The sequence below is a fragment of the Meriones unguiculatus genome, chromosome 6 (genome assembly GCF_030254825.1).
Source record: "Meriones unguiculatus strain TT.TT164.6M chromosome 6, Bangor_MerUng_6.1, whole genome shotgun sequence".
In the NCBI taxonomy this organism is placed as follows: Eukaryota; Metazoa; Chordata; class Mammalia; order Rodentia; family Muridae; genus Meriones; species Meriones unguiculatus.
In genome coordinates, this window is record NC_083354.1 from 51,014,069 (window position 1) to 51,081,071 (window position 67,003).

Consider the following 67,003-nt stretch of genomic DNA (forward strand, 5'->3'; position numbering starts at 1 on the left):
AGCGAAGATTTGGGTTGGAAATCTCACATGGAAATAGCTGCTCTCCAATACTCTTCAAACCCAACGGAAACAGCCATTTTTGTGTAAAGACATGCCAAGCTGGTAATATTTGTGTAATGCTTAGCTTAAAAGTCAAATACCTCGAGATAAATCCATAGGTGGCCAAGAATCCAGATACACACAGTTCTAGTAGTCATCGGTAGACACAAAAGCGGGCTTCGGGCTCCTCAACAAACATCCAAAACTGTAGGTGCTCAAGTCCTTATGGAATGACACAGTATTTACATCTGAGCTAAGCACCGTCTTTGATATGATTTAGAGCAAATCTAGGTTGTATAGGTTGTATGCCTAATGCAGATTTCAAAATAACTTGAAGCTGTGGGTCCAAAAGCCGTGGATATGCAGGACCAGGGTACGTCCCTCCCATCTTTCAGTCTTAGATCAAGCTCTGCATTCTCCAGGCCCTGTACACCATGCTTCCGGGAACAGCCTAGAGCTCACTTGGAGATCACGTGTTTATTGCTTTGAATTTCACCACGGACCAGGGCAGCGACCATAACTTCATTTCTTGGTCAAAGCACAACTTCTTGACAGGAAGAGAAGAAGAAAGAAGAAGAAAACAGGAGGTTATAGACTACAGAGAAGACAAGGATGAAAACACATACGCAAAGGAAAAGTAGACCCACCTTCAGATTGTTGTAGCTAAGCAAAGCACAGCCTAGAGGAGTATTTCCCAGCCTCCCTTGCAAGATTCATTGCTGGCGCAGTCAAGTTCTGATCCTTGTAATATTAGCAGAAGTTCCGTGAGCATTTCTGTGAGTGTTATCTCCTTTAAGAGACAGCTGGGACTTCTTTTCCTCCTTCCCTTCTGCAGGCCAGAATGCAGATGTAATATTAGGATTTGCGGCAACCTCCTTGGGACATGAGCTATTTGTGGGAGCCAAGGCACTGTACGAGACTACAGACAGAAGCGCCAAGTCTTTTGTTGGTATTTTGTGAAGCATAACTGCATACCATGGCTGAACTATCACTCTCTGAACAGTCAAGAAAAACAATTTATATCTTGTTTGTATTGTTACTGTGAGCTCTGTCTTTTTTGTTTTGTTTTGTTTTGTTTTGTTTTGTTTTGTTTTGTTTACAGGGTCTCCTGTAGTCCAGGCTGGCTTACAACTTACATTGTGGAAGCTGACTTTGAACTTCTGACCATCCTGTCTCTACTCAAGTGCTGAGATTGCAAGTGTGCACCACGATGCCTGGGTTATACAACTCTGAGGATTGGGCCCAGGACTCCATGCATGCTAGGCTAGCCCTTTACCAGCTGAGACACCAGCCCTGGGTGCCTCTGTTTTCTTGATAGCCAAGGTTAGTCCTGACTGATCCTGATGGACGCTGGTTAAGCATTCTCCTGATGTAGGGTGTTCACGGGTAACTGCTGTCCGTGTTGGAGAAGGCTCAGCCATGGTAGAAATACTGTCTCAGATCCTGTCTTAGTTAGTTTCTTGATGCTGTGGTAAATACCATGACCAAAAGGAATGGGGGGGGTGGTTTATTTTCGCTTACAGATTACAGTTCACCATCAAGGGAAACCAAGGCAGGAACTCAAGGAAGGAACCTGGAGAGAGGAACTGAAGCAGAGACCTTGGGAGAAAACCACTTCCGGGCTTTGCGTCTAGGTTCAGGTATGGCGGCCTTTCTTATACAGGCAACACCTAGGAAGGATACTACAACAAAATCAACAACTAGTAAATTATCCCCTAGACAAACCCTCAGGCCATCTGCCAGAGGCAATTCTTCAACTGAGGTCCCCTCTTCCCACTGTCAAGCTAACAGCTAAAGCTAAGTATTACAGATCTCCTGCAAGATGCTAGAGTGTCGTAGTCTCCTTACAGTCCTTCGATGGTCAGGCCCTAATTCTGTCCATGCTTGACTACCCAGTGGTGACTGCCTGGCATGTAGGTGCATGTCATTATCCCTGAGTTTTCTAGGCTATCATGACCTTTAATACCAGGACGCTTGGCTCTGGACTTGGTCTTCTGTCCAAATTCTTCTCCCGGCTCCTAATGCCCTGGCTTTCTGATGCTATTCTGGCAGCAGCCTCTTCTAAGTCATTACACTTTCCTACACCTGCGATGGGTGTCCCAGGATGCCTCTGAGCACACACTGATTAAGAAACACACCGAACCTTATCGCCTTTCCTTTTTTATCAATGACCTGATGCTCTTTGTTTTTTTGTTTTGTTTTGTTTTTTGTTTTGTTTTGTTTTGTTTTGTTTTGTTTAACTCCTGTATTCTTTATTGTTTTGCATGGCTAAAAGCGACGTATTTTCAACTATTGATCATAAACCTAAACTTGAACTCAATGTCAAACCTACCACACTCATCCCTGTGTGGACTTCAGAGAACAATTTGTCCTCCATGGGACTCAGTTTCCTCATCGGGTGGATGAGTCCTGCCTTTAGCAGATGGTCCCTAGTGCTGGCTTTCCCGGGAGGACGGTGCTCGCTGCACATCATCACTGAGTCGCTACTGCCCTCTAGTGGCAACAAGACACTTAGGGACAGGGGACAAGGACCACATTCTCTGAACTGTGAAACAGGTAAGCTTTATTTCCACGTATTGCTAGGATGCCACAATGTAGTTTAGCAACTGCAGCTAAGATCTGGCTAACTTAAAGCAAAGAATAAAACCCCACAGCTTCTGTCATAAATTAGACGAGTGGCTCCCAACCTTCCTAATGCCGCGATCCTTTAATGCAGTTCCCCGAGTTGTGGTGATCCCCCCCACCATAAAATTATTTCCTTTGCTACATCATAACTGTAGTTTTGCTTGTTGTCAACCATGATGTAATGTCTGTGTTTTCCAATGGTCTTAGGCGACCCCTGTGAAAGGGTTGTTCAACCTCCAAAGGGGTCGCCACCCACAGCTCGAGAACAATACATTTAGTTGACAGAAGATAAATCCTAGTGTTGGGTTTATCAAATATCTGTAAGAATTTGGAATAGCCTCTAGGGTATATTAACATGAGTCACGCTCTGGGACATGAACTGAAAAGACTTTCAGTTTCTTACTCTGCGGTTGGTACCTGTGTCCTCCACTTCCGTAGTCATCAGCGCCCAGCACGGGCGTGGATCCTCCAGAGGCTGTTTGTCCAGCTCCTCGAGTGGCTCAGTGGATGGTCGCAGCTGTGTGCTGAAGAGGGGCTCGTCCTGTAGACAGAAAAAAAACTGACGTGTGATATTTAACAAGCATTTGGGGTAGTGTGTCCAGTACAATTCTAAGCCTTCACACATTCAGTTGACAGTCTTATGAGCTGGGTACAGCCATTACCGTTCCGTCTTTACAGGTGAGAGAACTTAGCCAGGTTCCTGGGAGGAACGCACCCCACTTGAATTCATGCATGGCCATGTGGCTTGAGTGAGCTGATGAAGGGTGAGTGGAGGGGCTGTGGCTTTCACCTGGAACCAGATTCCCCCTCCAGTCTCACGGGGAGGAGAATTCAGTCCCCAGGGGTTGCAGAGCCAAAACGGCCATTGCGTTGGTCCGGGGTTCCTTGCATTGCCAAACCACCCAGGGTGCATCAGACTCTTCCTGCTTCGTCTCTCTGACTTCTGCCACATCCCTCAGTCCCCCACACCTGCCTCCTCTGTGTCACCAACCAGAGAAAATTCTCTGCGTTTAAGGACCATGTGATTATAACAGTACTGCACCCTGACAAACCAGGGGTTCCCCTCTTTTACAGACCATTGTTAAATTTAACTATGTCTTTGGACAGTCGAGTGATAACCAAAATTCTGCCTATTGTATCCTCCTTCCTATGTAGCGATGATTATGACTTTAAAGAGCCCAGGGATCCCACTAGGAGCCTTATTCACTGACAGCCATCCTCTCTATTAGTCTACGTAAGGACAGGCAGTGCCTTCCTTGTGTGGACATCACTGTGTCCCTTCTCTAGAACACTGTGCATGGTCTACAACAAACAGCCACTGTTTGAATGACTAACCCTGCTAACTATCACGCTATTTGGTGACTGAAGGGTAAATAGTAATAAGTGACCTTCATCCGTTGGCATTAAATTAAATTTTAACTAATTGTTTAAAATTATTCTCACAACAATTCACCCTGAGCTTATCTTAAGCTGCAAATGAGATCTCGAATAGCTTAAAGAGTTCACCAAGCATGTGTGAGCGTCGCTCCTTGACATAACACAAGAAGTGACTTCGGTAGTAAATTGTATAAATTGTGTGTCCACAAATGTAATATTAAATGATTCATAGGTTAAAGACAAAATTAAAAAGGAAACTGAAAATGCTTAGAAGTGACCAATGAAAATGCTACATGAAAGACTTGAGATAGAGCAGAATCAGGACTTGGAGACTAATGAATGCATTTGCTAGTCTTTTCAGAGGGAGGGGCTAGGGACCAAAACTCCTCACCTGCTAGGCAAGTGCTACACCTCTGAGCTACACCCCTAGCTCCACTGGATGTACTCATTTTAGCTACAGGAAAATTCAAACTTATACAAACTCAAGGAGGACCTTGAAGTAAACCTCAACCCATCATCCAACTTTAACTCTTATCAAGATTTGGCCAATCCTTTCAAGGCAAAATACATATTTTACCCATAATTCCCTCAGTGTTTACCTCTAGAAAATATACTTTAAATGAGTGTCAATGTCCCCATGTCAAGTAAATGGTTAATAATTCCCTAGTAATTGCATAGTTTGTTTGAATCAGGATTCCAAGCAAGATTCGGTTCTTACATTGGTTTGTATGTCTGTAGGTGTCTCTTAATCTATAAACTCCACACTTTCTTCTTTTTTCCCCTTGATAATTACTATTTGAAAAAAACCTACAAGGGGCCAGTGAGATGTCAGTAGAAAAGGGACTTTCTGCCAAACCTGACAACCTTAGTTTGCTTCCCCAGGACCACATTGTAAAAGGAAAGAACTGATTCCCAAAAGTTGTCATCTGATCTCCACATGCACCATAGCACACATGCAAACAGACAAAACACACGCACACACACACACACATGATAGGTAATAGATAAACAATACATACACACATACATCAGACATACATACATTCATATAATTTTTGATTAAAGAAGGAGCATACAAAGAAGTCTCTCTACCAAAATTTTCTACATTGATTCTACTCCCATGGAACCACTGAAAGCATTTGGAGTTTCATATTCTTCCTTTAAACAATTTCTCATGGTTTAACTGTGTTTTTTTTTTTAACACTTCACAGGCAGTGAAGATCCCCCCTGGCATCACCGCAGAGGGCTTTGGCATCACTGAGGAGTCTGACCTACCTCTGAGCATTCACTCAGGGCTGCAAAGGAAGGAAACCGTGTGTATACATTCTTCATTAATTGACTAAAACTCTTTCAAACACAGATTGCCATCAGCTACTACTTTCCCTGACGTATAGTTTATATAAGAAAAGCAAGACAAAGGGTAGATTCTCCCTGTTTAAACGGTTTTCAGTAGAATGAACTAACACCCTCACATTAAACATCACCTTAAGGAATATTTTAACTATCATTATTAGCACATGGGTTCTAATAAACATGACGTACTTCAATCCTCTGCAGATTTTATCCTTTTTTGATGGTCATATGACTCACTGTTGGCCAGAGAAACGAAGAGTCTTTAATTAGGCATCAGAATCCTATTGTTGTGACCCTTTGGAAAGTCTTTGTTGTCTAGTGTGACAGATGTTCCCCGGTTGTTTTGTATATTTTCTGCCCCAGAGGTGGCCTCAGCCCCTCTTCAATAAGCACTAGTTTGTTCCACGGTGTGACGGTTGGAGAAATGCATTTTCTAACAGACAGTTTGGAAATAAGTTGGTTAGTTGTCCAGTAATTTAAAGATACTAGAAACAGAAACTGTTTCATCAGTGAAGCATAGCAGGCAGGGAGAAGGAGGAGGGAAGGGATGAAGACCTATAACACACTTCCTTGCAAAACCCAGTGAGACTGATTTAATGATAACAAGCTTTTTGCCACACTGAGTGAGACGGAGCAGGCAGAAATGAGTAGTGCCACAGAGGGAAATGTGGAGGGCTAAGCTGTATCTCGAGTAGACATAAAAAAATCACACCTTAAGCTCATGTTCTGCTTCCTAAACTTCCAGAAAACCAGAGTTCGGTTCCCAGCACCCATGTGGGGGTGGGGCTCACAAACACCTGTAATTCAAGTGCCATGAGATCTAAGACCCTTTTCTGGCGCCTATACATACATATTACACACACACACAACACACACATTTTAAAGTAAAACAAACAAACAAACAAACAAACCAGAAAATTTGGACCAAACTATGAAAGAATGAATAGAAATCAAACGGTTTTGCCCATTCCCCAGCACCTAGAGCCAGGAGAGTGGGTCTTGTCAAATGGAGGGCCCAGGCTGGCTGGCCACTCTGACTCCAGTAACTTGAAGAGGGCCTGGCACACACTGAGCATCCAATAAACAGCTGCTAAATACAAAATTTAAGTGAACAAAAGATGGAAATCAGTTCATGGAGGCAGGTGAGTATGTTTTCTATATTAAAATTTAAAAAGGAAGAAAATGACAAGAGAAAAGGAAAGAGAAAGCAAGATCGATCCCTTCATAAAAGGAGATTAAAAACCTTAGGTAAAATATCATTAAATTTAATTCTACAATCTATTGTAGTAATGTAAGGTATATTCCAAGAGGGTGGGGAGAGTTTTTAATAGAAATATCCAATATAACAGCAGGTGAAAACAGGGTGTGGTCATCTCAGTAGATACAGGAGAAGATCTGATGAAAATGAACCTTTTCAGGAGCAGAAATTATTTATTTCCTGGAGACAGGGGATTTATCAATGCCTAAAATAAAGAGTGTACTGAAGGGTAAGGCACTGGAGGAGGCCTCTTTAAGATAAAAACAAGGCAAAATGCCTATGCATTACTTCTATCCACTGTTGTCTTGAACACCAGCAATTCTGTATTCAGAGAAGAACTGAAAAGAGAAAACAACACTGCCTCTCTCTAACAAGAGAATTCAGTGGAACTCAAGGTACTCGGGCATTTACCTAGCACACATAAGGTCCTGGGTTTGAATACCAACACTGCAAATGAAAAGAGGATTCAGGACAAAGTGTGTATAGAAAAATCAATAGTCTATGCAGTGATAATTTATTAGAAAACATAATAGGACAATAGCTCATCCGTAATGTCAAAATACGGAAGTCTATACAAAGAGCCTTGGAACAAATAGATATATTTGTGGGGAAGAAACTGAAATATTATTGAAGTTCATGAGAGCAAATCCAAAGGAATAGAGACTCTCTACAATCACAGAATGGAAGCATCAATCTCATGAAGATGTCAAGTCTTCCCCCAAAGCGATCCATACATTTAATGTAATTCTAATCAATGCCTAATCAATATCCCAACAGAAGTTTTACTTAGGAGAAGACAAGAGGTCTTACTTAGCAGATGGTGACAAGAACCTCCATAAATTAACAGAGAAGCATAAAGACCAACAACATTTGGAGAAGAGGAACAGGGCAAATAGAGAATGGACCGCTGGGGCCAGGGCAGGGGAGGGACGTCCTTGTCCCACAAGATTTCACACTTTCTATGAAGCCACTGTAACTAAGAACCATGGGTCCTGGTATCACTATGGATGAGGCGCTCCATCTCTGCTACCAGTTAGCATCGTATCTGGGAGCAAATTCCTCAGAACAGCTGGAAATTCATCCCATTCAGCTTTTATACATCTACATGGTAGCTGTGTTATAGAAACTACATTTCAAAAAAAAAAATGAATCAAACAATCTCATAGAGTCAGAAGTAAATAGTAAGATCGTTGTTTTAAAAGGAGTACAATGTATTTGCTCGTAGTTACAAAAACCAGCAATGAAGGTATAATGTGCTTTCTTAAAGGTATTAATTAGCTGGGCGTGATGACTCACTCAGTCCTTTAATCCCAGCACTCAGTAGGCAGAGGCAGGCAGATCTCTGAGAGTTCGAGGTCCGCACAGTCTATGAAGCAAGTTCTAGGACATCCAGAGCTACACAGAGAAACCCTGTCTCAAGAACACCAAAAATAACTTTAAAAGAAATTAATTAAATTCAGTGGCCCTTGAGCCTATTCCTTCCTTCCTCCTGTTCTGATGCTGGCTTGTCTCAAATGTAACCCTTTAATCTGCCTTTGAATTCAGAGGTTGCTATTGCATTCTTTGCCTGGTCACTCGCTACCTACTTTCCGACTCATAGAGCTAAGTCATCATTTCTTTCCTGTGAGCCTGGCTACAGCCCACTCAGGAGGGAGAACACACAGGCTTGTTGACCTGTGGCTGTGGGAAAGTCAGACACTAAAGTTGTCTAACTTGAATCAGAAACAACCCGTGAACACTTGAAGATATTAACGTTCTTCAAGCCCCACTTACAGATGGTTTAATTTGATCACCCTGCCTAAGTGTCCCCAAGTGTTCTGTACCTTGACAGCTAAGATTTTCGGGTACAAAGTCTTTCATGTAACCCAGGCTAGCCTTGAACTCTCTGTCCTTCAGCCTCGCCTCCGTTTTTCTACTGCTCCGCCACACCAGGATCAGATTTTCTACAGCCACAAAAAAAAAAAAAAAAGGAAAAGCACTTTGCAATATGGACAATAACAAATGCATTAAATGATATATTTAAATAAATATTAAAATTGTTATCTTGAGACAGACTCACTCTGTACCAAGGCTGGCCTCAAAGTCATGGCAGTCCTTCAGCTTCAGGCCCCAAATGCTAGGTTATATGCACGAACTACCTCATCCAGATTATTTATTTTTGAAAAGAAATATATATATATATATATATATTGCAGGACTACATCTCTTCCTTTCAGGAAATGGCTGTAAGTTTTTACCGAGTTTCTAGGTCAGGGTCTAGTCCATGGAGCCAGCTCCAGATTTTAATATTGCCTCCTCTATCTTGAGGCATAATTTTCTTTGTGAGTGCCACAATTACGCTCGACAAATGACGACTTTGATACTAAAGGAAGAAAATTAGAAATAATTTCTTTTAATTGTCCGATTTTTAAAACTCATTACATGTGACACAGATGCTTTCAACAGCGCAGAACCAAACTGAGATTACTAACTCAAAAAAAAAAAAAAAAACAGCTAAAATGGGAGGCTGAGGTCAGCCAGGAGTGGGATAAAAGACTAACTCTCGTACTGCTTCTCCGAGCCCAGGGATTTCTTTCCACAACTCTTGAAGCTGGTGAGTGATACGGCTTTTTAAGCAGTCCTCACTGTAATGTTTTAAACCTCAGAGAACTCCCAACCCCACAAGGGTCGTAGGCCAAGAACACGCACTAATTATGGGCAGTAAGATGACATGGACCATGACGTATCCATAACTCCTCGTCTCCCTCCCGAAGGAAGCACAGGATGGAGGCGGTTTCAGAAGGTGCTTTAGCCCTCTCCATCCAGCCTAGCTGACAGTCAAGGTGAAGCGTGGTGTGGGGGCGGGGCGGTTATCCCGAAACTTCTCCAGATCCCAAATGCACTGGGTTGCTCAAAAGTTCACATCTTGGCTCGGTGAATGCGGTCAGGGCACTTGCCTCTGAGCCTTGACGTCCTGAATTTGGTCGATGGGACTCCCTTGGGTGGAAACGGGACACCGACTCCTCCGAGCTGCCCTCTGACTTCCACCGGCATGCCATGGAATAAAAAGTAACCTTTAAAACGCTTTACGCCGCGCGTGCGCCTCTGTCATCGGGAGGCAGACGCTCTAAGGACAGAGCCTTGGGTAGCAGCTCGTCCAGTGACATCGCTGTCCAGGGGCAAAAGCAGGGCTCTCAGGTCCCACATACACCTCAGTCCTCCTGAGACAGAGTGCTCGGTTCACGCAGGCACCATAACTTTTCTTATTGCCAGCTTTCATCTCGACGTCCAAATTTAATGGATTCCTGAAGTCTGGAAATCAGAACTCTCTGTGGGTTAAGTTGGAGGCTTCCCCGGCAAGAAGACGAAGCAGGAATCTTTGGGCTCGGTTGGCAATTTTGAAAAGAAGTTTAATTGAAGTCTGAGATGTTGCATAAATGGAAGATATAAGTTTTAATTGAAAAATAATTATAACCACTTAATCATTTTTAAATGAGGGCTGTAATTGCAGTCAGTGCACAAAAGCCACATACAGACACTGAGATCCCCGCAATAAAGCAGGGATGGTACAGCTTGATTTGCTAATAGCACTTCCACTTCTCCTCCCTTTTGTCTCAAAGATTAATTCAGGCAAGGGCTATTAGTGCTGTTAATTGGTTCTGCAATTTAGACCTTGTGTCTGTGAATGAATGACTGATGCGGTCGCTCAGCCAATAAATGGGAGCACTTCGTCAATGCTCCCCATTGTTCAGCAGGGCATCCTCCTGGCTGACCTGCCTCCCGCCCACCAGCCATTGGGGACAAAAGGCCTCGTGCCTCTTCTAGGTCACAGCTTCAGGAGGACCTGAGGTAGGTCAACGTGATGCCTTTGGAATGACTCTGACTCATTAGATCTAATGGATATTCAACTAGCGTTCCTTCCTGCTCATCGGAGGAGGAGTCTTCTTCTTTGAACCCTCCTCCCACTTTATTCCGAAGCTATAACTGAAGAGGGGGTCCAGCTATTATGAAGCTTGGCAAAAGAAAGCACCAACTGTGACATTAGCTAGAAGATAAACACACCCCAGAGGTCTGGGATACCCCCCCACTGCCCTTTAGTTGCTGTAGCGCGGTCTTGGCATGGGCATCATACCCAGGGAGGCTTTGGAGACTTATCAGGCCCAATGGGAAACCACATGGATTGCATTTCCCCTCAAGGACATGGAAGATAAGTGTGTGCTGAAACATCACCAAAGGCACGCCTTGATTGAAGACCACAGTCATCAGCAGTCATTTGCAAAGCCAGGCTGGATTTCACTACTCAGGGAAGGGGTTGTTACTTTACAAAAAAAGCCCCTACTCGACAGCTGAAGACCCCTTACACTGTGCCACAGACATTCGGGTTGAAGCTTTCCTGGGTTTAGATACTAAGAGGCAACTGCTTGCCCACCATTTTAGTTCCTGGGAGCAGTTTTTTGTTGTTGTTGTTGTTGTTTTAGTTTTTTTTAAGATTTGTTTATTTATTTATTATTTGCACAGTATTCCGTCTGCATGTGTGCCTACACACCAGAAGAGGGCACCAGATCTTATTCTAGATGGCTGTGAGCCACCATGGGGTTGTTGGGAATTGAACTCAGGTCCATTTGGAAGAACAGCCAGTGCTCTTAATCTCTGAGTCATCTCTCCCGCCCCTCCAGGAGCAGTCTTAAGCCAGGAAAAGCTAAATAGGATAGGGTATGATGAGCTCCAAATGGAGGGAAGGAGGTGAGGCTGCTGAAGGCCTCTGAGCCCATTTTCACTGGACATGGAAACATGGACAGACCTTACACATTTAGGTCTTTGCACGTGAGCGTGAGGTGGGAGGTCTGTATTCAGTTTGGTTCCCATTCACAAAACCATCCTTCCCTACTTCTTCTTGCCTGAATATATATACATATGTGTATGTGTGTGTATATATATATTCAGGATAGAAGATATATAGAAAGAAGAATATATATATATATATATATATATATATATATATATACTAAAAGATCCACCACTCAGATGAGAGTAAGAGGGGAAGCCACAGCACAAAGAAGCAGTTTCCAGAAGAGCAAATTGCGAGGCTCGGTTTTCCTGCAACAAAGTCCAATGCAAGAGACAATAACTCTATGTTTAATAAAAAAAGATGACATTTACTTTGAGACTTATAAAAATGATGTCTACTTTCAGGCAGCTCATCAGCAACAGAACCTGAAGATTCCTGGGTTTTCTTGAAGACTGAAGAAAATAGACAAGCATCAGAGATGCGCTGTCCATGGAGAATTTAAAGGCAATAATAATGTTCACTTTAGCTCTGGTTTCTATTGTCATTATGTGGACTTTCCATAGCTGGCAATGATAAATATTCCTCCCTAAAGCATCCCTTGTGGTTTGAACATCTAAATATTCTTTTTGATTGCTCTAAAGTATCAATAAGACATATGTAAGTTTCAGATTGGCATGTTTTTACTATTTCTCTTTGGATAAACATTTCTTTTCTTTTTCAAAGATTTATTCATTTAAGTGTTCTATGTTCATGTAGGCCTGCATACCAGAAGAGAGCATCAGGTGCCAGTATAGATGATAGTGAGCCACCACGTGGTTGCTAAGAATTGAACACAGGACCTCTGGAAGAGCAGACAGTGCTCTTAACCATCTCTCCAGCCCCAGGATAAACATTTTCTATAGAGAATTAAAGAGTATTCCCAGTTGGCCCCAAGGCACACAGATGTAACTGGACACATTTGTTTCAGGTGTGCATCATTCTGAAGGGTCGGGGACCACATGTGTTTGCTTTGGGCACAGTTAAAATGTTCACCTCCCCAGAGTGCTGTGTGTTCCCACCTGCCAGACTGGGAAAAGCAGCGACAGCATTTTTACTGTTAAGTGATGATGTCACTACAACCCCGCCATCTATGAAACCACATGAGGATTTAAAATGAAGAGTGCAAGCTTCATTGTAATAGTTTGCATTAAGATATATATATATATCGGAGCCAGAGAGGTAAGAGCACTGGCTGCTCTGAATTCAATTTCTAGTGCCCATGTGGCTGCTCACAATCATCTGAAACTCCAGTCCCAGGAAATCCAGTTCCCTCTTCTGTCTTTGTACAAGGAATGCATGTGTTACACAGACACACAAGCAAACAAAACACTCACATACATAAATTAAATTTAAATTAAATATATAGGTAAATATATATATATATTGCAGCCAGTGATAATATTACATGTTTGTAATTCCAGCACTCAAAGGGTAGAAGCAAGAAGATCACAAATTTGAGGGCAGCATAGTCTATGTAACAAGGCTCTGTCTTAAAAACTAGCTACAGGGAGTTGCTAAAGTATCATAGCCCAGTGAGGAGCATGTAAGGCAGCTCCTTGTCCTGATCACCTGCAACCTCTCACCTTCCCCAAGAGCCATCTCCAAAAGAACCACCACACGAAGCCCATTGCAGCACAGACTCCACCCATAACCATCTGTGCCCCAACAAGACCCACGAGCCTTTCCAGCACAAGGACCACATGTGGCCTAGCCCAGCCTAGCCTGGATGGACAGCTCTCCAACCCCAATCATCTCTAACCCCCACCCCACTCCAAGAGCTCTCTCCAGAAGACTTCCCACAAGTAGCTCAGGCTACCACGAACCCTATTAAGGCAGTCCCCTAACCCTGACCCACCACTGCCCCCTCTAGTCTTCTTCAAAGTACCCAACCCACAGCCAGCTTCCAGTCTCTGGCCCAGAGGGTTAAGAACCACAGCGAAAGATATAACCAATAACCCAGCCCCAGATGTCCAGGCCTCATCAGAAAAACAAAGAAAGACAATATGCCTTTACAGTAATGGTCCTCAAAGAAAATAACTTAGATAAAATTTGAAACTAGAAATTCAAAACAAACAAACAAAAAAACCTAACCATAAACATGTTTAAAGAGTTCAAAGACTTTGAAGAAGTAATAAAAACAAAACAAAAACAAAAACAAAAAAATACCTGAATGCATTGAGATGGTATAGGGATGAATTGATTGAAGGCCATAAAAACACAGTTGAAGGAAGTAAGGAAAACAAGTCAAGATATGAAAATAGAATTCAATAAAGAGAAATTCAAACTGAAATAAATCTGGAAGTGAACAAATTTAAAGCAATCACCTGTAAAATGGATCACGTGGAGGACAAAATATCAAGGCTTGAAGACAAGGTAGATGAATTGGATTAATCACACAAGGGAAATGATTATTTTTTAAAATGCATTAGTGGAACATGCAGGATATTTGGGACACCATGAGAATACTAAATATATAGTTTTGGGGCACAAAAGGAGAAGAGCCCCAAGTCAAAGGTATAGGACCAGAAGATAACCCTGCCATGACATACTAAAGTTAAAATACTAAAAACACAGAAAATACTAAAAACACAAGGTAAAAAATACTGAAAGTTGAAAAAAAAAAAGTAAAGTCAGGTAAAGACAGACCAATTAGAATAGCAGCTGGTTACTCAAAGGAAGCTTTTAGGCCAGACGGCCATAGAGGAATGTATTCCAAGCACTAAATGACCACAAGTGCCAGCCCAAAAATATTATACCCAGCAGTTCAATCTTTTATGAATGAAGGAGACATTAAAATTTCCCATAATAAAAACAAACCAAAAAAAATTTCATGAACACTTATTAACTCTACAGAAGATACTGGATGGAATACTCCAGACTGAAGAAAAGTATAAACATGACCAAAGGCCAAAAGGAAAAATAATGTCTGAATAGTTAACCAAATAATGTCTATTAAAATCCCACAGAATTCTCAAAATGATGGGAATTAATACATACCTTTCAATAATAACTCTGAATATTAATGGTCTCAATTCACCAATAAAAAAGACCCAGACTAGCATGTTGAATTAAAAAACATGATATTTCTCTCTCTCTCTCTCTCTCTTTCTCTCTCTCTCTTTCTTCTGCCTACAAGAAATATATCTCACTATCAAAGATAGATACCACTGAGGCTGGAGAGATGTCTCGGTAATTTAGAGTGTCTACTGCTCTTCCAGTGGGTCACTTAAGCCCCAGCACTTGTGTCAGGGGCTCACAGCTGTCTGCAACTCTAGCTCCAGAAAATCTGAAGCCTCTGGCTCCAGTAGGCCCCTGCACACATATGCATAGACACGCACACATAAATATATTTTTAATAAATAGAAAATGTTTTTCTAAAAGATAGACCACATTAGAGTAAAAGACTAGGAAAAGGTATGACAAGCAAACAGAACTAGAAAGCAAGCAGGTGTAGCTATTCTAATATCTGACAAAATAGACTTCAAGTAAAAAATAATCAGTAGAGATAACAAAAGCCACATCATACTCTTCAAGGGAATAATCCTTAAGAGGCTATCAGAGTTTTAAGCATATATGCATGAAATGTAAGTGCACCAAACTTCACAAAACAAATGTTATTTCTCCAATAGAGAGATTATTCAAACAACTCTAATACCATAAATCAAACAGACCTAACAGATATTTAAAGAAATTTGACCCAGAGGCAGAACGGACGGCCTACCAATTGCAGAGGACCCAGGTTTGGCTCCCAACACCCACACGGTAGCTCGCAACCATCTGTAATTCCAACCCAAGGCATCTGGCACCCCCTTCTGAGCTCTGCAGGCACCAGGGATGCACACTTACATTTGTGCAGCAAAACATTCATACACACACACAAAATAAAAATAAACCATCTCTCAAAAGAAGAAATTCCACTCCAGCACTAAAGAATACACGTTCTTCTCAGTAGCACATGGAATGTTATCCAAAGTAGATCACATTTTAGGACACAAAGCAAGCCTTTCCAAATATAGTGAAATTGAAATAAAATCCTTCCTTCTCACTGATCACAATGAACCGAAGCTAGGTATCAACAGCAGCAGGAACTGCACAAAGGATATAAACTCTTGGTGACTAAAGGGCACAGAAACAATGATAAATGAATCAAGAAAGAAATGAAAGAAATTTTGTAATTGAATAAAGATGAAAACACAATATGCCAAAAATCAGTGGGACAAACTAAAGGCAGTCTTACAAGGAAAGTCTATAATGCTAAATGCCTGTATAAAAAAATTATTAGATCTTAAATTAATGACTTAATGATGCCCCATAAAAGCTTCAAAAAAACTAGTGATGGAGGTAACATATCTTAATATAATAATGATTATGCATTAAAAGTTTGCAGCCAACCCTGCTCTTTGATCACCTCCCCCTGAGGGGGGAGCAGCCCTACCAGGCCACAGAAGAGGATGCAGCCACTTTTGATGAGAACTGATAGACTAAGATCAGAAAGGAGAGGAAAACCTCCCCTATCAGTGGACTTGAGGAGGGGCATGCATGCAGAAATCGGAGGGAGGGTGGGATCGGGAGGGGAGGAGGGAGAGGCTTATGGGGGAATACAAAATTAATAAAGTGTAATTAATAAAAAAATTAAAAAAATATGTAATATAAAAAAAAGTTTACAGCCAACAACACAATAAGTGGAGAAAAGACCCAAACCATTCTCACTAAGATCAAGACCAAGGCAAGTATATCCATTGTCTCCACTCACTCGATGCAGTGTTTGAAGTCTTAACTACAGCCATAATACAAGAGAAAGAAACAGGAAGGATACAAGTAAGAAGAGAAGAGATTACGGTGCCCTTTTCTTCATGTTATATGAGTCTATACATAAGAAACCCCAGGGGCTCCACCAAAAACTACTCTTTCAGCTGATAAACATTTTCAACAGAGTGGCAAGATACAAAATCAACATACACACACACAAAAAAAGTAGTCTTTTTACATACCAATGACAAAAGACACTAAAAGCAAATTCAGGGAAACAATTAAAAAAAATCTGTGAATAAACATAACCAAGGAAGTAAAAACCTCCACAGTGAAACCTTTAAGCCCCTGAGAACAAAAACCAAGGACACTAGAAGATGGGAAAGATCACCCATTTCCATGGATTGGAAGAACCAATATTGTAAAAATGGCCACCCTACCAAAATTAATCTCCAGCCTCAGTCTGATCCCAATCAAGATTCCAAGAACATTCTTCAGAGACATAACAAAAGCGATCTCAAAACTTATAAGGCAACCCAAAAGACCAAGGAGAGCCAAGTCAGTCGAACAAAATAAACACTGTGAGAGATATTGCCATTCCTGATTTCAAGCTACATTACAGAGTAGTAATTAAAACAGCATGGCAATGAAACAAAAACAGATGCATTGATCAATGGCATACAATAAAAGACCCAGATATTAATTCATGCAATTTTAAGTACCTGATTTGAGAAAAACCCAAAGATACACACCTGAGAAAAGACACCACCTTCAACAAATGGTGCTGGGGTGCATGGATAGCAACATGTAGAAAAATGAAACTAGATCTCTGTACCTCACCTTGCACACACATGCACACACAAAAGCGATTTCAAGTGCGTCAAAGATCTCAGTGTAAGACCTGATATCCAGAAACTGCCAGAGGAAATAGTAGGAACTGCACTTTCTTCTGAATAGGACACAGCAAATAAGACCAACAATCAACAAAGGGATCTTAGTAGAACTGAAACATTTCTGTACAGCAACAGAACCTAATATTTGAGTGAAGAGACAGTTCACAGAATGGGAAAAAAAAAAAAAAAAAACAATTGCCAGATATGTATCCGATACAGTGTTTCTAGCCAGAACATACAAGACAGAGAACTAAATCCGAGAAAACAAATGACCCAATTACAAAATGGCTTAAGTAACTAAACAGAGTTCTCAGAAGAAAAAGAAAAAGACACAAATGCTCAGGAAACACTTTTTGAAAAACGCTTAACATCCTTAAATCCGGGCAATGCAGATTTAAGCCACTTAAGATATCTTGTATTTGCTCAACAGCTCTGACTCCTACACTCTTTGTGCCTCCTCTTTGGTGATGAGCCCTGAGTCTTGGGAAGTGGGATTGCAGTGTAATGGTCCATTCAGGGCTGGGCGTTCCACAGGCTCCTGTTCTCTTGGTCAGTTGTAGATATAACCATAGGTCATTAGGAATCAATGTAAAGCTATGCTTTAGCAGTTACGACCACAAGCACAAAGCCCATGCAAGATCAAGCCAGACCAAATCACAGCAAGAGACAGGATGAGCATAAAGCCCACCCCTACAAAAAGAGCTGTTGGCAATCGAGAGCTGCTGGGAAGGGCATAGGCGGTTCTCTTTAAAAGTGTTGCCATTGGCAGGTCAACCACATTCTAATGAAAGGCCGCACAGCCATGATGTATGAGCGGCACAAAGTGTACTGCAGAGGTGAAAGAAAAGAGAGGGGATACAAAGTGAAGGAGGGGAAAGGGGAGAGAGATGGATACAGGAGGAGTTGGGGGAAGAGGATCGATATGATCAATCAAAAGTCGTCGTATTAAAGCACTAATTAAAATAGAACATAATATTTAAAAATCTGAAGAGTAACCCAAAATGGTAAAGGTAAATATTCATTTTATGTATAGTTTGGGAGTCACTACTTCTGTCTACCCATTTGACATTAATTTTACTTTTAACAGACACTAAATCCAATCTTGTAGTGGATTTATTGTGCTGATTAAAACTTTACTCAGTAACATGAATAAGAAAACCACAAGAGAATAAGTAAAATGTCTATCCAGGCAGGAAGCCATGTTCATTCACAGGCAAATCAAGAGCTTCACTTTAGGGAAGGCCAGCATCACTCCACTTCCTTGTTCCTGAAATGATAAAAATATTAAAATGCTTTGGTTTTTAAGTGGATGAAAAAAATGATCCTTTTAAATTTGAACTTACTCCATGTTCATACCAAATATTCCTAAGAAAATAATGAGACAATTGGGATATATTTGATGTTCTGTGATGCCTGTATCATTATCATTCACAATAGAAAATATTGGAGGCAAACATATATTAACACGATGCTAATTAAATTAAATTAAAATACAGTAAAATATTGAGATATTAAGGTTTTTGAAAGTCTGAGGTAATCTTTATGTAATGAAAATTGTAAATGATATCATGACTTACTAAGTAAAAAAAAAAAAGTGTAAGATATGTGACCAACACATTTAACAGATGCTGCTGACATCATAAAAATACAGTCAGGATCTGGGAAGATGGCTCAGTCTGTAAAGAGCTGGACCCTCAGCATCCACGTGTAAGGCTGAGCCTAGCTGTGTGCCTGCAATGGAAGGTCAGAGACAGGAGAATCCCTATGGTTTGCTGAACCAGCCAAGTCTATAAGCTCCAGGTTCAGTGAAAGGAAATATCTCCAAAACAAAGATGGAGAGTTGATTGAGGAAGTGTTGACCTCTGGCTTCCATGGGCTGGGCACTCACACAGGTACGTGCACACACACACACATACACACACACACACACACACACAAATGCAATTTTAATTTTTGTCTTTTGTTGGCATTTTAACATTTGGACAGTGTTAATATTTTCACCAGCTAATAGTGAACACAGCAGCCTCGTGATTTCCTCACTCTCTAGGGTTTAATAGACATCCCTGCCATCAAAAAAAAAAAACAAAAAACAAAAACAAAAACAAAAACAAAACCAGAATGGGGCTTGCAAGATGGCTCAGCTGGTTCAGGCGCTTGTCAGAAGGCCTGGATTCAATCCCTGGGACCCGTGGTGGAAGGAAGGACTGGCCCCCAGCAAGCTGTCCTGTGACTCTGCAACAAGTGCGACATGACACACACAAAAGTAACAACTTAATAAAACAGAATGTTTCGTGTTGGTAATTCAAATTCCAGATATCATTGAGCCAATCCGTGGGCTGATGTGACAAATTTGTCTTTTGTCTTTGTTTCTGGTGTTCTGCTGTACAGCGAACCAGTTTCATCCGGAAACCTGCAATTGAAAATGAGCAGGTGGTTGTCCTTTCTGCCCTGCCTGGCAGGAACCTTGCCCCCCACGCATACACCTTGCCCGCTGAGGCCTCCTTCCCTTCCATGAATACCGCCAGCTGTCTGACTCCTTGTGGGCCGGATGGAGGTCATGTTTACCAGTCTTCTGACAACTGCAGTTTTTGCTTAGGCAAAGAAGGCAGGATTTGATTATGACGCCAAAGATAAATTTTGATCTGAAGCCTAAAGGCTGGAGTCCAAAGGCACCCCTATTAGCAGATGACAATGAACGGTTGAGACAGGGAAAGAACTGTGCCGGAAGCAAGGGAGTCAGTCATAAAGTCGTTTCCGCCTCCGGGGCAGAGGGCAGAGCTATGCCGCCCTTGGTCAGCCAGCTGCTTTATCCTCCAGAACCCTGTATCCGGGAGTCTCCTTTAACGAATAGCATGAATGAGGCTCAGAGATGTTAATGAAAGAGCAAAACAAAACACTGAACCCAGAACCCGGGATCCAAATCCCTTGTGCCGTCTTCCTTCGATTGCGGTGCAGCATCCTGAGGAACCAGCTCATGGCCCGCCGCTCAGCATCATCCGCAGAAGTTTGAAGCCCTCATGGGTAATCGCAGGACGCTCCCGCAGCCGGGACCGAGTTCAGAACTGGAGGAGCAGCAGCGTTTGCGAACTCACACCTAAGGCAGCCGGTTACCCCCACCGCCTTTGTAGGGAAGGGAAACGTGGTCACCCTCTGCCTGCTTGGGCATGGCTGCAAGGTCTCTCTACAATGGTGAGGAACCTTAAGGCAGCCTCACTGTGAGCAGAGCTGGGTTTCACTTCCGACCTTCCCATTGGGCTGAAGGGTGCGGCCATAGAAGGGGGGAGGGGATGAGCAAGATACTAACAACAGAAGGAGCCAACTCGACGGAGGCCTCCAGAGTGGCCCAGACTGCAGACCCTGGCTGGCAAAGCGAATGTGACAGACAGAGCTGTGAGTTTCCCTGAGCCCGGGCTTGGCCGGGGACTCTTGTCTGAAGCAGGCTTTCCTCCGAGCTGCTGGCTCCCTCTCGTGGCGGCTGCCACCACCGGAATGCGCGCCTCCGGGCAGCGTTGGCAGGTTGAAGACAGTGAATAAGAATCCCCTAAGGGCTTTTAAAACAAGCTCAGAGCCACAGGCCACTGCACTCCAAATGACCTGGAGAGAACTGGATCTGTGTGGACCAAGGCTGCCACCAGAAGCCAGGATCAGATATCGATGACTACTCAAGCTCTATTAATAATAATAATAAAGTTTGAAATTTTGCGGCAAAATAGATGGACTTAAAATATATCATTTTAAATGTGGCTTCACACAATTGCAGAAAGAAAATAAGTGTTCTCTGGCATATGCGGAATCGACCCTGTGTGTGTGTGTGTGTGTGTGTGTGTGTGTGTGTGTGTGTGTGTGTAATTTATACATAATACAGATGTGTAAACAGACGTAAATGTGAGTACAGTATAACATGAGGAAAAGTGACCAAGAAAAGCTAAATATAAAGAAATAAGGAAGGACTGAGCACACGTAATACAGACACAAGCTTCTATCTATAAAGCTAAATATTTTTCTAGTTCTGCCATGAATTTTATTTATTTGTTTGTTTTTTTTTTTTGTGGTGATTACATCCATAAATTTAGGATGACGCTTCACAGCTTCCGTTGTCAGTACAGTCTTAACTGTATATAATTAATTAAATTGTATAGTCTTTAAGTCTGGTTAATTTTGGTATGTGATGTTTTTATTTTATTTATGTTTTATTTTAAGATTTTTTTTTAAATAATAAAGTAGGGAAATGAACATTCTATTGAGATGGAAATGCAGAATATCCACTGGATCTCAAAACCTCAGGACTGGAAAAGAATTTCTGTGTGGATTACATGTTAAAAGACTTTTGGCTTTTTTAATGGTAAGTTTAATAAATGGCAATACTTAATTTGCCCCTTCCTTTTTACTTTTAAAAATACAGCTATTAGAAAACTTATATTTAACCTCCCCCTGGGAGTTCCAGCTTTGCCAGGCCACAGAGAAAGATGATGCAGCCAGCCCTGATGAGACCTGATAGGCTAGGGTCAGATAGAAGGGGAGGAGGACCTCCCCTATCAGTTGCCTAGAGGAGGGGCATAGGGGGAGAAGTGGGAGAGAGGGTGGAACTGGGAGGAGATGAGGAAGGGAGCCACAGCTGGAATACAAGGTGAATAAATTGTAATAAATAATAAATAAAAAAAACCTTAGATTTACATACATAGTTCATATCTGCAGCTTAAACCATATGTAAGGCTGTCATGCTTAACAGATAAAAATACTGGGTACCCTGTTAAATATGAATTTCCAGTAAACACAAAGTCTTCATATATCTAATAAATGTTTAAGTATAAACATGTTCCATTCTAAGTTTTGGAGTATAGTTATAATAAAACTCATTAATTAAAGCATCCTGCATTTTTATCTGGCCAGCCCTCTTATGTCTCAGATGGCACCAATTACACTCTTGCTACTCAGAATGTAGCAAAATTAACTATGTGTGGTCTGGTTTCAGGTATATAAAAATGTGTACACTATTAGGGAAAAAGATTAGAGATAAATAAAGACAAATTGTTGGGGGTTGTAGCTCTTAATGGGAGAATTGTCTGTTCTCTGTGCTTTTGTGATTTAGAACTTTGAAATATATTTTTTCTTCTCAGATTTTCGCTTTACAGTAGTTTTTAAGTTTACGGTAAAATTGAGTGAAAGAGACAGAAGCTTTCCCATGCATACCTCATGCCCACCCCCCTCCAGTGCAGGGCCTTCCCCGTTGTCCATGTCCTTCACCAAGTGCTTTCCTCACAGCTGATGAACCTACACTGACGAGCTGTCACCCAGAGCCTACAGGACTTACAGTTGTGCCTCCTGGAGTTCAGACGAATCATTAGCAGCAGGTATAGACCACCACAGCACATCATCTAAGTCAGTTCCAAGCCCTCAGGGCTCCTCCTGGCCATCCTTGTTTAAATACTGGAAAACCTTCTCTCTCTCTCTCTCTAATGTGTTTTATAGGACTTTTCTGATAAGGAAAAAGATGTCATTTGAAGTAAATCTTTGTGAAGGAAAATCATATTGGAGGGTTAGTTTCTCCCCTAACTCAGAACCACCACCCCCTGTGTAAATTTATAACTCCTCCGGATAGAAGCACCCCAATGTGAGCATGCCGGTCACATATTCAGTATTGGGAGATGGCAGGAGGCCAAGCAGGCCTACTGCTACTCAAACAGAAACCAGCCTTCCTACCTTGTTTGCTCTCGCCTGACTCTGCTCCCGATTCCTGAGAGCAGGAAACAGTCCTGCACTTCCTGATACTGACTGATCAGATAAGGCGGGTGGTGGGTGCTGGTAGGTAAGCCCAGACGAAGACGGTCACCATCCCAAATACTTCTCACACAGGCATTCTCCTCTCGTCTTATTGTCATTACATAATTACAAAAATATGTAATTTTGCTACATATGTTAGCTAGGGGTCATTTAATTTTATACTTGAAAGTTTGCTTCCTTTCAATTAATCAAAAGTCAAAAGGAAACTCAGTTCATGCCCACAACCATCATAGTTTGGGAGATATGATCACTGCAAAAGACGTTCCCCAGGAGTGTTTAACATGCAGAAATCTTCCTGAGAAGACCAGCTGTATGCTTTCTCAGCTTATCTTCATGCTTCAGAGAGAAATGCTGTTCTAAATTCTTAAGGTTTCTCACAGCACCCTATTCAGGCAATTGTCCTAACTTTCTTGATGGTGTCTTTTGAGACGCACACACACCAAGTTTGATTTTGTTAAAGTATAATTTCTTAGTTTTTATGTGTTGGTTATACTAAGCAACTATTCCCTGCTCTAGAATGTCCATGTTTTCCTCTAAGATGTTTGTAGTTTAAGCACTTGTGTTTAGTTTCTTGGCCCATTTTGGATTGACTTTCATGTGTGATGTGAGGGAGGGATATGACTTTATTCTTTTGAATGCATATGTTCCGAAGCTGAAGAAATTCATTCTGTTGAAGAAATTATTCTCCTTCTCCCCTGAATTGTCTTAAAAACTCTTTCCAAAAATCAGTTGGCCAGAATATGATGGTATTTTTTTTTTTAGATTCTGAGTTCCATTTATTGAGTCATGAATCTGTTCTTGTATTTGTGATACACTGTCTTAATCATTGTAGATCTGGAATATGTTTTAAAATCAGAAAGGGCAAGTCCTATAATTTTGTTATCTTTCTCACTGACTATCTTAGATTCCTTGGAATTGAGACTAAGTTTGTCAGTTCTGACAAAGAAGTCACTCAGAAAGAGAGAGAGGCAGGTGGATCTCTGCAAATTTGAGGCCAGCCTACTCTACATACAGAGTTCCAGGCAAGCCAGGTCTACAGTGAGAAAAAGAGAGGGGCTGTGGGGAGGAAGGGAAGAAGGAGGATAAAGCAGAGGAGGAGGAAGGCTGAGACTGAACTTTTTATGGATTGTACTGAATTTATTTGAGAGTTTCTAGTGAGCGTCTACTCCTACGGCACCTGCTGCATTCCGTCTTCTAATATTTGAATTGCAATGAAACATATGCTTATTCTTTATCACTTTGTCTTCCAGGCTACTCCTCTGTCCCCTTTCCATTGTCTTCCTTCTTCCTCCAAGACGTCCCTCACATCTTATATTTTCTAAATATATATATTATGTTTGTGCATATTTGCCTGCATGTATGTGTTTTGCATGTGTATCTAAGACAAGCTAGAAGAGGCCATTGGATCATCTAGAACTTGAGTGTAGCCTCTGGGAACCAAACCCAGGTCCTCTGCAAGAGCAGTTAAGGGCTCTTAACTTCTGAGCTATCTCTCTAATCTCTCTCTCTCTCTCTCTCTCTCTCTCTCTCTCTCTCTCTCTCAATGCCCACACTGCACTCTCTGAATAATTCCTTTAATGAGCCTATCAACTCATTAATTTGCTTTTTTAGCTGTCTTATGTGATGTTGGGTTGAGTCTTGTTTGCTGTCTCTTCCTCCTAGAACTTTACTTATACATATCTGGTTATCTTTGGCTACAGATGAAAATGATTTGAATGAGTAGTTTGCAGACCACAGAGAAAGAGGAAATGAAGAAGTTTAGACCTATAACCCGGGGGAATTCTGAGCTACAGTTCTAAACTGTGTTCCCTTTTCCCACAGATTTAGTCTTTGCGTCTAAATGAGTCTCCTGTCTCGTTTAGCTCCCATGCCTTAGCTCCCATGAAACCTTAAAACTTTGTGCCCTGTACAGAATGTCAAGTGAAAAGCCTTAACTTGGAAGAGTCAGTGATGTCCTCAGATAAAAGTAGCTTCCTTGCTCGTTGACACCTGAGGGGTCTGCCTTTCCCCCACTTTTAGACTAACAACTTCATATTAACTTGTATAGTTTTATTGTGGTCTATGCTTTTACCAGAATATTCCTTCAGATTTTTAGGTTTTGCTCAGAAATCCACCATATCTTCCGCTCTGCCATTCCTAGACACAGAGGCCTCCCTGGGTGATATTTCAGTCACTGTTCTCTGAGGGCAGCTCTCCCTGCCCTCTTTGTGATACACTTTTGCTGCAGAGTAAAGTATTCATCCAACTTCTCCGCCCCCAGTCTTTCTGTCACCCCTCCCTTCCAGAGCGGGATTTGGGCCAAACTAACCAGGCAGGTGAAGTCCTAACAGTCCAACAGTCTGAGGGGTTTCAAACTATCACTGATGTCCATCAAAGAGGCTTCTTCACAAAATGCCTTGTCTTGATGAAAAGTTAAATAGTCTCACTTTCCCCAAAGTAGAATGAGTTTTTCTGTAGAAATGTACTAACCAAGAGTCTCCATCTATGATCTACCTTTGCTCTTAAATGTCACCAGCCCAAAGCTAGTCATCAACAACCGCCTAAGCTTTCTAATACAGAGATCTGCCATTACAAAACTGTGTCAAAGATGGCAGGATGCTGTTTACCCACACCTGCTGTTAAATCCTTGGCTCTCTAGCAAGCATCAGTGGGATGTCTGAGTCAGAAAATCACGCAACCACAGGAGAGAATAAGAACTTCAGAAAGTGAGAAACATGTTATGGAATTTTCTACATCAGCTCTGACCAACAGAATGAATTCATCATTAAAATGAGTTTTTTTTTTCTTTATTTTCATGTAAATAAAGGTGGAGGGAATATCTAAAAACTTTGTCGGACAAAGGGCTAGATATTATTCATCTGCTTGTGCTTTGATTTCATCTTTGCCCAATTTATCTGCTGTCCAAAAGCCACTCTCTAGTACAGTGCAATTTTAGTACAGTTTGTCAAAAACATTTACTGTTAATTGCCTTAAGCAGTGGAGACAAATTAAAATCATAAATACAATAAATACACCAGCAAAAATCTATAATTTTTTTATCTTTGGTCTGGCATTTATCCTGATTACTTCCTTATTAGACAACAGTTGTCTCTTTTTATTCCTGGTGATTTGACCCCATGAAACTACTAACAATCTCTGTCTCACCTAAAGGAAGATTGGCAGCCACCTCTACCCTTTTCTCCAAGTGTCAAAATGCAGAATGACTGACGCCTCTGGGCAGGTCCCTACCTATTCATTTTCTTGTCCCTATTGGGTTACTACAAGCTGTGTTTGTCAGGATTCTATCCACACTGAAAGAGAACACTTATCGAAGTGCCTTGAGCAGAGGGTGGGTGATAAAGGTAGAGGGAGACATGCTGATTCACAGAACGGAAGCCCTCACTGAAGCTCTCTTCAGGCACAGTCTGATAGAGAGGCTCAAGCATCAGGAATAGGGAGTTCCCTCCATCCCTCTGCTGCTCTCTGCCATGCTTGATTCAAGTTTCCACTGGAAAGTCTGCCTTCAAATGTTTGCTAGGCTCACTATCTGAAATTCCACCGAAAGCACCCCCCTCTTTTCTTTTCCAATAGGCCCAAGAAAACTCCAGAATTGCTAGGGACGTACCTTAGTTAATAAAATGTTTTCCTGGAATGCACAAGGCCCTAGGTTTTAGGCCAGTATTACATAAACCGGATAGGGAGACACGTGCCTGCAACCCTGGAACTCAGGAGGGAGAAACCAGAGGACCAGTAGTTTAAAGTCACCCTTGACTGCGCAGAGAGTTTGAGGCCAGCCTGGGCTGTGTGAAACTCTAGCTTAACAAACAAACACCCGAAAGTCTAATGTTGAGTCTCACTGGCATTGGTGTCACGTTCCCATCCACAACCCAATCACTGTGACTGGGAAGTGAAAGACACCAAGCAACAAGGCCCCTGCTATCCCACCTCTGCAGGAGCCACTTCTCTGGAGCTAGTGAATTAACCAGGGACGAGACACTGTTCCTCACAGGAGCCATCAAAGTGCCAGGATGGAAGTGAGTCAACTGTCCAGTTCGTCTGAAACTGGGGGGTTTCCAGAACTGATGGTTTTCTGTGATAAGGAAGAGAGTCTGTCCTGGGCAAACCGAGCTGCCTGGTCCCCTACTGTTATCAGATGACTCAAAAGGCTAACGCTGAGCCACTCTGTGCCCTGGGCCCTGGGCTCTGTGCCCTCTGATCCCGAAACCAGAATCACTAAGGCTCAGGATTTTTCCCTCTCCCAGGTTTTATGTAAGCACTTCCCACTTGCAGAAGTTACCATCATGAGACAGCATGACTTGTATCTCATATGCAAATAAGGCAAACCACAGGCCCAGCCTCAAACTGTAATGGAGCTAAATGAGCCTGTTCATTTCCAACAGAGTTTCAAGCTGCCTTTCTGTGGGTTACACTCTACCTCACTGCCTCAAAGCCTCATCAAGCACCTGCTGTTTTTTTTTTTTTTAATATTCTCCTTCCTCTGACCCCAAACTATACTTTTCTCTCTTCTTTTCACTTTGTTTCTCCTTTTGACCCTCTTTTCTCTTTGATCCCAAAGACCTTCTTACCTTTGAGCTCTTCCTATTTTCAGTCCCCTCAAAGCCGTTGGCACTCCTACCTGCTCTTTTCTTTCTCAGTGTGCTCATACTTGATTTGACCATGGCCTCCAAGCCCAGACTGTATACAAGCCAAGAACAGACAAAACAATCCACGAGGTGCAGAGAGATAACTTAAGAAATCCTGTTTATAATCAGTATTGAACCATCCTCTTTCAGTTTTTATGTGAGAATATCATGTATGTGTATGTATATGTGTGTATGTATGTGTGTGTGAATGTATGCATGTATGTATGTATGTATGTGGTGCTAGAGATTAAATCTAGGGCCTCATACACGCTAACAAGTGTTCCAGAGTACATAACACATAAACATATCATCACGCTGTCCTATTTAAGGTTTTTATTGCTGTGATAAAGACCATGACAAAAAGCAGCTTGGGGAGGAAAGGGTTCATTTCAGCTTACAGTCCACATCACAGTCCGTCAAAGAAAGTCAGGGCAGGAGCTCAAGCAGGGCAGGCACTGGGAGGCCAAAACTGAAACAGAGACCATGGAGGAATGCTGCTTTCTAGCTTGCTCCCCAAGGCTTATTCAGCCTGCTCCCTTACAACACCCAAGACCAACCCTCGCACATGAATTATCAATCAAGAAAACTCCCTAAGGCTTCCCCAAAGACTCATCTGGTCACTTCCCAAGTGACTGTAGCTTGTGTCAAATTGGCATAAAACTAGCCAGCGCTTACATATTCATAATTTGCACATAGTTATGCATATCTGGGAACAAAGACTGTACGGTATTTGTCTCCACACTGCTGGTGCCTAGTGTACTATGTAGCTCAACAACTGCTTCCTTAGACAAACGCACTCATGAATGGATCGAATCACCTAAAATCCATCAGTCGCTCCATGACATTCCTCATCCCTGTCCACAGAACACTCATCGAGTCTATGATCCTGGAAACCATTCCTGGAATGTTTTGTTCCTTTCTTCCTCGCCTAGCCTTGACATGAATAGTTTCCCCAGATAACACTTCTGCCGACCTCAGTTCCTGGCCCTGAGCCGTATCACCCAGTGTCCTTAATTTCACCTGTCCTTAAGCTTAACACCTCCTGTCAGGGTCACCAAAACTCTCACCCTCACTTTAGGCTCAAGAGTTGTATTTTTGGTCCTCATACTCTGGCACAGCTACTCAAAAACTCTGATCAGTAAATATCTCACTGGCTGCACCTAGAAGCCCGGAATCTCCAGAGTTCTGCACCAGCACTGGTCCCTGGACTACCCTATTCCATGATCACACTGCCATCTCTGAGGAAAAAAAAATAGCACAAAATATTTAGTACATATCTAGCTGTTGATGGCTTTTATTCCAAGAATGTAGTTTTCTATCTTTCGTGGTAAAACATTCTCTGATGATTGTGGTAACTAATAATACACTTGTTTGGAAAAATTAAGTTGGCGATTTCCTTTAGATTCCTAAATCTTCTACATAAAATGTATTCATTTATAAAAATCGGAATGCCTTGGGACCACCAAAGTGTCTGCCAATTCAAAAATCCTTTCTTTGATTTGTCTTTGCAGTGGAGAACAAAGTTGTAGAATGGGTTACAAACTAGACTTTCTGGCTATTCATCATGCTTAGAAGGTGGTTTGGGTTCAAGGGCAATGAGCACTAGCTAGAAGGAAGGTGTTAGAGAAAGAAAGACAAGGAGAACCAGAGAGGTGAAGACCCTCTGCAATGTTACCCATCCTTGCCACAGGCTGGTTCTATGTAAGAACTTTGTCCTTTGAGGACCTATATCTCAGCACACAAGCATATGCTGGCAGCGGAAAAAGCAGCGCCCTGGCTAGTATCCACCTCCATATGCCTCGTGTTTGGGTTTCAACTGCAGATGCAGTTGAAAATACACAGATCTGCTTCTCATTGCGTCCAAGAGCATATATGTTGTTTTGTCCAAATTTTTTTCCAAAATGTGCTTGAATTTATGAGCTTGTTTTAGTCTTATGTTTTGTTGAAAATTCATACACTGTCAGTCACTCAACTGGTGCACAAAACAATAACTAGTACCAAAAACCTAATGGCTGCTAAGCTAGTCATGCTTTCTGGCTTTAGAACTGAATCCTGAACCGAAGGGGCATTTACACCCCCGGTGCGTAGCCAGGGCAGTATTATCTCATTACTCCCACAAGCTAAACCAAGTGGAAATGAGTCACTTGGAACACCCACATTAGACTGAAACTCAGGTTTGATGGTCGTTTCTGTGAGTCATATCTGAGTTGGCAGTATGGATTCCTAACTTGAGCTCAGATCCCCAGCACGCACATAAAAAGCTATGCCCAAGCATGCGCGAGCATGTAACTCCAGCGCTATGAAAGGAGGAACAAACAGGGGGCTTGCTGGCCTCCAGGCAAGTTCCAAGTTCAGTGAGGGAATCCTGTCGCAAAGAAACAAGAGTTTACTGCGCACAGTGTTCATATACACTTACCAATACGCATACAGCACCACCAACAACAAAGAGTAGAAATTACATTAGCCAAAAAACTTAGGTCTTTCTGTGAATAGAGACATTTTCTAAGAAAAGGTTGTGATTTCATTTGTGACTCACAAGAAGAAATAATATCGTCAGTCTGTCTGGTATCTTGATATTTGCCAGCGCCTTCTGGGTAGTGCTTTGTGTGTGATGCTCAGCACTGCATGTTTATTCCCGTGTGTAATCTACAAAACAATCCAGATAATCCAACACTATTACTACCTCTCTTTGCAGGCGGAGACCATGGGGCTTGCAGAGGTTAAGCAGACAGCTGCTGGTTACATTTGGTTGCTCAGCAATGAGATGGACATTGGGTCCAGGCTGCTCAGCTCCAGAACCCAAAGATTGTCTTGCAACTTACTTCTGCTCTCCTCTGTCCACCACGATGATGTAGAAGTCACTCTGATGCCACCGAAGTTGCCAAGGGCTTAGCTATGTTAACTAGTCCATGCCGCCAAACATCTGCTAGAGTTGATTTTCACTATATGCGTGTTTTGTGTTTGCAAATTTTGTTAAAATTTACCTCAGCTGGAGCCATTACTCATGGCACTCCCACAGACATAAAAAGGAAACGTGCCCAAGGTCAGAGTTTGGGTTGTCCAAGTTGCATGTTCCCAGTTGAGGGAGACAGAGTAACTCTTGCCTTCTATGTGTCTTGAGCCCATACTGTAAATAAGTGTCCTTTCTGAAGTCTGTTTAGTGACTCCTTTTTCACGTTTTTTGCACTTCCTGTTGACTTTGCTGCTAAAAATGGTCACTATGGAAGGTGCTGAAGTTCTTTCTGCTCTTCCTAAGCATCAGGAGGCTACCTACCACATCCCCCACGGAGAAAACACATACGTGAGACTGTAGGCACAAATCATATTACTACTGGCTATCGTTTCAATGCTAATGAATCAAAAATACGTATTGAATTAGGTATCATTAAATAGAGACACACATAAAATGAGGTTATCCACCAATGATGAAAGTGTGTATTTCCCCTACAAGCAACGTTTCAGAATTGCTAATTCTGTGTTGTGGTTCTTTTTAGCATAATGACTGGGAAGAATGACAATAGATTTTATTTCAACATTTTGTCAAAGGTTTTTTGTTTGTTTGTTTGTTTGTTTGTTTGTTTTTTAACTAAGGTGTCAGGGCCCTAAGAGGTACCCAAAGGAGGTCGATGACCTCCCTGGAAGGGCCACATCGGCGAGACACCAGATCTTCCAGGTTTTGTGGCTCAGCCCCTGGAAGCCCATCCTGACCGACGCGCCACGCCTTCGAAGCAGCCATCCCGCAGTTGCTCACCCTCTGCAGAGGAGAACCTGGCTAATCAGAAAAGAAACTCCCTTCAAAGGCAAACATGAGTGGAGTGTACATACGGTGGAAAACAAATGGCTCTTGGTACCGTGTTGTGGAAATTATCTCACTCAGGTAGATAAAGAAGCAGGGCAAGCCCAGGTGGCACTGCTGAGTCCCCCTCCATTACACAGTCCATTTGTGACTTGTGGGCCGGCCTCTCCGAGAAAACGCCATCCCTACGCTCAGGGCCCTCAGAACCTGCTCGTCTTTTGTGTCCTGCGTTTGTGTCCCCGACGCTGTTCTCCATCATGTCTGTGACGGCCTGCCAGGGCCTGGGATTCGTGGTTGCGCTGGTCGGGTTTGCGGGGGTAATTGCAGCCACTTGCATGGACCAGTGGAGCACCCAGGACTTATACAACAACCCAGTGACGGCTGTATTCAACTACCAAGGGCTGTGGCGGTCCTGTGTCCGAGAGAGCTCTGGCTTCACCGAGTGCCGAGGCTACTTCACCCTGCTGGGCTTGCCAGGTAAGGGCCAGGTGCCAGGCTGGAAGGGTGGCTGGGGGTAGAGAAGAGGCATCAGACTGTGTCTGAGATTGGAGGAGAGGGACCAAGAAACAAGAGGAACTAAGGTTCCATTTTGACAGGAGTAACAGCCCCTACGGCAATGGTCGGCATAAGAACTTTCTGGAGCTGTTGGCACTTTTATTCCATTAGTCTGTTGGTGTCCAGCTCTCCCAAGGACACAGTTTTCTAATTGCTCTTATGTGAGTAATGGCATAGTCTCAACCGCCCTTGAGAACAAGACTAAGGAGACCCAGACACTCACCACTTTCTCCTTATAGAACCACGAGCCCCTTTGCTGAGTCAGAGACCATCTAATACCTGAACAGACTCTACTATCCAGGCCTCCCATGCCTGGCCTTCACTCCCAGGAATTCTGAAGCTAACCACAAGAATAGAAATGGGACCAAGGAAAAGACACAAAGGAAGAGTCAGGGATCTTGGGGCTGCATTGGATGGGCCTGTGCTTGGGGGTGGGGGAAGGCTCTGACCTCCAGGTGTCTGACCTCCAGAAAGGATTAGTCTCAAGGGACAAGACTCCAGACCCTTCCAAGGGCAGAAACGTCTACCTGGCAAATGAGTTCTGCCCTGAGGAAAAGATGCTGTGGGGCTGCCAGGCCCCTTCCCCAGATCAGCATGTCAGCCACAAAACATGGTAGAGATTCTGGCTTAGTGGACTGTTCATTTCAACTTGAAGAGAAATCTGAGTTACAGGAGAATGCTGAAGGTGTAAGTTTAATTTTTGCTTATTTGTCCCTTTCATAGAAACACAGAGAAGTCTTACTAGGAGAACTGATCTAGGCTGGGTATTGTAGGAAGGATAAGAAACAACATGGGGGGTTTCCTCAGGTGGGACTTGTCACTTGACCACGGGTCAAGACTTAGAAACCCCCCAAAGGAAGCAAGAGAAGATGGCAGTTACATGGCGATTTGTCTTTTCATAGATTCGCCATCTGTATATGAAATGATCCCAACCGTTGATGCAGAGTCCCTACCTGAGTGGGTTTGTTTTACGAAATGTCTGTAGCCGTAAGATTTCTGGGACCTGGTGCTTCCTTGTAGTGGGCTTGCTCATCTGAGGAGAAAAGCATTCCTGAAATCTAGCTCCGATGGCTACATCAACACAGTTATTTCTGAAGTTAGATGGATAAAGTTCTTTGCTCTGTATTTCTGGTGGTAATTGTTGTGATCAGTTATGTGCAAAAAGCCTATTGTGAAATGAATGCAGGCAGCACCAAGAGACTGACTGCCAGGCACAAGCCTTCAAGCATGGAGCCCTGATACCACTGAGTGAGAAGTCCGTCAGCCATTTTGCTCATCAGAAGTCAAGGACTGATGTTCTTGACCCCTGTAGAAGTATTGGGAGCAGTAGAGACAGAATCTATCTGCAGCGAGCCAGAGAACCCAGGGCATGACTCTTTTTCTTTTTTATTGTTTCTGAAATGAAAGCACTGATATTTTAAAATTCCCACCAGGAATGCAAACACAGAGTCTCAGGCTCAGCAAGAAACAGCCGAACACAGCACAACCTGCCAGAGCAGCAGTTCTCAACCTTCCTAATGCTGTGACCACTTAATGGGGCTCTTCAATGTGTGGTGACCCCCCCAACCATAAAATTATTTCCATTGTTACTTCATAGTAACTGTAATTTTACTACTGCTGTGACTCGTAGTATAAATATCTGTGTTTTCCAATGGTCTTAGGCGACTTCTGTGGGTGGGTTGGCCCCAATGGTCTCAACCCTCACATTGAGAACCACTCTTCCAGGAGAACTTTATGCATAGGACTGACTGCCTCTGCCTACCTAGAAAAGGACATTTTACTAGGCTCACATCCAGGGGTCAACCTGTTCCAAGACAACCGGGTATAGACAAGGTTCCTTTTGGGGAGACACAGAAAAGGAAAAGAAAAGCCCTTTGGTTCCCTCACACAAATATAAATCATAAGGGACTAAACAATGACATAGAAATTGTGGCATTAGAATATATATTTATTTATTTATTCAATGAACATTGGCTGAGCACCAACATATTTAAAGCTTTCTGAGTGTGGATAACTTAGTGATCGAGGGGCTTAAAAAAACCTAGAGACAGTCAGAAAATGGACCGTTATTATATGGGCCTTCTCAACACGTTAGGGTATGTATTTCTCTTGAGGGTCATTCTACGAGTTTTAGGATATTTTACTCATTAGGTGGAAATAGTGTTGTTTCCTAAACCTATTTGTCACTACCAAAAATGTCTCCTGATGTACCCAAATATCCTCAGGAGTCATCTCATTGAACAAATGAATGAACAATTCAGACTGCCAATTCAAGGAAGAAAGAAAAACCTGCTTCACAAGTATTTTCTTATTGTTGCTGTGAGTTTCTCGAGTTGGGGTCTCACTATGTGACCCTGACTGGCCTAGAACTCACTTTGCAAACCATATTGGCCTTGAATTCAAAGCCAAAGCCTGCCTGTCTCTGTCCCAACTCCCAATGAGTGGTGAGCATAAAAGTATGCTCCATCATACTCAGCCCATAAGCTTGTGTGTGTGTGTGTGTGTGTGTGTGTGTGTGTGTGTGTGTTTAAGAAAAAAAATAATCCAAACCTTCAGGGCCTCAGAGACAGTGACATAGCTCAGGGTGTAAAAGCACTTGCTCTGCAAGTCTCCTTCAATCCCTGGGCCTCATGCTGAAGGAAAGAACAGACACTCACTCTTGGAAGTTGTCCTCAGACCTCCAGCAATGCAAAACACACACACACATACACCAAACCCACAATAATAAATAAAATAAAAACTTTCAAGTGCTCAAACTCACCGGGCAAAGAGATACAAATGACAACAAATGGTCATGTATAATTTACTAAGTTCATAGTGTAGGTGAGGGTACAGAACTATATTTTCATTCTTATTTTTATTTTATATTTAGGACTGTTTGGCCTGCATGCATATTTCTGCACCTTGTGTTTTCAGTGGCCTCTGAGACCAGAATTGGGCATCGAATCCCCCGAAACTGAACTTTTGTGAACCACCATGTGGGTGCTGGGAATCAAACCCTGGCCCTCTGGAAGAACATCCAGGGTTCTTAACCACAGAACTATCTCTCCAGCCCCTAGAACAGTCTTTTTAAATACTGGTGCTGGAAATAAAATTATGGGAAAATGTTATTGTATATAAAAGAGATTTTGTTTTCATAGTTCATGCTCTGGAAATTTAGTTCTCCTAAGAATCTATCTTAAAAGAGTGAGCAGAAATGCAGGCAAAAAGTTACACATTAAGTGTTTATTATTACATTTCTTTTATATAAAAGGAAATTAGAGGAAGATAAAAATTTAAGTATCTGAGAACAGAAAAAATTTATGTGAATTATAATACTTCTAGGTAAAAGACTACTGATTTACATAAATTATCCTTGAAAGAGCTTTGGTGACAAAAACACAACTAGTGAAAATAGCAAATTATCAAACATGCAATCTCTTGACCATGTGAATTGTAACCTCTTTACCAGTGTGAAATTATTCATCATGAGAACTGATAAGAAAGTATGTCAAATAGTTTGCCTGGAGTTTTAAAATGTGAGCAATTTGTTTGCATGCCTCCAAGTCTTCTGTTACAAACACAAACATTTTTAGAATCAGAAATTAGGTAGCTTTTTTAAATTAATAAACAGGTCAATTATTCTTCTAGCTAGTTGAACTAATACCTACCTATAATGTTTTCATTGCTCTTTGGATCACCATTCTTGCCAAATTAATCAATTGCCATTGTAGCTGAAAAAAGTCAAGAAAACTGGAAGAATAATTTCTCCAGTGTCGGCAAAACAGCATCAGCTCCGGGAAACCCACTGGCTGATGTGGCACTGAGCTGTGTTTAAGCTGGAAACACCGGGTGATTTCCCCGAGGATGTCAGCAAAACATCTTGCTCCGTTCTGTTGTACCAAGGCTATTACTGCAAAGAGAATCAGACCAGAGTCGAAGTACAGGGATAGACGGTCCGTTTTAACACTTGTCACAAACAGCAAATCAGATTTTCCTCTATGGACCACCATTTGTTCTCTGGCAGGGCTAAAGCAGTGGTCAGAGCATAAAAACCAGCCCAGAAAGTGAAGATTTCATCTTTTGAATGTTTTAAACATAATCTCCTGAAGTTTGTGGATTTATATAATTTCTCTTTTCATTCAGAATTCTGTGTAGGTAGAGTTAGCTTTAGTTTACCACTTTAATTTTTGTTTCGTTTTGTTTTCCAAAATAAATACATTGTCACATTTCAACCAAGAAAGCAAGCACGTTACCTAAATAAGTTTCCCTCCCTAACTTTGAACGTTAGTGTAAAACATCATAGAGAAACTTCTATAGATGAGATTAGATAATCAGCGTTTTTCTGTTTTCCAACCTACTGTTCTGGTGGCCTTACAAGCAACGCTTAGGAGGAATGACTGATAAACCAGATAGCTGAGAACCAACCTCACGGAGCTTTGTGGGAATGACAAATATGCCCTCTGGTGGAGGGCACCAAGGCTGCCAACGCCCCCCCCCCCCGAAATAGTGCCAGAACAGTTCTCGAATAGACTCCACCAGCCTTGTTCAATCTATTTGGCCAGTCTCAGTCCACCAGTAGAGACCAGTATCTTTGTTAGCTGACCTTGGCCTGGTAGCTCATCTGAGCAACACTCGGTTGCTATCAGGGCGTCCCGTTTGTCATGACTCTGGCTTGTTCTCTGATTTGGATTTTTTTTCTGGTTCATGCTTCATTCTCTACAGATACTGACCACAGAAAATGGTGTATCGTTAAAGGGAGGGTTACCTCCATTCACATTAGGGGAAGACCATCCACATTAACTGTTTTTGTGCTTATGGGAAGAAAGCCTTGGGAGCAGGGGCTGGGTGTGGCCAATATAACAATGAAATATGGGCTTCCTAGAGAACTTGCCATGTCTAGATACTGAGAGGGCAGGAGTACATGCGTGCGTGCGTGCGTGCGTGCGTGTGTGTGTGTGTGTGTGTGTGTGCGTATGTATGTGCTTCAGGACCCTGAAAAAGTTCTCATTAAAGTGGCTCTAATTCAGAGGCCAGACATTGAGGACTGGCATGAGGCAACAGGTTGATAAATTCTCCAACAAACGGTTGCTGAAGAGCAAAAGACCCAGCTCTGGGCTCTTCAGTCTACTTAATCATACAGCCTCTGATAATTCACCAACGATGAGGAAAACTTTTCTCCAACACGTGGAAGCTAGCGAGATCAGAAGGAGCTCTGGAATGTTCTCTTTAGTTCTCTGCAGATGAAGAAACTGGCCGACAAAGGGTAGACCACCAGAACTGCAGAACTGGGCACACTGGTGGGGAGCAGCTGCCATGCCGCTCTGCAGCCAGGTCAGGGACTCCAGCCAGCCCTGACCCTTCTTTCAGTCTTCGTGGTAACCTCTCTGTGTGTATGGCATTTGAATAGTTCCATTTTATGAGAGACAGTTCTTTGGGCCGTCCCAGTACCTGTGGATGAAGGGTGCATCTCGAGAACCTGGCTTCCTGTTCTCATCTTTGCTTGTTCTGGCCTCTCTGTGTGGAGATGGAGAAGGCGGGCTAGCCTTGAAGCGAGGGGTGGGAACCACCATTGCTACTCTTTAGAGTATTTGGGGTTCATTCAAGACGTTTGGACAAATTCCTTTTCTACCTCGTTCAAAATGAGGTAGAACTCTTCTTTGTGAATGAAATTATAACAGCTGCCCTGCCCGTTTGGGGTCAGAACAGAAAGGCGGCTTGGGAGTGAGAGGAGAATGTACGACAGTCTGACTTCCGAGAGAGCCAAATGGGTGCACCCCGGGATGTTTCGTTATAAGGTCAGTCTTAGTGGTCTCGCCTCATACTCTCACGGGAGGAGACGAACTTTGATCTCCTCTACGTGGTGCATTCTGGGCAGAGGCAGAGCCGGTAGAGCCTGGAGGAGGGGAGAGGCTGTCCACTCAGCCTGCTCCGCGTTCCACCCACCCCGGGCTGCGAAGCTCAACCAGACAAGTGCCTCTCGGGGCCGCTTCCCCAACAAATGAAAAATGTGCCCTTGAAGCAGGAGTGAAACTGAACTATCTAAGGAAAACAATGTGAGCAAACACTGAGCTGAGGGGGACCTTCTGATTAGGAGCACTCCCCGGCGAGGCCGTCCACCTTCCCAGCAGAAGGGTGGTGGCTTGCTCCTGCAGGCCTGGGATCAGCGACTGAAGCCATGGCCACCACCACGTGCCAGGCGGTGGGGCTCCTCCTGTCCCTCCTGGGTCTGGCCGGCTGCATAGCCGCCACTGGGATGGACATGTGGAGCACCCAAGACCTGTACGACAACCCAGTCACCTCCGTGTTCCAGTATGAAGGGCTCTGGAGGAGCTGCGTGCAGCAGAGCTCGGGGTTCACAGAGTGCCGGCCCTACTTCACCATCCTGGGCCTGCCAGGTAGGAGAGGTGACGGGAGGGGCCAGGTAGGAGAGGTGACGGGAGGGACAGGAGAGGCTGAGGGACGAGGGACTGAGCCGCCATCAGGCCCCAGCAGCCCTGGCTCCCAGTGAAAGATAGGAATAAGAGAAGTTGGCCGTGCATCAAAGGGGGCAAGAGCCAAACAGGATACGGGAGAATTCATACCGCAGCCAAAGAGAATGGGTCTAACGTAAGGGAGCATGCGGGTGGTGGCTAGCTTGAACCTTGTTACTTAAGAACACAAGCGGCTTGCTTCCATGAGCAGGAAGGAGACTCGCTTCTGCCTGAATACACACGAGCGTAGGGAAGGAGGGCAGTATTTTGTTATAGACAGAGAAATTTATTGAGAGTGACTTCTCTTGTGTTTTCAATTCTATTAAAGTGGTTTTTTTTTTGTTGTTTTTTGTTTTTTTTTGTTAAATCAGGATCTCTGTGAGGTGTAAAACTATTATCATTCTCATTAAATTACGATTTCCTTTTTCTGCATTTGCAATTAAAATGTCTAGTATACCTGGCCCTGAAAAATCAAAGTTGTCAAAATATAATATGAGAGCAAGGTAGAATATAAATATATGGCACCGCTTCACCTTTGAAGACGAAATTTGAATTTTGTTTTTAATGCAGATAATTATTTCATGCATCATAGGGACTTTGCATTCTTGGCAATACGGAAACTCAACCTGTACTTAACAAAAACATCAGGCAAACGGCAAACCTGTGGCTTTGATTCTCGGAAACAAATTCCTTGTAAAGAGATAGATGAAACACATTTACAAGTTGTAAAGGAGTTGTGGAGCCCTTGGAATGGGATGGTAAAAAAGCAATTCAACGGGTCTGTCTTCATTTTGTGAAAGGCGAAGAGGAGCAGAGTGTCAGGATGTACTTTGCTGTGGGAAGACACTCATGGCAGGGCCATCACAGCCACTGACTTGAGAAACCTGAGCAGGGAGCAAGGGAGGAAGAAATGGGGGTGAGAGGGCACACAGATTGAGAGATTATGCTATGTGAGAGTGACAAGTCATGGGAAGGCCATGAAAAACCTGGATTGCTGCGTGGCTAGCCACGCCCATGTTCCTTTTTAGATGGAGATTAAAAAGACTGAGTTCTTATTTAGTTTTTACCAAGGCGTCTGTCCCATTCTCAGTACCCTCTCTCCAGTGCCCACCAAACACTGCTGGTCATGTGCTTTCTATCACAATTTCTGCTTTGAACCTTTCAAACAACCCTACTCTCCCACGCGGCTCAACAGCATGGCAGCATCTTCACTCCTGTTCAACCATGGGACCCTTTCTTCTCGGCTCCACAGGATTCACCTTCCACCCAAGGCTCCACAGCCTACTATCCTGTCCTGCTGGTCAACCCCTCTCCTCACATCCTCTGCCTCTCCTGCTAACCTGGGCTCCTGCCCTCCTTTCCTGGAAACGAGAAATTGTCCATTGTCAAGTTCTGTCTCCTTCCTACTCACGGACAGCCAAATTAAAAGACTACATTTTCCCACCACTGCTAGACAGACTCATTCCTTCCTCAGTCTGGTTTCAATCCTTTGTCCTCACTCATCTGCTCCTTTGACCACACCACAGGGTTGGAGTGACTCTTCCGCTCCTCAGTCTCCTACACATGTCAAACCCCACGCGACTCCCAGGATTCTCTGTTTCCTGCTTGGTTAGTGAGTAAACATGATAGCCCAACACAGGAGCCTTTCCATATCCCTCCTGCCTTCCCTGTTCTCTCTTCCTAAGGCCTCTGCCCCAGCCCATTCTTCTCCCTCTCCTCTTAGTGTTCTCTGGCTTGGAGGCCCAGAAAGCTCCCTTTTAGCACCCCCGACTGCCCTTTCCACAATCTTCTCAAGCTTTCCCACATTTTCAAATTTAATGGGATCCCACAAACCAGAGCCAACTACAGCATGCTCTTGGCATTGGACTCCTACCCCACCCCTTTGACACTGTTCATGAGCCTAAGAAGTATTTCTTTCACATCTCAGAATACAGAATGCAAGACTGGACTTGTGGGCACATGTAAATCCTGGTGAAAGGGACATGAGTGTGGAGACACGTGGATTTGATGGTACTTTTACATGGATGTTAGCAGTGGATTTGATGGTACTTTTACATGGATGTTAGCAGCAGGAAGAAAATTACTCAGTGATGAGGGAGGGTTTTAGATTGTTGACTAAATTACTCCATTACTTAGACATCTGTCTCATTCAGCTCTGTGTTAACACCCTTGTGAACCAGAGCGAGAGGCTCCTCCCAGTTCTGAACATTGCTGGTAGGGAGGCTGCTCAGCAAATGGTTGATAAATTAGGTTGGACTGAATAAGAAGAATTTATTTCAATGCTTATGCAAGCGAGCCATTTGCAAACAAACAAACAAAAAATACAGATAAGAAGTTTCCTTTTCCAAAAGACAGAAGATTGAGTTTGTCTTTGTACTATGTTTTTGCTGTTGTGTTTCCATGTATAGAAAAACAATTTAACTCAACTCAAGCTCCTCCTCCTTCTGAAACAGACACTCGATTACCCAGGCTGTTATCAATAGACATCTTCTGCATCCTTACTGTATTGCCTGGGCTAGAGTTTCAGGGCTAATTAGTCAGAGTGGTCAACGCTAGCTGCTGCTCTCCAGGACTTCACTCCATGTAAATTTACTATGGGCCCACATGAAGTTCATAGAGAAGGATTATAGACATGCTATTCATTGAAGCTGAAGCAAGAGAAAGTCCTAAAGAGAGAACAAGAACTTCTTAAACACGTCAGCTGAAAGTGACACGTGTCACTTCAGGGACTCACAGCTGTTTGCTGAGCACTGGTCACCTCAGCCACAGAGGCAGTCTGGGCCTCCGTCTACCCACCATGCTGACCTCCCACCTACCCCCGTCTGTTTTCCTTGCCATTGTTGCTGCCAGGGCTTTGCGCCTGCTAGGCACCTGCCCTCCACTGAGCTACGCCCCCAGCCTCACTCCCATACTGATTTCAGTTCTTCAAATCAGGTAATTCCTCGATGGCATGATGGTCAAAACCAATAATAGTGCAAGAGAAGGCACGCTGTTGATTTATGCTCATTTTTTCAGCAACTATTACTAAATTCCTCTGCATGTGATATGTTGTCTGATGTAAGAGTATAGTTTCAGAGCATGTCAGAGGGAGTTTCTGTGAAGAAAAAAATATTTAAAAAAAAAACTCCTCAGGACATAATAGCAAATGAGTGTGAACATGGCCATAGAGCAGAGACTCAAGCCTCTTCCCCAAAAACTTAGGTGGAAAGAAGGGAAACTTGGCAGCACCTTTATTCCATGTCATGCTACACAAGCAGCTTTTAGAGAGGAAGCCCGGTTACCACCGTAACAACAACAACAACAACAAAAGCCCTGAGATGTTTCCAGCCTGCAAAGGGAGAGGAGGTCCTGGACTATGCTGAGTTTTAGGACACAGTGATCTGGCAGAAAGCATGTGCCAAGGACTGCAGAGATGAATGTAAGGTCCGTAACAATGCGCTCTCTGCTACTCTGTGTTGTTGGTCATCTCTCTGTCGGTGAGCTTGCAGCCAGAGGACCCTGAGATGCCTGTCTGCGTCTCTCACACAATGCTGCATTGCTCACCAAGGCAAGAGTGCAGGGGAATAGCATGGGGGTGCTGGTCTATACCGTCTCCGGTCAAGCTAGGCTGAGCCATGGTGGGAATGAATGTTGCGGCAGGGGAATCTCCAGCAGCTATACAGATCCCCAGTGGTCTGAGTTACAGGGACAGGATTCCCCTGAAAACCATGAAAATGATGGCTTGGAGATGGCCCTGGAATACAGTGTCAAGTTAGGGGCCACCAGCCTCATCAGCAGTAAGTGGCAAGTGCCAGACTCAGATGACCTAGATCTGACTGACTGAAGGAACAGGCAGGAAGATCATCTGAAGGCAATGGCATAAAGAGATGGGGCTTCCAAAGAGGAAGTGGAGAGTGTGTCTGTGGACCCTGGTGGGGGCTCTGAGGGAGGAGCATTCACCAACTAGAATGCAAGGGGCTGAGACTTGTCATCTGAAACAGCTGTGTGCCTTGTCTGCTGACCATGACAAGAACCCAGAGAAAAGGAGAGACGCCTCCTCGGTGGTGGATGAAATGTCTAGAGACAGTGTGGAAGCAGTAGAGAGATGCAGCGGCTGCCTTAATTTTGACCTAGAACGCAAGAGGAAAAAAGCCTGGAAGTGTTACTAGAGATCCATGACAGATAGCAATCATACTTTTAGTTAGTAATCATAGCGATCATTACTGGTTATTAAATTCTTCCTCAGCACAATCTCTTTTCTTGCAAAGTCTTCACTATATAGTTTCTCTAAAGAAACTATAACATGCCTACTTGGTACTCACAGTCACAAAATAACTTAACTCAAGCTGTATCGAGTCTCCTTGATGGAACAGGGAGGGAAGCGGTGATGGTGACACAGGGCCTGTCACCAGCTCTGTGTACCTGATAGCTGATCTCCTCTTACTGTGTTCCAGTCCATGCAGCTTGCAGTTCCCAGAATTAAAGGGAGTGGCCTTGTGCTGGGCTGCACCTGGACTCTCCTGCATGCAGCTATGTACAGCTTTATTCTTACAAGGTAGAAACTGAGACTCCAAGAGGAAGGAAATGGATGATGGCCAAAATCACATAGATAGAAGATGGCCACGTAGCCACAAGTCTGTCCTTTCCTCCTGCCTGGCCTGTTTCTACCTCCAGCTGGGAATGAGCTTTTTTTTGAGACCTGAAGAGAGGGGGTCTGGGCTTGAGTACAATAAGCATGAAGGACACAGCATCCCCCATTCCCCTTTTATAGCAAAATTAACCATACACCATCGAGTGTCATATTTATCCAGAGGGTGACCCATGCACTGTTTCCACTACTTTCTGGAGACAGTGGAAGAGCAAAGCTAAGGTCAGCCAGCAAGCAGGGGAGAGAGAAAGCAAACTTCTAATCAACCTCATGCCACTGTCACCATGAAGACGTTATAGTCAAATACCGCTTACTTAATATATCGGCAAACATTTGGAGCATTATGGAGGCAAAGCCCCAAGGTTAGAGTCAGGTGTGTTAGGGGTATCTTGACCCCTCACATCACCAGACTTATTTTTCCCCACCTCTAAAATACCACATTGTAAAGCATGTGTGTGAAGAGCAGGGCAGCTTATTCACAAGATCTATCTCTTTATATTGTTAAATCATCATCGTGGTTGCAGTGCCCAGAATATCCAGAATAAAGGATGCTGTTTCTTTTTTCTTCATCTGTACCATGAGTCCTTCGGTATTTCTCAGCCACACCCACCGCAGGCACTAAGAATCTTGAGGGTTTTCCATGTGAGAAGTTTTATCTCCCCCTTTCTGAATCACTGTCTAAAATCAACCACCACTGGATAACTAGAGAGTTTCCCATCAGCCCAGTGATCACATGTATAGACCCAGAATGAAGACTTTAAAACAACCCTACATTGAACCCAAAAATCTACAAGGGAAAAAAAATATGACTATTAAGTATCTTTTCTGATGCTGTCCTGATCGTCTCTTCTTGCCCTTGGCTGCACGTTTTCTCATGAGGGCTAATGCTCATGGCCATGTGAAACCAGATGGTCTATTTCCAGTCGCTAATAGAAAAACCTGGATCTAGGTGGTGGATGGTTCCATTAGTCACAAAGTTGAGCTGGGGTCTGTCAGTGCCTTGTGGTTTTTTTAAACAAGCTGTTTTCCCTCCCTTTGGACAAACAGAAACAAAACACTGTAAGAACAAACATTCCAAGGTTTATTCATCATCGTACTTGTGAAGGAGATACCTCAGGGAGCTGAGCCCATGATCAAAGCTCCTGAGGACCTATAACGTGGGTTAAAATGAGGCCACTTGCCCCGATTTCTCAAGGAGAAAAGCTGAGGCTTAAGAACCAGAATGCTTGCTCAGCTTGCAGCTGGGGTGGTCCTGGTCTCAATGGCAGAGCTGGCTACCACAAAATGGCATGCCTGGGGCTGGCCCTGTCAGAGTACAATGTAGTTTCTTGAGGGAGAGGTACATCATTAGAGTTTTATAGCTGGGTCTCACCTGAAAGGCTGACAAAATACTGTAACGAAAGTAACTAAGACTGGGAAACTCATGAACAACGGCCCCACTGCTTATTTCTCACAGCTCTGGAAGCCAGAAAGTCCAGGGTCAAGATGACAGCAGATCTGCTTCTCTTGAAAGATGTTACCTTTTGCTCTGTTTTCACATAGTGAAAGGGAGGGAAGGGCAGAAAGGTACAACCAGACCTCCATGACCCCTTTGAAAAGACCTCCTGTCATTCATAACGACTGAGCCCTCCTTTCAAGACTCCACCTCTTTATACTAGCTATACTATTGTATCAGGGATTGAATTCATTTGGCTCCTTCTATTCATTGCTGCCCAGATCCTGTGTCCCCACCCACACTTCTCTGTCTGTGCTTTCAACCCTCCTTGGCATCACTAGGTCCAGCCTCCCTCTTCTCAGTCATCTTCTTCTTCTTTTGCTCATCACGGTCACACACTCTTGGCAGTTTTATCACATGCTCATATACAGTTTGTACAAGGCAAGGCCATATGGAGTTGCCAGGGAAATGGTTCTTTTAGAGAAACAGAGGAAACTGATACTCATCAAGCCTGAATTAATTGCATGCAGACACCATGTGGTGCCTGCTCGTCATGACATTTCTCTGCAAAGAGATATCTTTATTTCAAAGTCCAGAGTTGAGGGAACTGAGTCCTTGAGGTCAAATGACATGCCCAGAGAGGGTCAGCTGGCATCACAGTGTGGCAGAACTTTAGAGATATGAGGCTCCTCCTATTGGTTCTTTGAGCTCTCTGGAGAACCCAGGTTTGTGTTGTTTTGAAACTTCCCCTCTGAGGTCAGCCATGGACTTTCCTATGTGGACTCCCCCTGCAGCCCTTTCTGCCTCCAGTCAGAGGTCAGCTGCCTGAAACTGCTCCTCCTAGCCCCTGCCCATAGGCCCTAGGTTCTCAGTGAACTGTCTTCCCAGGGGTACTCTGATGCCAGCTCAGTGCTCACAGCTCCGGGTGCCCTTTCTTCCCTGAGCCATCCTTCAGGACCATCTTCACACTTTACCCTGAAAGTTTTAACATTATCCAACCACTAAATGAAAGGCTCAGAATAAGGCCATGCCATTGGTGTCTCTCTAAAGGTTCTTGGGCATGCTCAGGTGCAACCTGGATGGAGACCCACACCTCGGTGCCCCTCACCCATCAGTCCACAGCTGCTTTGCTGAGTGAGATATTTTGCAACAGGGAGGGAACACAGAGTTCCAACCTTTCTGTTTGCTTTTATCAGCCCGGAGTCTTGCCGGCCCTCCTGGCTGATAAGGCTAAGTATTCACAGGGAAGAATGTGGTAGCCACACCTTTGGTGCAGTGAATCAGAGGCTTCTGACTCACGAGTTAGCATTTGATAAGCCTGTGCTGCTTGATCAAAATTATCAAATAAGAGACGAGGTGGTAAAAAGAGAAACCTACGGTGACTTTTCTGTTTACCTGTCCGTGGAAAAGAGTTTGGGTTCCAGACGGGAGGCTCTTCAGGCTGAGAGGGAAGCTCAGATTGCCTTCTTGTCTCTCCATGATCTTTATGGATGGTGCAGCACTTGCCCACCCACTTCCTGGCACCTGTCTCCATCACAGTTCCCCTCCCCAAAAGAATTTCAAGGGGTTCCCAGGCAGAGAAGACCTTGGTCCATCCGGTCAAGCCCAGGTTCCTAAACCCCAAGTTGGAGATCAATGTTGCATCCTTGCTAACTCCGCAGAAAGAAGGGGGTGGAAGTGAGAGGTTCTGAAAAATAGGGCTCGAGGACATGCTGGAACCCCTATTCAGAGCAAGTCCTGCCTTCATCAGAGATCGGCAGGTCAAGAAAGGACAAGCAAGAAGGAGGTCTCTGAAAACATGGGACAAAAGCTGATGTGGCAGACCCCTCAGGGCTCCAACCCCCAGGGTTCCTAGGGCACACCAACAGCCATTCCTCTCTGCACTTTTGCCTTCTGCCTGCCAGCTTCCCACAAGGCTTCTCATCCCATAATGTCGGAAAAGCCCCCCTGACACAGTGTGCATGGGATATATTCAGGAACATATTATTGAAGCCACCCAATGGAGTCAGGGGCTTCATCCTTGCTGAGGATGGAAAAAAATGTAACTTCCGTAGGATGAGGAAAGATCTCCTTCATCCTATACGGTTGTTTGATCAGTTTGTTGGTGCTTGCTTGATTTCAATTGTCTTATCTTAACCAGATGCCTTGCCAAGTAGTTCTCAAAATGGATAAATTATATATTTTTTTAATCACTTAGGATTTGAAAGAGCAAAACAAGAGTGGTTTTTAAAACCTTTAATAGGTTCCTCGGTAGATTGAAAGCTTTAAGATGTCCATGGGAACAAGATGGCAGGGTGGGGGTGGGGGTGACTTCTTTTTCTGAAACTTCCAGTTTTCTAATAGTAACATCAAAAAAAAAACAGATCAGCCCCAAAGATATTTATTTCCAGAGGGTGCAGGCTATCTCACAATGTCCTCTGAGTCACAGTTCTGAGCCACAAAATTGCTGTGTCATTTAACCGTGTGTCTCTGTGTGTGTGTGTGTGTGTGTGTGTGTGTGTGTGTGTGTGTGTATGTGTAAAAGACCACCAGACTCACACCAGCGGGCTACTGTCAGTCAGTTTCTCGGGCATTTAGTCAGCTAGAGCATTCCCAAAGTAAGAAGAAACATAAGGCTCGGGACTATGTAAATATGTAATCTCAGAATGCAAAAACCTAAAGACAGATAATTTCTCTTGAGCATTTATTCCTCTACAGTGTCTGGGGGGAGGTTTTGCAGAGGATTTGAACTCTAAATACATGACGAAAAGCCAGGCCCCTGTGGTGAGCACCTCTAATCTCTTGGCAGGCTGAGGCAGAAGAATTGCCAACCTGGGCTACATACTGGGTACAGGGTATCCTCAGATACACATTGAAACAAAATGACAACAAAAGAAAAATCTCTAAAACATGATTGAATGAACAAATTCCTGGCTGAGTATATAGAGGTATTATTAATTCATGCCTACAAAAACTCAGAGAATGCCCCCTCTAACTACACAAAGACAGAAATGAGTACACAAGTAACATGACATACATTTTCATTCGTTAATAAGAAAATGAACAATGTTTGCTTCCGGCACCCTGCAGGGCCAGCAAAGCCACTGGACATGGCTCTGGATACACATATGTAGAGCAGCAGAGCCTCCGTGTTTTAGGAGTAGACAGGTTTTAGTGCCCCTCCAACGCTTACGGATTCTCTGGGTCTCCCTGGCATCACCAACTCAACTGTGATCTCAAGATGCCCAAATTATTAGTTCTCCCAAGAACGAACAGATCGACGACTCACAGAAGCCTGTACTAAAAATGCACCTGCTGGTGAGACCAAGGCTAGTGACACTCCTCTCAGCAGAGAGGCCAAGCTAAAGATCAACCACAAGCTCCTGAGGGAGATGAGACTCAGGGTAAAGCAGATGGAGATCTGGAGTGCTGACCTAGAGTCTGTGAGATCTCACCTCAGCCAGTGAAGAGCCATGGTAAGAAGACAACCAGAAAGCATTTCTGCTCTTCCTTTCCTACTCCCAAATTTGGATTTCACCTGGACGTTATTCACTGGTCTCACGGATGCTAGCCTCCTTCAGGTGACCCTTTCTTCATTAGAATGTTGTAGAGCCTATATACAAGTCTCCGTTTCTCGCTTGCTTCCAATTTGGTGCCTTCATTCTAAACATTAGTGTGATCCTCTGTGGGCTTTGCTTCTCTTCTCAAAGGAGAACTACTTCCCAGAAAAACTACTCACCAAGATGCTACAGATAGGTATCCCTAAGAAGTGAGGCAAAGACCTTTTGGGAGATTTCTACAAGCTCAGAAAAGTGATAGTGAGCATTTACCGCTTATATAATTAGGAACTAATTTCAGTGGTTTCAAACAGGGAAAAATTATCTTTTTTATTTTAATAAGACGGGGTTTCTCTGTGTAGCCTTGGCTATCCTGGACTCGCTGGACCAGGCTGGCCTCAAACTCACAGAGATCTGCCTGCCTCTGTCTCCCTGAGGGCTGGGATTACAGGCCTGTGCCACCATGCCTGGCTGGAAAATGATCTTTTAATCTGTCCTATGATGCTCCAGTGTGGGATGGGGTGCCTGTGGCTGTACCCTCATATACAAGCCACTCCCGTCAGCAAGGACCATCAGCAACGCTTTGGTCATGCTCTGGAAAATGTCCGTCAACAATTAGGCTTTAAGGAGTAACACTGATGAAAATATCTTGCATAGTCTAGTATCACCTGGTTTCAATTAACAGTGTCTCAACATGAATTAGTTTCAAAATTTGTTTTTTTTTCAATGATGTCAGAATTGCTCTTTGATCCCAAGAAAAGAAGGTATGTAGCCCCCTCCAACTCCAAGTAGCTGTATGGAATCCACAGTTCAAACTTCGTCACAACTCTGTCCCTCCCTCGTGACTTTCACCCTCTTGTCATTATATGGCAGATTTTCCACCTGATGAAAGGCTTGGAGTCCCTGGACCACTGATTTATTGCACCCCTTGAGGGAGACTGAGATGTGTCCAGAGTACAAACATCCCTCTCCTCTGCCAGGTTCCAATCACATGCCGATGCTGGATTTAGTAATTGTGATCAAGAGACAAGTCATTAGCCTGAAAGATCAGGGTTGGCAGATAATTCAACATGGGCCTGTGGATCACACTGTCCCACAAACTGTTTGATTTCCATCTAAGCTGAGGAGAGGGGAAAAACAATTCGAAACTTTTATAGCAATTTGACAGTTCTCTGACACTCAAACAAGCGATTGATTATTTTGCCAGGGCATCAATCTTTAGCCTTTAAAAAAGATTTTTTTTTAAAGCACTGATTGATAGGAGACAAGGCAGCTCCATCAGGCTCTGTGTGCTGGAGAGAGCAGGGGCGACCCTAGAAGGGTAAAACAATTGGTGGCTGGTGTCTTCTATGTACCAAACATACGGTGCACATATATGTATGGTACATAGCTTGGCAGCTGAAGTCCTCCACTGGCCCACACTAAGGGACTTGCCCACTAAAAGGCACCAGGTCATCTGTCTTTATAGCTTTCCTTACACTTGCAATGGGCAAACCTAGCTGCATGTCCCCCAACATTTCATCAAGTGTTCACTACTGACATCCCATACCCGGTGTGTGTGTGGGGGGGGGTGTCTCAGTAAATGACTGTTAAGATGATTCGCCAAACTGAAAACTGTTGGACATATCTGCAGGTGAGGTCACTATATCAGCAATAGATTCCTAGAAGGAAGACGATATTGATAAACTGTGGTCATGTTGAAAGGCTTAATATTAACATACTGATCATTTAAATCAGAAACCTACAGCGCACTGTAACCAGACTTTTTGGCTACTCTTCATTGGGTTCCTTAATCTCTTCCTCCCTTCTTTACCCTTATTCCACCCTTCCAAGCCCCCAACACTAGGTAGGAGAAAAAGAAGGATAGAGGGGAAAGAGGGCATCGTATTGTTTACTACTTCCTGCTGGTTACAAGCGTCGAGTTCCTTGGGGCAAATTTGATCGTTTCTTTGTGGACCAGCACTTGACAAACCACAACCAAGAACAGAAACCAGCAACAGCAGCAGAAGCAGAAGGTACAGCAGGAGGAGGAGGAGCAACTGTAGCCTCTCTCGGGGCTCTTGAATTTATATCCTCTCTCAAGAGTCCCCCAGAATTCCAAATGTCATACATACACTTGCAGAAACTATGTGCAGGTGTAAAGCCCATACCCCTTGCAGAGCACGAGACAAACTATAGTTAGCAGCTTGGACAATCTGAAGCTGCCCCATATCCCACACCTGGGATAAAACAAAACAAAACAAAAACATATTACATATTCCCAAAGCATTTCTGTGTTTTTAAAGAAACCAAAAAATTCTTACTACAGCTTACTGATGACCTTAGCAGTTGCTCTTGAAAAAGGACAAAACCAGAGTACTGCTGGTATAGCCTCCATGCCTTGATTTCTTCAGGCCAGACTTAGTACTGAGTCTCCCGACAGTTTGTACCTGCTGCATGAAGCTTTCAATCCTGATGATAAGACAAGCAGTATGATGTTTGGGTTATTTGAGTTTCCTGTCAGTTCGATAAATAATCTGACGATCACTTTAGACAGACGTTTTGCCTTTCTGGGCTCAGATTATCAAGTTTTGAAAAAAATAATAAATACCCAGAGCTCTCTCAACTGCACCTCTCCATAATTCCTCATTCTATGATGTCTGTGAGCACATTTCTTCATCACTCGGAGGAGTGCAAGTGATGCCCTTTTGCATTTCCCACAATCCCACATTTTTGCACAGCGTCAAAGAAAACAGTTCATGGTCCTGCTAGCCCTCAGAGGCTCGGCTGCTGTGTTTTACCAACATAAAACCTAATCAATGGTGTTATGTGTCTGCGCCCCTTCTCCTACAGCCATGCTGCAAGCAGTCCGAGCCCTCATGATCGTGGGCATTGTCCTGGGGGTCTTTGGCATCCTAGTGTCCATCTTCGCCCTGAAGTGCATTCGCATTGGCAGCATGGATGATTCTGCAAAGGCCAAGATGACGCTGACCTCTGGGATCTTGTTCATAATCTCAGGTAAACACAGGTTCGCACTCCCACGTACCTGCAAATGTTAGAACAGATTATCCTGATAGAAGAAAAGTGGCCCCTCTCCACCACTGGACATAGCCCAGCGTGCTTCACACTTGAATTCAAGATTTGAGTGTGTGGAAGCCAAATTCCACTCCACAGAACTGTAACCAGTTCTAAGGCACCCCCCTTAGCTACTGACACTGCAATGTAAGAGCATCAGCCCTAAGGCCAGCATGGAACTGGGCCCTTGAAAAGCATTTTCTGGGTGAAAGTCTAGAAAGTGGTTTTAAGGGGAAAGCTCTTGTCAGTAACCAAAGATCACCCCCCCCCAATACTTGGGTTATTTATCTTTGGTCCCAAGGTGTGTGGAAACACCTCTTTCTGTGCACACACACATTAATCCTTCCAGAATTAAATAGAAGACTACCCTGCCTACTGTCTAGCACACAGCGGGGATTCAACAGTCAGTGGTTGGTTGGCCATTCTATTACAGGAATGGAATAGCCTACAGTTTTATTTTTTTTTAATCTGTGCTCATTTCTGCCTCGGAAACGTTGTGGTCCCTAAAACTGGTTCTTGTTTTTTGCTCCCCCAGGAGTCTGTGCGATCATTGGCGTGTCGGTGTTTGCCAACATGCTGGTTACCAACTTCTGGATGTCCACAGCGAACATGTACAGTGGCATGGGCGGGATGGTGCAGACTGTCCAGACCAGGTAACCTCCCGGGTTGCTTCCTGGGGGACCCACAGCGAACACTGTAAGAGGACGATCAAGCCAGGTGCCTAATGTGACTGTCAGCGCCGGGAATAACATACACTTATCAGAGGCAACTGTGCCATATCCTAACTCAACGATGGTCTGTAAATTCATAAACTTCATTTCCACGAAATACCCTTGCTGATATGACTAGAGGAGGATCTGGCATTTGCCCTGAAATACAGTGACAGTTCACAATACTTATCTAGCATTCTTACACAGGCCCCATTGCGGTGGCAATGTGACAGGCATGGTTAACTCAAGCTGTAAATGAGCATCAACTTAAACCCATACTCCATAATGGGAAGGTTGGCGGGATCAGGAGAAAAACTTCAATAGAAAGGAACAAGGAGCAGTACAGGTAGGGGAAGTGATTTTTCCTCCTGGTACTGCTGCCTTTTTCTCTCACTCTTCATTCATTCATGCATCTGGCAAATGTACTGAACACCTGCTGGGGCCCAGGCAGAGATCAGAAAGCAAAAGAATGTCAAACTTCCCCACTCTTGTGGAGGTCTAGGAGATGAAAATGAAACCTCACTATAATCTGATACCTGAAGGGGAGCAGGAAAAATTTTTTCTAATTTTTGAGATTTTTATTTCTTTTTATTCTATATGTATAAGTGTTTGCCTATGTGTATGTTTAAATAGCACATTGTGCAGGACCTGAGGAGGCCAGAAGAAGGTGTCATATCCCCTGAAACCAGAGTTATAGATGGTTCTGAGTTGCCATGTGGGTGCTGGGAATTGAACTCAGCCCTTAACCCCTGAGCTATCTCTCCAGCCCCAGGAAAGAAAAATGTTTAATGGAAAAGCATTATCAATACCTATATTTGTTCAGGAGAGTTGTGCAAATCCTCTCTACATAGAAGTACCTGGTATTTCTCAAGCCACCCAATAATAAGAGGCTCAAACAGGATACAAAGAAGATACAGCCATCATGATCTGACTCTCTGGAACTCCAGAGAACTCCGGGCCCCATTCCTGTTTTCTGCTTTGTTTGAAGACTGAGGAGGAAAGTGATCCCATAAGCTGCCATTGTTATTCTCTACTTCTCTCCCACAGTCTTTTGCTTAGAAGGGACAGCCTGGAAGTAGCTAATAAGTCATTCCTGCTTGCCTGAGACTTTCTCAGTTTTAACACTCGAGTTCTTTGAAAGCACGTCCTCAATGACCTAAAGCCTCCCGCAGATCGCAACTCCTAAAGGTCCACCATCTCCCAATAGTACTTCCTTTGGACATCAAGCCTTTAATGTCTAGGCCCTTAGGGAAGAATCACCATTGGATGCCACCTGAGAGAAGGTCCGCCATGAAAACTCAGACCACCAAAACGCCTTCGAAACAACTTGAGGCCTCTGGCCAAATGTTGCAGGCTCTCTCTCTTTAAAGAGCAATAAGACAAGGGGGGGGACTGAACGGGAAGAACCTGGAGGGCTTAGTCGTCTGTGTTCATGATCTCTCCCCCGCTCAGGTACACCTTTGGTGCGGCTCTGTTCGTGGGGTGGGTCGCTGGAGGCCTCACACTAATTGGGGGAGTGATGATGTGCATCGCCTGCCGTGGCCTGACACCGGATGACAGCAAGTGAGTCCTTCCTCCCGCCGCAGCTAGCCGGGTACACTTGATGTGTACCTTATAGCTGGAGTAATTGGTCCTCATGATGGAAGAATGAGACTGGCTAAGCGTTCACTGAACTTCCTCTTTCATGGGGAAACCTAAAAAAAAAAAAAAAATTGAACAGGATTTCACTGGGACGGAAGGGTAATCCTTCTAAATTCCTTCTAGCTCCAGTGCTTCCTAACTCTGCAATCCTTCCCTGGAAGAGATTTTTTATTTTCTTTTTTTGAAACAGGGTTTTTCTGCGTAGTCTTGGCTGTCCTGGACTCGCTTTGTAGACCAGGTTGGCCTCAACCTCACAGCGATCCTCCTGCCTCTGTCTCTCCGAGTGCTGGGGTTACAGGCGTGCTCCACCGTGGCCAGCTCCTGGAAGAGAATTTTGCATCACTGTCACTTGCAGAGATTATTTGGCAACATGTGAAAATATGTGATTGCTTGGGTTATGGTAGGGGAAAATAAATCTGGTTTCTAGTGGATATGTGCCCAGGGTGGACCTCCGGAAATGCACAGGACCAACCCTCACCACAAAGGACCTGCTACAAAACACCAAAAGCCCTGCTATCAAAAAACTCTGCCCTTAACTTTGGCAGAAGTCCTGGGGTTGGGAGAGCTGGATCGTGCAGTAGTTCTACTGCCTGTAACCACAGCAGGTCATCTCTGCTTTCCCAGCCTCCGACTCTGCGTTAGGGCTCTCATAGCACAGCACCCGACGATGGCTAATTTACAAGCAATACAAATGTATTTATCATGGCTCTAGCGCTGGGAAGTCCGAGATGAAGACACTGCGATCAGTGTCTGGGAGAGCCCAGTCTCTGATGCCAAAAAGGGACTTTCCTGCCTTCTCTGCAGGAGAGGAGGGCTGTTCACAGAGAGAGGCTTGGGAGGGAGGACAAGGGAGAGAGCCTATAACCTGTGTTTTACAAAACACAAATCTTTCATGTTTCCAAAGGCTCATTTCTCTTTTTTTTTTTTTTTGTTTATTTTTTTGTTTGTTTTTGAGACAGGGGTTTTTGTTGTTTTTGTTTTTGTTTGTAGCCCTGGCTTTTTCTGGAACTCAATCTGTAGACCAGGCTGGCCTCAAACTCAGAGATATGCCTGCCTCAGCAGTGATTAAAGATGTGTGACACCATCACCCCAAAGGCCCCATCCCTTAACACTGTCACACTGGGGGGTTAAATTTCCTATGAATTTTGGAGGGCACATATTCACACCAAGTAGCCTCTGATACCTTGTCCATAAAACAAGAAATTAGAAGTTACACGTACATACTTTCCAACTGACAGAGTCTGTGATTCTTTGTCAAAACAAAGTCCCACTGGACATTGTCACTTTCATTTTAATTAACAGAAAGAGCTCAGTAGTCAATAACAACCATCTCCTTACAGCTCTAACATGTACATGTATTAGACAGACAGATGGACAAAATTTTTTAGGTTAGAACAAAAAACAAACAAAAGCCATAGAGGTACACATCTTGTAATGCCAGCACGGAGGAAGTGGAGGCAGGGGATATCAGGAGTTCAAGGTCATCTTTACCCACATAGCAAGTTAGAGGCCCAACCTGAGTTAAGTGGGATACTGCCTCAAAAGAGAAAGAATGAAAATGAGAAAGAAAGAAAGAGAGAGAGAGAGAGAGAGAGAGAGAGAAAGGAAGGAAGGAAGGAAGGAAGGAAGGAAGGAAGGAAAGAAAGAAAGAAAGAAAGAAAGAAAGAAAGAAAGAAAGAAAGAAAGAAAGAAAGAAAGAAAGAAAAGAAGGAGGGAGGGAGGGAGGAAGGAAAGGAAAGGAAAAAAGAAAGAAGCAAATAATCACTTAAGTTTGCATGAAACATAACAGGTTTCATACATGTGTCTGACACTGTCATTTATTTCATCACCCTATATGTTCCCCACCTCCCCTCCCTTCTTGCTGATTCCTCTTTCCCTCCAATAGTCCCCCCTTCTGCTTTCATGTCACCTGTACTTCACCACCCTCTCTTGGACACTCTTTCTTTAAATTTCTCCCTCTCCTCACCAAGTCTCCTCTCTTCGCCGAAGGCCTGATGTAAAAGCAAGAAATTCTGCTCCACCACACACAGCCTACATGTCTAAGAAGATGGAAACTAGGTGTCTTGGTCTGTTCAGACTGTCATACCTGTTCAAAGTCTGAACTGCTCAGGGCTCAAACGGAGACAATCAAGAGTAAATGGGGAAACAGGTCTTCCACACACACCAGTGTTCATGGGCTGCTTCTTTCGCTTTCAGCTTCAAAGCTGTGTCCTACCACGCCTCTGGCCAAAATGTTGCCTACAAGCATGGAGGCTTCAAGGCCAGCACTGGCTTCGGGTCCAACACCAGAAATAAGAAGATATACGATGGGGGCGCCCGCACAGAGGATGATGAACAACCCCATCCTACCAAGTACGACTATGTGTAGTGCCTAAGACCCCGAGCATCCATGTGCAGAAGAAACCCTTCCCCAAGAAGAGCTCACCCCCAAAACAAGGAGGCTCTGCCTTGTTCCCTTATTTGGTTTTGACTGGCAGTTGGAAGTTGGTAAGGCCTTAATTTCATCCATAGTGAGGCCAGAAAGTCTTGGCCACATGTCTCTAAATATTCCATCACGAAACAGCTGAGTTATCGTTTATGAGTTAGAGGCCGTAACCCTCTCTCATCCCAAACCTCTGCTCTTTTACCATAGACTTTTTAATCTGGTGATGGAATGCAGTTTGACTCACTGACTAATACTCTGATGGTTTGGAGAAGCTTTCCTTCCTCCTATTTAATAGACCCTGTTGATGATCTGTTTCCCAACTTGACCTCCAAGGAAAATTTTAAAATGGAGAAAAAAAATAGACTACAAGGCATTATTTCCTGCTCAATTCTGCCTCACCCACCCCCAACTTGACTAATACTAATAATGAACACCGGTTAAAGAGAAAAAAAAAATGATAGAGGAAAGATAGTATCGATCTCCCAAGCCTATTAACTGAGTTCCCATACGTGGCGATCTAAAACATTATCAGCCCCAGTGATTTTCAGTAGAGGCAAACAAGCCTGTCGGCTTCTCTTGGCATCTGCTAATTCCAAAGAGACCATTCCAGAGCTTTCTATTGGAGGCCCTTTTTCTGCCAGAAGTCAGAAATTCTCTCTAGAAAAGTAAGAAGTGGATTTTTTTTGTAACCTGAGTTCTATGTACAGTTATAATAAATAGCATATTAGCAAAATGGTATTATTTCTCTATGAATTAGCCTAACCCTAACCCTTACATATAGAAAAATGTGGGAGGGATCATTTCTTGGGTCATTGTCTCTCGTGTACTCTGTAAAGTCCTACGTAAATCCAGACTTCATGAAAAGCTCACTGATCCTAATTGTTTTCTTTTGAGGTCTCCACAGACTAAGTGCGACCCTTGTTTAAAAAAAAAAAAATCAAATCCCGTGTCCTAGAAAGTACCTTAAACCTGTTTTGTTTTGTTTTGTTTTGTTTTGTTTTGTTTCGTTTTTTAAAAAAAACAACAAAGACTGGTGTCTACAGTCGCTGCCAGTTGACAGTGGCACTTCCTTGGTCCTGTGGTCAGTTTTGTGGTTCTGACAGCTGTACCAGTCATTAAATATATATGCAGGCCACACCCTCCTCTGCGCTTGTAGGACTGCCCTTTTGACATGAAAATGTGAACCCCATCCCAGGGTGCAGCATGAACAGGCTCCCGAGAAATGGAGATGCGAGCGATCACTAAAGCCCACCAGAGCCTGGAACAGCAGCAGTGCTTGCTGTACGAGCCTGGGCATGAGGTTGCCATGAAGGAACGGGCAGTCCTTACATTAACAGCACCTATAGAAGCGCCCTCCAGGAGGTCGGTGAATACTCAGGGGTGGCTCCAGTCTGCACAGACTATCTGTGCCTGGATAAGGACCAGGTCCGCCAAACAGTGAGGAACTGTGTTCACCAAGAGCCAACATAGTTCACAGAGTCCTTCCCACCAGGACACCGGTTGGTTTAGGCTCTCTTGAAGGCCCTTCTGAAACTCATTATCTGAAATGGTATAAAGGATGAATGGATTAAACAATTCAAGAGCAGGAGGGAGAGAAGGAGGTGGAAGTGAGCAATCTAGGGCATGAAGATTATTAAAATTCTTTGGGTCTAAATGGAAGGTCATCCCTTTGAGACCATGGACACAATGACACCCCACCCCACTCCCACCCCCCACTGAAATCCCATCTCACCTGCCTACCCACCCACCAAAACTCCCTGGTCAGGTTCCAGGCAGTGAGAGCCAGCTGTGTTTTTGGTTAATAGTTCTCTGTCTAACACATGATTGTTTAAAAGCTCCCTTATAGATGATGCTTTGTCCATTTCCTTTTGTTATTGCTCTAATTATATGCATTAAGTATTAACCACCATGTTTTGTTACTTAAAATATTAAAAACACTGTTAACTTCCATTTGAATAGTTCTGCTCTTTTTTTCCCCCTAAGCTTTGAAAAGCGGATATAAGAAGTTCCAATATTCCAAAGGTGCATGCATCTTTCCAGAATTGCTCCTGCTGGCAGAATCTGTGTCTGCCAAGAGCAGAAGCCTGGATGCCAGGAGGCCAGTTAGTTCTGGGCACAGCCTGGTAAATGGTTTCTGAGAATTCAGAAACGTTACTGAAGCACGGTTCTCAGAACAAGCAGGAGTGATTGGCGGGATCTGAGTACCAGCTTAGCCTGGATGCACCAGCCTAAAGGGTCTAACATCACTGGCTTGTCCATAGCCATGTGACACAAGAGAGCCAGAGCCTGCTCTCTTGACCCAGGGCTGGGATGCAAGCACAATGAGCTGAAGCCACTGAATCTCTCCAGTGATAGAAATGGAATGAGTTGCGAGGTCAGAACAGCCCACCCTTCACTTGAGGTCATTCCACTTTCCAGCTGTTAGTTAGTCCAAGCAAAGTATCTCACTGTTCTGGGTCTCAGTTTCCTTATCAATAAAGTGTGGATAATAAGGACGCTAGAATAATGAGCACGAGGCCCCCGTAAAGGACCAATGCACACCTACATAACTCTAAGGCGAACAGGGTATGAGCTTATATAATTGGGCTAGCTGAAGCCAAGGTTGGCCAGGCATGCTGGGTAACATGAGCAAGAGTCTACCCTGCTCCGTCCTACATCTCAATTCTCTTTTCTTCTCTGCTGCTTTGTTTCCTGAGAAGATCATCTAATGGAGTAGGGAGCACTGATCACATGGCAGGCAGAAAGCCTTTGCCAACACGCACAGGAGATGAAAGCCTGACAAAATCTGTTGGACTAGGAATCATTCCTCATCCCAGAACCACCTCTTAGCTGGAACATTAGCACCTACTTTGGCCAAGTCTGGGATGCCCAGACAAAATGCAGGCTTGCCACGAAGACTGTGTCCTGAGGAGGCGGTTTGCTTCATTTCTTTAAATTTATTTTTATAATTAACATTTGTAATAATAATGGAAAGGTTGTTCTTCAATAGTCGCATACACAAATGTGATACATTCTGGCCACACTCATCCCCCACCCTCTCTTGGTCCCCTCCCACCTTCCCTAGTCCCCTTCCCGCCAAGTCCCCATCTCACATTCACGTCTTCTTGTTTTTTGACTCACTAGTGTCAACCATAACCACTGGGCTGGCGTGAGTATGGTTGCTTCACTTCTTTCTCCTTAAATTGGACCTGAATTTCCAGGAAAATTTCAGAGGTCAAACTTCTGGAGAGATTCCCCCAGTTCTCAAAGAAAACTGACAGAGATTAAAAACAAAACAATTTAAAAATTTAAACTTTGCCCTGCATCAAAAAGAAAACAGAAAGGATGGGAAATGGAAAGGAGGAGGATTAAAGGGAGGGAACAGAGGGGAAAGGAAGAGGAGGGGGAGAAATAGCTCTCAGGTATATCATTTACTGTCTGCAGGAGCAATTGCAAATATATATATATATTTTTATTTTCTTACTTCGTTTGCTTCTTGGATGACAATCTCCAGGTTATGAGCAGTCTGAGAGGCCCAAAGCCTCTAGACAGACATTGGGAATTACCCACACAAGCTCACACACTCATACACACACAGCAAGATTTCAGGGTCTTCCTCAAGGACCATCATTTCTTTGATTTTTCTATTCTTAAGCATTTGCATGCAAGCATGCCTGGGGAATGGTTTTGAACTATTATTTTCCTCCCAGCTTCAGTCAAGCTGATTTTCAACAGCTCGCAAGCCAGAATTAAAAAGGAACAGGGTATTCTATTTGTAATGTCCCAAGCAAATGTGAAATGAGCATGTAGGGAGTCAAGAATTGAAGACAACATTTCAGCCAGGTGTGTGGTACATGCCTATAATCCTAATACTCAGGAGTCAGGAATGGAAAGGTTGCAAGTTTGCTACCAGCCTGGACATCACCCCAAGACAGAAAGATCCAAATTTTTTCATTTATTTTTATTTTTATTAATTACAATTTATTCACTTTGTATCCCCCCCTGTAGCTCCCTCCCTCCTCCCCTCCCAATCCCACCCTCCCTTCTCTACCCATGCCCCTCCCCCAGTCCACTGATAGGGGAGGTCCCCCTCTCCTTCCTTCTGATCTTAGTCTATCAGATCTCATCAGGAGTGGCTGCATTGTTTTCCTCTGTGGCCTGGTAAGGCTGCTTCCCCCTCAGGAGGTGATCAAAGAGCAGGCCAATCAGTTCATGTCAGAGACAGTCCCTGTCCCCATTACTATGGAACCCACTTGGACACTGAACTGCCATGGGCTACATCTGTGCAGGGGTTCCAGGCCATCTCCATGAGTGGTCCTTAGCTGGAGTATCAGTCTCAGAAAAGACCCCGGGGCCCAGACTTTTTGGATGTGTTGCCCTCTTCTTGTGGAGCTCCTGTCCTCTCCAGGGCTTACTATCTCCCACTTCTTTTATAAGATTCCCCGCACTTTGCCCAAAGTTTGGCTATGAGTCTCAGCATCTGCCTTGATACCCTGCGGGGTAGAGCCTTTCAGAGGCCCTCTGTGGTAGGCTCCTGTCCTGTTCCCTGTTTTCTCCCTCCTCTGATGTCCATCCTCTTTGCCTTTCTGAATGGGGATTGAGCATCTTAGCCAGGGTCCTCCTTCTTGATTAGCTTCCTTAGGTGTACAGATTTTAGTATGTTTATCCTATATTATATGTTTAATATCCATTTATGAGTGAGTATATACCCTGTGTGTCTTTCTGCTTCTGAGATACCTCACTCAGGATGAAGATCCAATTTTTTTAAAAATATGTCCTAAGGGAAAAAATGGTGACTGTATTACCAAATGATTGTTCAGTGTAACTGAGTCAACCTTAAATTCTAAGACTTAAAATAACTTTTATATATAAGTAAGCTATGATACAGCTATTAAAATGGGTAAGAATTTCACCAGTGCTGGAAGATGGCACAAGAGATAAAGCACTGGCTGCACCAGCATGGGGCACCATGTGGACTTGAGTTCGGATGCCCAGAACCACAACAAGGCCAGGCTATGTGATGGCTGACCTGTAACCTCAGCACCCACAGGACAGAGGTCGGGCGTCTCCCAGACAAGCTGGAATCAGCAAGCTCCAAGTTCTGCAAGAGACCCTGTCCCACTAGATGCAATGGATAGCAATCAGGGAACGCATCTGACGTCAGTTTTCGAGTCTCCACACAGCTACACATACACTTACACAAACACACATGCACCCACACACGGGCAGACACATATACACGTATGTGCCACACATACCTAGAAGAAAAAAATAAATGTTTTAAATATATTTTTAATTTTTTTCTAACATAGATTATTAGAGAGGACATGGGGGGGGAAGCCCTGGAAATATATTCTAAAATATTAATTGGTTGCTTCTAATTAGAGATACAATTTTCTTCTTTATTAAATAAGAGTGAAGTTTTTAACCAGGCATGATATGAATGCCTTAAACCCCAACACTCTGGACTGCTGAGGCAGGCAGATCTCTGTGAGTTCCAGACCATTCTGGTCTACTTAGTTCCAGGCCAGCTAGAGCTCTATAGAAGAGCCTATCTCAAAAAAAAAAAAAAAAAAATGTTTCTTTTTAAGAATATCTAGACAAAAACAGAAAGTTGAAAGCAGGTCTTTAAAAACCCTAGCCTTAACCCTAACCCTAGCTTTAGCCTTAGCTTTAACCCTAATCATAACCCTAATCCTTACCTTACCCTTGTGAGGTGTTGCCATCTTTGTTTCACAGTTTTTGGAAAAGATCAATTATTTTTGCCTAAGTAACTGTCCCATCATGCCTGGGGCTGTCCTGGGCTCAGCACTGAAGTCCTCTGTTCTGGAAAAAAAATCTCTCAGGAATGAGAAAACTAGACATCAATGCCAAGACTGCCCAGCCAATAATAGGAAAGCCTATATCTCACTCTCTCCCAGCTACACGAGAGAGATATCAGCAAATGGGAAAAATACATAGACACACATAAAAAGGATGGAAGGGAGAAAAGAGGGGAGGGGAAAATAGATACAAGGGAGGAAGGAAGGAATATGAAACCAAGAAACACAATATTTAAATCAAGTTGCTATAAAGTTATGATTTTAATTCTTGATTTCAAAACTGCTAAATAAGGGTAAGTGCATTATAAGGGCACCCAGTTGCACAATGCAATGAAGGACATCTTGTTGGCATACTTCTTAAAAACTCTTTTATTAAAATTTCTTTCATATCTTTCTTTCCCTACTCCACCTTAATCCCTTCCAATACCGCAACATCAGGTAAGAGAGAGAAAAAGTTAACGGGAGAGGGGGCACAGTTCTCTAAACTTCTTCCTCCTGGTTAGGCTCATTGGGCTTCTTGGAGCCAGTCCAAACCTCATTTCAGGAGATCTCCAACTTCTTGTCTCACAACAGCAACCAGGAAGCATCAAGGGGGAAGCAGGAGCAGCCTTGTTCTTTCTCTGAGCTTCACACTCTCTGGGCTCTGGCATTTATTCTCTCTCCAGAGTCCTCAGAGTTTAAACTATCTGCAGCTGGCAAAAGGCTTCTCTCCGAGCCCTCACGAAGCAAATAGACTGCTGCTGTGGACTGTCTGAATCAGTCCCACATCCCACACCTGGGGCCAAAACAAAAACATTTTTATATCCACAACAACATCTGGCCAGATTGTCTCTTAGCATGCTCCGTGGTGTGTGCACCCCCAAGGGCTTCTAGTTGAAAGAGAACTGTGGTGTGACGCCACTCATAGTGACAGGGAAGGCCCCAGGACTACCCACCCTACCCAACCCCACTCCTCCAAAATACACTGTATACAGAAGGAACACCCACGTCCTCCAGAGGAGGCTGTTGAAAGTATTGGCATCCCTGAGGCTGGCATCCTCTCTTTGGAGCGCCTTGACTTTGAGGCTTCTCTAATCAAATCTGGAGTCTGAGCCAGTGCCCCCTTGCACTGAGTGCTCTCCCATTCCTTTCTTGTCTCAAGTGCAGCTAGAAGTGACCGGCTCATTCTGGTTTCGGGTTTTTGACCAGTCCTAACCTTTCCTGTTATCAAAGCTGCTGCCTTTAGTCCTTGTTGAAGACAAGATTTTGTTTATTTTGTTCAGCTGGCCTATTTGAACTTCCCTTAAAGAATATTTTGAAAGTAAAATATCAAACACATTAAGCATGTAGGACTTGCCACCCTATTTACTGCCCTAAGAAGGGATGTTGCCATGGCAATGCCCCTGCTGAAGAGGACAGAGCTTGGCTGAAGGGTCAATACAATACCATAATGAGGCACAGGCTGCTGAGCCAGCCTGAAAACCTCTATGATAATAGGAGTGTTTGCCTGAGTCTTAGGAGCTAAACCATCATTAACAAAAAGTGAGAAAAACAAACATGTCAAAAGGCCAGGGTGTGGTCAGAAGGAGTGGAGGGACTCTGTTAGTGGATGTGACCATGTCCTATTCACCAGGACTTTAGTGGGGTCGTCCACAGAGAGGCATCGCCAATGGTAGAATGAACCCCACAGGGAACTGCCTGGACTTCACTGACAATAAATGACTTTGACAGCTTCTTTGGTCACACACAGCAAAATTCCATCTCCTCATTCCCTTTGACCACATACCCTTCAGGGTTTCTTAGGAATCTGTACAAAGGAATTGTCCTCAACTCCAAAAAGAACCATGGCAGAAAAATGTCAATGTAGGGTTGGTTTTCATTGTGTAAAATGAGAGAGAGGGAGAAAGTTCTGGCTGCAGGGAAGAAATTAAACCATGGTGTGGTAAAATACACAGACATAGTTGGGTGTGGTGCACTCGCCATTAATCCAAGCACTTGGGAGGCAGAGGCAGGCGAATCTCTGAGTTTGAGGCCAGCCTGGTCTACACAGAGAAATCCTGTCTCAAAACAAACAGACAGCCAAAAAAAAAAATGCAAATATGTTAAAGAGAAGGAAGAAGAAAATGAGGAAACCTTAAACAAATAAAAAACAAAACAAAACAAACAAAAAAAAAAACCTATATACCACTGCTGTAGAGAACTGGGTTCAACTCCCAGCACTCATGCCTACACCTCCAGCTCCAGGGGATCTGAGGCCCCTGCTCTCCCTGAGCACCTACCTTCACATGTGTATATTCATACATGAACACACACAAATAAACAGGTTATAAGAAAAAAAAAAACAAATCTAAGAAAAAATACCCTCAGAGGAATAACACCATTGTCTAAGAACAAAAAGGGGTGAGGATGTAGACAAAAGAGACTCCAGACACTTGCTGGTGGGAATGATCTGGAAGTTAACAGCAAGGCTGGGATTACTTAGCTCCTAGTACAGCTTTCTGAGTTCCTAGAAGACTCAGAGTCCTACAAATGCGGTTGTTTCGCTAAAATTCCTGTGGCATTCTCAAATGGCTCAGGCTAAGACCCAGTTTTGTTGGAAATCCAACTGAAGCTTCCTGGGGAAGAAGGAGGACTTTAAAATGCTGGGCATTAAACAGGCACAAATAGGCTCCTTTTTGGAGCAAGGGGTTGTTGGATCAGATGGACTCCACCTGATGATGCATGAAAACCAGTCCTTGACCAGTTAGCAAGGCCTGTCAGGGACATGGCCGGGGACCAATAAGCTCACTGTGCCACACAAACTCACTCCTGAATCCATCAGCAGCTGGACCTCAGCCAACCACCCCTCCATGACAGCAAGGAAGCCTCCCCCTACCACCCAGTGCACGCTTAAGACTCTTTTCTTCTCTATTCTCAAGCAAGGATACACTTACAAGAGTGCACTCTCTTTCTCTTTCTCTTTCTCTAACCAGTGCAGTCATTGTCAAACAATCCACCAAGCCCAGGAGCTTGTTCTCGTCCCATTATTGTCCCTTGTGCTTCCGGGATCCTTGACAGTCCTCAAGGGCTGCTGCTTCTCAGAGAACAACAGCTCTCCGCCTGGCGAATGACTTCGGGATTTTCGCGCTGTTGTTATTTTTAGCACTTTTCTTGTCTCTGCCTCGTCCTAAGGATTGTAACCGCGAGGAGCTCTGACATGTTTCAAGACTTCTTTTGTTCTCCCAGGGAGCTTTTGGAGAGGGTCCAACTTCACGGCGCCCTTGTGGAACAAGGCCATGGAGAATTGTTTGAATATCTCTGCAAATATTTCTTGAGTATCTACTTCAGGGCAGGTGCTACAGCAGGTACAAAACTGAATGTGGAAGAAAGAGGGAAGAGTCGTTTGTCGCTGTTCCGATGTGCAACACAGAGCACCAATACTGTGCTGGGACTCTGAAGTGTTCAGCTCATTCCACACCCACAATAGTCTCTCAAAGCCATCATTACCACAATTACCACAGAGGAAACTGAGGCTGGGGAGCCGACTCCCCTGTCTCCTCATCTAGTGATTAACAGAAACGTGATCGGAGTCGCATCTATGTGATTCAAGGTCCGTGATACTTCCATTCACCGTGACTTTTATTCAGCATGCTTTTGTGCTTCACTAGAAAGGGCATGGAAGAGATCTTGGGAAATCAAGGGCCCAGAGGCTTCCTAGAAAGCTATAGGAATGTGAGCTTCTGAGCGTCAGGAGCCCCGTCACCAGGGGCTGATAAAAACCCTCCAAGACTGTCGCAAGGATTGAAGATCCACGCATCGCAACTGTGGGGTGACCAGTTTTGCAGAATGGCCACTGTTCTTCAGAGCAACACAAACTACCATTTCTCGAAGAGATAGAAGACACCCTTCACCTGCACGTGAAATTCTTGGGACTTGCCATGAGTACGGATTAGAAGATCTAGGAACTAAGCCAACAAGATTTTTTTGCCAGGTAGCGGCTTTGAGAAGGTTGTCCTCAAATTCTCCAGAAAGTCTTCAATAAAAGAAAATCTCACAGTAGACACAAGCTCAAAGGCGTCCCTTCCCCTCCTCTGAGATCTTCAGTAGGTGGTGCTGCTGGCCAGGGATGAAGAGAGGACTCTCCTTTGTTTGAGCCTGCCTGTGAATTTTTGTGAAAAGCGATAAACAGCATCACCTGGATATGGCCCACCTGGACCAGTCCTGATAGCTGCACTGGGTGGAAGGCTGTTATCTGTGATACCTAGAATCCAACCTTAGGCCTCTGCAGAAAGAAACAAAGTCACACGGAATCCAGCTTTGTTGGTCTCCGGCGGAACGCTGACTGTATTTGTTAAAGCCACAACAAATGTGCACCTGAACGAGGGAACTGACAGGCCTCTACGTTGAGACCTGAACAGAAGCAGAACCAGCCCCTTCTGGTCTGTTTCTAAGCTGTGTAATGCTTGGCTGGTTCAGAGATTTCTATGGCTGGGGGGCTCTAGCCGTGTTTCCTCTGGCAATAACCCACATGGGATAACGAATTTTCAAGTTCTCAGGAGCGTGTTCCAAGGGGTGGGAGCAGGGATGCCTAAGGAAGAGGATTCAATGGTAACTGAAGACACAGAGCCTCGTGTCATGCTTACTGAGTTACATGAGTGACCCTTCAAATAACAGGTTTTTTCCTGCCTCTTTCACATATGGTAAATCTTACTCTGGAGACAGTGACAGAGCCAGGCAGCACTTCCTAGACGTTTTAATTAAAAAAAAAAAAAAAAAAAAAAAAAAAAAAAAAACTTTAAATGGGAGTATAGTGAGAAGAATTATATGACATTGTACAGACAACTGAATTCTACACTTTAAAGTGATGAGGTTATGTTGCATGAATTATAGCTTCATAACAACAATAATGAACATGTGTTAAATCCCGGGGAACCTCAGCTGTGTTCTCAGGAGGCTCAGACTAATTGAATGGCCCCTAAGCATGAACTCCTGCAGGCTGCATTCTACCCTATTACCCCTCGAAATGTGGTTTGTTTTAAAGGCTACAGACATTTGCAAATTAAAATGTTTAAGTTGTGTCCAGATAATCGAAACTGATAGCCCAGGAGGATGCATCTTAGTGTTCTAAAGGATGAGGAACCCCACCCCACGGCAGGCTTAAGAAGCATAAAGGGGCAGATTTACCAGGCCGAGAGCCGGGCGTGTGGATATCTAAAGTGGTGTCAGATGCCGACATAGGGTAACTCCCACCCAGCTTTTTTACGTAATAGACTCAGGGATCTGCCATTATCGTGTGTGAACCCAAGCACGCATTCCCAGGTTCCGTTCACAGCATTCATCAGGTCTACAACATCCAATAGCCACGGACAACGTTCACCCTGGTCACCCCAGAACAGCCTCCCAACCCCTCACAGGCTCCACACACGTACTCTGCAGCCTTCTGGCTTCTTCTCTGAAAGCCTTTGAGACTCAGTGAACGACACAGTCCCTTGCAATCAACGCCATCTCT

General features: G+C 43.8%; 1 protein-coding gene across 2 annotated transcripts; it reads left to right on the plus strand.

The window, feature by feature from the left end:
• Positions 1-31,444: 31,444 nt before the first annotated feature.
• On the plus strand, positions 31,445-57,401 carry Cldn18 (claudin 18). 2 transcript variants are annotated; one of them, XM_060385443.1, is made up of 5 exons: positions 31,445-31,777; positions 50,738-50,902; positions 51,495-51,612; positions 53,122-53,232; positions 55,507-57,401. In XM_060385443.1, exons 1-5 carry the CDS (start codon positions 31,558-31,560, stop codon positions 55,676-55,678), a joined length of 786 nt encoding a protein of 261 aa, XP_060241426.1. In that variant the 5' UTR covers positions 31,445-31,557; the 3' UTR covers positions 55,679-57,401. The 2 variants fall into 2 exon arrangements, with proteins under 2 accessions (XP_060241426.1, XP_060241425.1); XM_060385442.1 differs by lacking the exon at positions 31,445-31,777 and adding an exon at positions 37,885-38,232.
• Positions 57,402-67,003: the final 9,602 nt, after the last annotated feature.

Bases quoted from the DNA above. Each gene is read 5' to 3' on its own strand.
- Cldn18 (XM_060385443.1), top strand. From the start codon at position 31,558: ATGTCTGTGACGGCCTGCCAGGGCCTGGGATTCGTGGTTGCGCTGGTC. The intron at 31,778-50,737 runs GTAAGGGCCAGG...CTTCTCCTACAG, and splicing joins CACCCTGCTGGGCTTGCCAG to CCATGCTGCAAGCAGTCCGA. The intron at 51,613-53,121 runs GTAACCTCCCGG...TCCCCCGCTCAG, and splicing joins GTGCAGACTGTCCAGACCAG to GTACACCTTTGGTGCGGCTC.